General features: G+C 43.1%; 1 protein-coding gene and 1 long non-coding RNA gene across 4 annotated transcripts; both read left to right on the top strand.

The window, feature by feature from the left end:
• Window positions 1-6,283: 6,283 nt before the first annotated feature.
• Window positions 6,284-39,148, top strand: FBXO45 (F-box protein 45). Of its 3 annotated transcripts, none has more exons than XM_085867684.1 (5): window positions 6,284-6,300; window positions 6,444-6,606; window positions 15,579-15,796; window positions 18,755-19,111; window positions 37,534-39,148. In XM_085867684.1, exons 2-5 carry the CDS (start codon window positions 6,600-6,602, stop codon window positions 37,717-37,719), a joined length of 768 nt encoding a protein of 255 aa, XP_085723810.1. In that variant the 5' UTR covers window positions 6,284-6,300; window positions 6,444-6,599; the 3' UTR covers window positions 37,720-39,148. The 3 variants fall into 3 exon arrangements, with proteins under 3 accessions (XP_085723810.1, XP_085723815.1, XP_085723801.1); XM_085867689.1 differs by lacking the exon at window positions 6,284-6,300 and adding an exon at window positions 36,474-36,573 and having other exon boundaries at window positions 6,368-6,606; window positions 37,534-37,662; XM_085867675.1 differs by lacking the exon at window positions 6,284-6,300 and having other exon boundaries at window positions 6,383-6,606.
• A 16,529-nt stretch (window positions 39,149-55,677) lies between these two features.
• Window positions 55,678-58,666, top strand: LOC147031800 (uncharacterized). The gene is made up of 2 exons (XR_015054490.1): window positions 55,678-56,141; window positions 58,467-58,666. It is a non-coding gene; the product is annotated as an uncharacterized LOC147031800 (long non-coding RNA).
• Window positions 58,667-61,475: the final 2,809 nt, after the last annotated feature.

Genomic DNA, 61,475 nt, shown 5'->3' with positions numbered 1-61,475 from the left:
ATTGCATCGCTCATCTAGTATTTATGAGATGAATTTGAAGCCAAATTTGGCGTGTTGTTTCTTTGTGGGTCAGCTTTTTTGAAATAAAAAGGGCAAGTTATTTTGTGCCTGCAGTAAGTAAGCTGTGCTGAAATTCCTGTTGGCACATGAAACGAGATGCCGCAAAAATACTTCCAAGGCAAGGATTATGCTTTTTGGCAACAGCAAAGCACTCAGCGTTGTTGTTGTGGTTGTTCGTCTTTCGGCTGCTCCCGTTCGGGGTCGCCACAGTGGATCATCCGTGATGATCCGCATCCTGATTTGGCATAGGTTTTACGCCGGATGCCCTTCCTGACGCAACCCTGGTCGCCTCTTACGACACAGGGATAAGGATTGGGATTCACCATGATTCTGGGCTGCCCTACACCCTCTCATAGCCTGGCCCAGCGCAGAGCTCCCATCCTCAAGCGATCCTCCAACCCAAGCCTCCGAGTAGACGGATTACAGGCGCACGCCACTATGCCGGTTCAAAGCACTCAGCGTATTTCTTGAATATAAAATAACTGGAAAAGCGTCTTCTCGCATATAAACGGGATAGTAGAAGTAGGAGTAATGATAGTAGTAGTGCTCCTCGTATTGTTTGTTTCTTTATCGGTAATAAATTATGATTGTATGCTGATTTTAATAAATGCAAATGGTATTGAAGGTCACTGCTTTGGTAATGTTGTTTGTGCAATAATTTTTTGTGCAATAATAAATACATACCAAGTTTGGTCAAAATCCCATCACTGGCTCACAAGTTAGCGCAGAAACAGAATTTATACCTCACGGGACCTCTGACCTTTGACCTCTTGATCCCATAATCTAATCAGTTTATCTTTACATCATTATACATACTTGTACCAAGTTTGACTTGGATACCTTCAGCCGTTCAGTTATCGCAGAAATGAAAACCGATAAAGGACGAACAGACGGACAACCCAAAAACAATGACTTTGTCAGCGGAGGCATATTCATTTCATAAGTTTGTCATCTCACTCTCATCATCCACTAATTCTCCTGTGTTATTCCCCAATTGGCCCATACTACTCTTAACCCTTCGTTTACCTTTCATATACTAGAATGTCTCACTATCAGTTTGATATTCTTGGCAATGTCCTTTTCATATGCTCTTTTGACCTGCTGAGTTATTTTCTTGACTTCTCTCTGCTTCCTCCATATATATCTTCTTCTTCTTCTTTCGGCTGCTCCCGTTTGGGGTCGCCACAGCGGATCATTCGTATGATCCGCATAGTGATTTGGCACATGTTTTACGCCGGATGCCCTTCCTGACGCAACCCTGGTCGCCTCTTACGACACAGGGATATGGTACACCTATTTTAACCGGGGTATACACCGGCCCAGTATACTGGTACTCATTTCGCCGACCTCGGAAGGATGACAGGCTGAGTCAACCCCCTGGTGTATTAATTCAGTGGCCCAACGGGGCTTGAACTCAGGACCTTTTGGATCCCAAGCCGCTGCCCTAACCACTGCGCCAACACCAGGCTCATTTCCTCCATATATATATATATATATATATATATATATATATATATATATATATATATATATATATATATATATATATATATATATATATGTATATATATATATATGTATGTATATATATATATATATATATATATATATATATATATATATATATATATATATATATATATATATATATGTATATATATATGTATATATATATATATATGTATATATATATATATATATATATATATATATATATAAATATATATATATATATATATATATATATATATATATATATATATATATATATATATACATATATATATATATATATATATATATATATATATGTATATATATATATATGTATATATGTATATATATATATATGTATATATATATATGTATATATATATATATATATATATATATATATACACATTAAAGACCCACCCACATATCTCACCTGTGAATGCAGGGAATAACCAATGAGCTCTCACCTAATCAATTAAACCCAGGTGGCTAGGATAATATAAATATATCGACTCCTCCCGTGTTCTTCCAGCCGAAGAAGTTGCATAAAGCAACCAAGAAAGGCTACCAAAGTAAGCCCTTTACGATTTCAAACCCTTCCCAGAGTTCCTCCACAGCTGTAAAGACATTCACAAATAGTACACACGCCTTCAGCTTCCAGACCAGTTTTATCGCTTCTTGGCGAATCATCAGCGACAGCATTGACAGCAATGCATACCAATGAGACGCCCAAGCATGTACCACATGCAAATGTCAAAAGCAGTCAAAATATAAATAATAAAGACCCACCCACAACTCTCCCCATGTGAATGGAGGGAATAACCAATCAGCTTTCACGCAACACTGGTGAACAAATTTTTTCTTATTATCTGTTGCATGAGATTTTTCAACTTATTCTACGTATTTTTTTCAATGCTGCTTTCAAATCTGAAATCGGTTTTCCTCTACATGCTCTAGTTTTCATGCAATTTGAAACTTGCGATTTTCACAAAAAAGGACACCCATTGCTATTTGCACTCTTGATAACTTAAGAACTTGTGGTGCGATTTCGGACTTTAGTGGAAATATACGATGCCGAAACTGCTAAATAACTATAGACCGTATTGGTTTTGCTGCTAATGATTTGCTCACGATTTATTTGACATCAATTTTCTTTATCTTTATTGATATTTATTCATCTTTATTGATATATATTCTTTATCTTTATTGATATTTATTTATCTTTATTGACATATATTCTTTATCTTTATTGATATTTATTTATCTTTATTGATATATATTCTTTATCTTTATTGATATTTATTTATCTTTATTGATATATATTCTTTATCTTTATTGATATTTATTTATCTTTCTTGATATATATTCTTTATCTTTATTGATATTTATTTATCTTTATTGATATATATTCTTTATCTTTATTGATATTTATTTATCTTTATTGATATATGTTCTTTAACTTTGTTTTTCTTTGTTTCAGATCTGATCATGGCTTCTTCAATAAGACATAAATGTGTAAATAATCCTGATGCATTCTATTATGTATGTGGCTGCTACACACTACTTCGTCAAAAGCGCAATATAACATCGTTTGTAAGGCGTGCCTATAAAGCCTATTTTGATGTTCCCCTTGGCGACCAAGACAAGAAATGGGCTCCTCATATTGTATGTCATAATTGTGAGGAACTGCTTCGTGACTGGACAAAAGGAAAATGAAAGGGTCTGCCTTTTGGAGTTCCCATGGTTTGGCGAGAAACCAAGGACCACATAACTGACTGCTATTTTTGCCTGGTCAACTCAAAGGGTGTCGGCAAGAAAAACCAGCAAAAGATCTCCTATACCTGTATTCCCTCAGCAATTCGACCTACTCCGCACTCTGAGGAACTCCCCGTTCCAGTCTTTAATGGTTTTGTCTTATCTGAAGATGAAGGCAGTGAACATTATCAGCAAGAACACGAGGGTCGTGATGACGGGCTTCAACAAATGGTTTCAGAATCCGAAGCCTCCTCATCTGATACCAAACAGTCATCAGCCCCTCAGCAGTTTAGCCAACCGGAATTGAATGACTTAGTGTGTGATTTGGGGCTCTCCAAGAAAGCAGCTAAGGTATTAGCCTCCAGGCTGCAAGAAAAAAATCTACTTGACCACTCTGCAAATGTTTCATATTTCTGAAAGCGGGACCACATCTTTGTCGCCTTTTTCTCAGAAGACAAGCAGTTTGTTTACTGCCATGATATCCCAGGTCTTCTCAGGCAATTAGGTGTTACTTCGTATAATCCAACAGAATGGCGATTATACCTCTAAGCACAGCCTCAAGTGTATTCTCTTACACAATGGCAATGTTTATGGAGCAGTTCCAGTTGGTCACTCAGTGCATTGGCGAGAAGAACATGACATAAAAATGGTCATTGACTTACTCAAATATCACGAGCACAACTGGATCATTTGTGTGGACCTGAAAATGGTCAACGTTCTCCTTGGTCAACAGAAAGGCTTCACAAAGTTTCCATGCCATCTCTGCATGTGGGACAGCCGAGCTCGAGAGAAACACTGTATCCAGAAGGAGTGGCCCATCCGTGAAACTCTGGAAGCGGGCATGCCAAACATTGTGAATGACCCAATCGTCAGCCAAGAGAAGATCATTTCCCCCCCACTCCATATCAAGCTCGGCTTGATGAAACAGTTCGTGAAGGCATTGAGTACTGATGGTGAATGTTTTCAACATATAGTTTCTGCTTTTCCTGCTTTGTCTTTCGAGAAGATCAAAGCAGGTGTGTTCGATGGACCTCAAATCCGTGCCCTTGTACGTGATGAGGAATTTGTAAGGAAGATGAATGACAAGGAGAAGACAGCGTGGCTGAAGAAAAAAACTTTCTTGGTAACAAAAAGGCAGATAACTATGAGTTTCTGGTTACTAGAATGCTGTTGCCTTTCCGCGATCTTGGGTGCAACATGAGTGTCAAGCTCCATTTCCTGAATAGTCACCTTGATCAATTCCCTGAGAACCTTGGGGCTGTAAGTGAGGAACTGGGAGAGCGCTTCCATCAGGACCTCATGACTATGGAAGAGCGCTACCATAGGCGATGGGACAAAAATTTGATGGCAGACTACTGCTAGAGCATCAAACAAGATTGCCCTGTGGAAGTCCACAAACGCAAGAGCTCCAAGCGCAAATTCTTGCCTGAATAGGACCTATTTGAACTTTGCATTCCATCCTTATCAATTGTTCTGAATCACCTATCGTCTTTATGTCGAAATATATGTTAATTTAAATTTGCTTTTAATTCAAATTGTAACTTACCAATGTTGAAAATGTTGAATTGCAAAATATATGTTTAATATAAATTTGCTTTTAATACAAATTATAACTTACCAAATAAATGTTGATAATGGTGGATTGCAAAAAATCTAGAGCTTACAGAGAGAAACTAACTTCAGATTTGAATTCAGCACACTCAAATTAGGTAAGATCAAGTGCTGGTATCAATGCAACAAAAACTTTGTTCCCCAGTGTGATCAATTAAACCCAAGTGGCTAGTTGTACACCGCTCCTTCCCAATTCCATATCCAGGAGATGCATGACGCCATCACCAGGCACTGTAGGAAGGGAGTACTCAGTTTACACTCTGTTTAATTGTTTGTTTGTTTTTCCAAGCGATATCTCAGCCATCCTTTGAGCTAGGAAGCTGAAATTTGGGGACAAAAGTGAAGATGTACTTTGGCAAAAACGTTTTTTTTTTTTGATAAATCAATGAATTGATTGATTACTTAATTATTATCGATTTATTCATTACTTATTTATTTTATTTCTCATCCTGGCAAAATGAGACATTTTTTGAGCTCGGAAGCTGATATTTGGACATGACAGTGATCAAGTGATTTGGCTATAAACAGTATTTTTGATTTATTAATCAATTAATCGATTAATTATTTTATTTGTTGCTTTCCACGTGATATCTCAGCCATCCTTTCAGCTCGGAAGCTAAAATTTGTGGACAAAAGTGAAGATGTACTTTGGCAAAAACGTTATTTTTCATTTTTGATTCATCAATTAATTGATTAATTATTTAATTATTATCGATTTGTCAATTACTTATTTATTTCATTTCTCATCTGGGCAATATCTCAGGTGCCTTTTGAGTGATGAAGCTGATATTTGGATGACAGTGACCAAGTGATTTGGCTATAAAGGTTATTTTTGATTTATTGATTAATCAATTAATCGCTTAATTATTCATTTTTCGATTCATTACTTTGTTTTCAAAAAGTTACAGATTTGGACAAAACACTGGTGGTTGTCTGCTTTTCCGCAATTGAGAATTTAATTATTTTATCATTATTATTTATTTATTTAAATTATACAATTCATCAATCAATTGTTGAACACCACTCCCTCCCTGAATTATTTCGATTTTTTAAATAACATTTTGGCGGAATGAATACTTATTTAGTGGCAAGGAATGGAGGACGGAAAGCGCTCCGTTGAAGACCAGATCCAAAGACACTCACAGTGGTGCACATAGATGTTTGTAGATCTGAGAAACGAGGAATGTGTCGATCTCTTCGACTGCAACGAGTTACGGGATATTTTGGAGGATATTTTGGAGGATATTTAGACGAATTGACATATAATCACATTATAACCTAATAAATTCTGATCAACAAATTTATTATCTTTCCCAATCAGAGATATTGTATGAATTGTCTTTAAAACATTATTCTACGGATATAATTCCGCGGCATTTGGTGAGGCGGTGCAGATGACGGCAATATTGGGCTTTTCGGTGTTTAATCAAACTTTCGAGGAAATTAATAAGCTTTTAAATGGTCTGTGGTGAATGATATTTGATCGAGTTTATGTGAAAATAGAAAATGTTTGTGGCTGACAGGCTGAATGAAGATGAGGGAAGGAGGAGGAAGATAAGGAATTCAATGTTTCGTCGTGCTGACTGGGTTCTTACAATAAACCATTGCCTCATTGCAGCGAACGACATTGAAGAAGAATCAGCGTCCGTTTGTGAAAGAATTGGCATGACGGCTCGTAAATGTTGGGTGAGACGGGTGTGGAGAATATCACACGCATCGCCATACTGCACGACACACACACACACACAACCACACACACCAAACCACACACCACACACACACCACACACACACCACACACACACCACACACAACCACACACACCACACCACACACACACACACACACCACAACACACACCACACAACCACACACACACACACACACACAAACACACACACACACACACACACACACACACACACACACACACACACACACACACACACACAGACACACACACACACACACACACACACACAACCACACACACACACCACACACACACACACACCACACACAACCACACACACCACACCACACACACACACACACCACACACAACCACACACACCACACCACACACACACACACACCACAACACACACACCACACAACCACACACACCACACAACCACACACACCACACACACACACACACACCACACACACACACACACACATACACACACACACACACGCACACACACACACACACACACACATACACACACACCACACAACCACACACACCACACAACCACACACACACACACACACACACACACACACACACACACACACACACACCACACACACACACACACCACACACACACACACACACACACACACACACACACACACACACACACACACACACACACACACACACACGCACACACACACCACACACACCCCACACACACACTACACACACACACCACACACACCACACACACACTACACACACACACACCACACACACACCACACAAAAACACACTACACACACACACACCACACACACACACACACCACACACACACACCTAATCATTTGTTACACTAACACACACACACACACCATTTGTTACACCAACACACACCTAATCATTTGTTACACTAACACACACATACACACACACCATTTGTTACACTTACACATACACCATTTGTTACACTAACACATACACACACCATTTGTTACACTAACACATACACACACCATTTGTTACACTAACACATACACACACCTAATCATTTGTTACACTAACACACACACACACACCATTTGTTACACTAACACATACACACACCTAATCATTTGTTACACTAACACACACACACACCATTTGTTGCACCAACACACACCTAATCATTTGTTACACTAACACACACACAAACACCATTTGTTACATTAACACATACACACATACCATTTGTTACACTAACACACACACACCATTTGTTACACTTACACATACACACCATTTGTTACACTAACACATACACACACACCATTTGTTACACTAACACATACACACACCATTTGTTACACTAACACGCACACACACACCATTTGTTACACTAACACACACACACCATTTGTTACACACACACACACACACACACACACACACACACACACACACACACACAATCACATTTCTGCTGTTTTATCTTGAAACTAGCAGGGGTACCTGGTGTTGCTAGGCAACATCGGGTCCCTCTTCTCCTCCCACCCCACCCCTTGAGGGATGAATTAATCAATATGGCTGAAATAATGATGCTATATGTAATGTACTCGATAGACAGGGACGAAGGCTCTGAAGTGGGAACAACAGGTTTTATTCAGACACGGGTACAACACAGCACAGCATCGGAACATGGACGGGTCACATGACTCTGCTTAACCATGCCCCGGTGCATTAGCATCAACTACTGATACATCTCATCTCCCCCCCCCTTTTTATTTAATTTTATTTTATTCTATTTAATTTTTTTTACAAATCAAGATGCTCAGGAGGCTTACAGATACGAGCTGATCTTCTAAGGGCGGGTGGAGGGATGTACTTGCTTGCAACTGCTGTGGGCTTCTCAATAAGGGGTACAGGGTCGGGAAGGCATTCAGGTACATTGATGGGTGAAAAGCTTTCACGAGGAAACACCTCAGGTTCAAACGCAGGTGATGTTAATACAGGAGTGGGTGACAAAGGCACTTGAGCCGGTTCCATGTTTGGCTCCCCATGACGTAACCTGAGTTAGTCAACATGTTTACACATGCATCTACCATCACACAACTTCACAAGAAACATTCATTTCACCAATATTATCGATAATGATGCCAGATAACCACTTGGTTCCACATCCTGAAATCACACGAACACAGGATCATCGATCTGGAAGTTATGGTATACAGACATTTGGTCGTGACTGTTTCTGTTGATGCTTGTTATTCTCGACCTCGACCGTTATGTCCGGGTGCACCAATGATAACCGTGTTGTTAATTCACGACCAATCAGAAGCTTAGCAGTTGAGCGACCAGTGGTTTGATGTGGTCTGGTGCGGTCGTTGAGCAACACACGAGCTGGACGAGATTGAATGGAGCCTTCCTTGACGTCATTTGTGGACACAGCGATGCACTGCTCTGGCACATGCTCCCATACCTGACCTAACCTGACCTTGACATGGCTTTGACCATTCTTGATCTGAACAGCACGTTCGGCTTGACCATTATTGGCACGTTTGTAGGGGGCAGATGTGTCGTGCTTAATGCCATTCATGTTACAAAAGTTCTGAAACTCTGAACTCGTAAATGACGATCCATTATCTGATACAATGTAGTTTGGAATACCATGTTGCGCAAACATGGTACGTAGAGCTTCAATTGTTACAGGAGAGGATGAGGGTGGCACCACAAGAGCTTCAATCCATTTGGAATGGGCATCAACTACGATAAGGAAAAGCTTCCATTGAAATGGACCAACATGGTTGATGTGCATTTAGTCTGGACCATGGTTTTGATGGCCATGACCAGATGGCCAATGGAGACTGTGGCAGTGTCTTGGCATGGGCTTGACAAGTGTAACAGTGGCATGCACTGGACTCATGTCACTGTCCAAACCAGGTCACCAAACATGGGCTCGGACAATAGCCTTCATGGTGACTATGCCTGGATGAGCATTGTGGAGTTCTCTGATAATTTTCCCACGGAGTTTCGGCGGAATTATCACTTGGCTACCGCAAAGCAGGCAGTCTGCATCAATAGAGAGCCCATCCTTTCGTATGAGGTATGGTTTCACCCCTTCCGGTAGTCATGCCCAATCAGCTGACATAACACAGCGTTTAATTTGTGACAAATCTGGATTGCTATTGGGAGCACAAGCAATCTGCTTCGCGGTTACCGGTGCCTCATCGTTAATGACGTTAGCCATGAGATGAATGATATCGCCAGATTGTGGAGGTTCTGCGATGGTTACGGGAAGCAGCAAGCGACTGAGCACGTCAGCACAGTACAATTCCTTACCTGAGCGATAAACCAATGAATTGTCATAACTGGCAAGGGTCAGTGCCCAACGTTGTACACGACCTGATGATGTGGGCAGAATGGCTCTGGTTTCTCCCAGGAGACCTAACAACGGTTTGTGATCAGTCTCATTGGTAATATTGTTGTGGAAATGGCCCTTAGTGTGTTATTAAATGTAGGATTAGCCCAAATTCCCCCTTAAATGCATGTTTAGCCAGGTTGTTCGGTAATTGGACGTCACGTGTGTCGGGAGGTGTAGCAGGCTGTCCATTTTTCATACAGTGGTGGTGTGCCGAGAGGCGGTTTTCTTCTTCTTCCTTCCCCCCTCCGAACCATTCCCCGCCCAGCGCTCTGAGAGTGTCGGTCGGCGAGACGTGTCGGCAGCCGATTGGTGGAGGGCAGCTGCAATCTCGAGCCATGGACCAATCACGGGTCCCCGGGGGAGTGTCCAAAGGGGCAAGCGCCAGGAAGGCAAGGGTGGAACTGCCTGAGCGTCGAGTCGGGCGATCGGCAGTAAGAGGAACTGTATGAGGGTTTTTGCGATCGGCTTTCGTGAAAAGGTCGCCCCGAAAGGCAAGAGGAACTGGATGAGGTCAATCTGCCTTCTGCGGGCTGAGAAACGACTGAGAGTCTGCCTTCTGCTGGATGAGAGGCTGCTGGTGTCAAGTCTACGATCTGCTTGATGAGGAGTGACTTGACGGCTGTTCCTCCTCGGCGATGGACCCAGCATGCAGGTCGTCCCCAGGTTCATCCTGTCCTGAATCCAACCACAGAGCCTCTGACTGTCTTTGCTCCTGGCACAGCTCGACATGCTTTTCCATCCCGTCGATCCGCCTGTGGAGCCCAACACCCTGATTTGGCCAAATCAGGTGAGCAGGCCAGCCCTGGATTTGTATGATGGACCTTGTGAAAAGCCAGCTGGAGCACACCGTGGATCTTTCGCTCTTGTGCCGTCAACCTTACGGGGGCTGAACATGCTGAGGCTGGTGCATGGGCGGTGCGACAAAAGGACGACGCCGCCATCTTGCCACGCGGCGTGTTCGAGCTTCGGCACTCAAATCTGTTGACATCGCTTCTCACGAGCCGCATTCGTGCCTTTGACACTTTCCCCTCGTCCATGAGGAATCACCAAGTACTCTGCATTTTGTCTGCATGTTGTCTGCATGTCATCCAGGCCTAAGGTTTATCTCCCTAGGGTTCCCTTTGAAACCCGTAATCCGTAGCTCCCTAGTTAAGAGCGGGTTATACATTAATTATAACGTTCGTGAATGTTTTGCTTGTGTCGTATTCCTCGATGTGTCCCCAATAAATCTGGCTCATTCATATGAAAGTTGCCGCCTTGAGTTTATTCGTGCTGTGCTGAGGAACAATTCGCTCGATTTGTATTTAAAACCAAAATGGTTACGGACTGCAATACTTCGCTCGGTCTCTGACAAACCCAGTCTATAACCAGGGTCTATTTCCCCAACTGGCAAGGCACAGGTGTACGTTGGTGTCGTAATCTGAGGCGCGTGACCCGAGGCCTGTGCCGAACCAGCCGGCGTTATAACCCCAGAGACGGCAGTGCTGTTAAGTGACGCTGAATCTTCAACATTTGGCTGTCAAGAGTAGGGTGCGAACCCCCCCCCCCCCATCGCCGAATCTATAACAATATGTCTTCCAAAGATATATTGGTGCATCTTTAAGGTGCCCCAGACACACGCTAATACTTCTTGTTCTACTTGAGCATAGTAATGTTCAGTGTCAGATAGGGTTCATACCGGTTCCATTTGTTTGCAACAATGCACACCCAATGCCATATGAAGAGCTATCACAACTGAGAATAAGTTTCTTGGATGGGTCATAATGGACAAGCAATGGCGAGGAGGACAGCATGGTTTTCGTGGCCTTGAACACTTGTTTGGGCAGCTTCCCATTTCCAGACAACACCTTTCCTGAGGAGAAGATGCAGAGGCTCGACGGTTGTGCTTAGTTGAGGCAGAAAATTACCAAAGTAGGTCAACATACCCATAGATGCACGAAGTTCTGAAATGTTTTGTGACATTGGTGCATTCGCAATTGCTTCAACTTTGCTCAGAGAGGGCAAAATGCCTTGACAGTAGATTTGATGGCCCAGGTATTCAACTTCACGTTCCATAAAGGTACACTTCTCACGCCTTAGGCGTAACCTAGCTTTTGACAGCCGATTGAGGACTTTGTTTAGGTTCTCGAGGTGTTCATGTCGTGACTTACAAGTCACTAGTATGTCATCTTGGAATATGACTGTCTTTTGTACAGTTTTCAATTATGTCTCCATCTTGCGTTGGAAGATGGTGCAGCAGATCATATGCCAAGTGGGCATCTGTTGTACATGTAGAGTCCTCGATGAGTGTCGATGCATGTATAGGGCTTGGAATAATCATACAGTTCCATTTGAGCATAAGCATTGGTCAAGTCAAGCTTAGTGAATGTCTGGCAATCCATAAGAGTTGTGAACAGATCCTCTGCTTTGGGCAACAGGGTAGCCATCCAGCTTAGAATAGCAGTTAATCATCGTTTTGTGGTCCTCACAAATGTGCACTGTTCCATCTGCTTTGAGTATTGGAACGATAGGTGCTGCCCAGTCAGAGTACTCGACTGGTGAGATGATGCCCTCACTGTGCAGGCGGTCAAGCTCACATTCGATCATTGATTGCATCATGTGGGGCACAGGTCGAGCCTTCTGGAACAATGGCTGAGCAACTGCAGAAACATGAATCCTCACTTTGGGCCCTGTGAATGTGCCAACACCATCGCTGAACAGGCCAGGGTACTTGTTGAGCACGGTATCGTATCCAGCATCAGAGTTGGAGACTCTGTTTACCTCACTCTAATTAAGTCTGATTATTCATAACCAATCTCAGCCTAAGAGGGTTGGTCCTTTTCCACGCACTATCAGTCGTGGTAGGACATGAGTGCTGTTTCCATATCCAACAGTTATGTTAGCTGAGCCAACAACACGAACCACCTCCTTGGTGTATGTTCTCAAGTCAGTTAGATACAGGCCAGAGTGCAGGAACCTTTCTTGGAGGGTAGATGGAGGTGAACTTGCTCTCGCTCATAATTGATCCAGAAGTGCCGGTATCAACTTCCATCCTCACCAGGATCTTATCGATTGTTACATCAACTATAATTGGAGCATCGGAGCTCTTTGTTCCAACAGAGAAAACCTCATGAAGTTCCTCACTTGACTCTCGGCTGTAGGCTATGCTCTGTGACATATCGTCTGCTGCATCAGGGTTCACCCCAATGTGATAAACAGGAGACAAGTTCTTCGACTTGGATCGAGAACGACACTTCAAGTGTACCCGCTTACCACAGTTGTCACAGGTATAATTCCTGCACCAACATTGGAAAGCTTGATGATTACCACCATAATGCCAACAGTTACCCCAACCTTTCGGGTAGATTCAGAAATGTCAGTAGGTGGAGGTGAATTTGGTGGCTTCATAAAACACTTTTGCTTGTAGCCAAAGGTTACCTTGTTAATCGATGGGTCCTGCTGGATAACTTTTGACTTGTTAGAGATCACACGCAGGGTCTTGGCAGTTTGCAGATACGCAGTGGCTATTTCCATGACTTTAGCCAAATTGGGGCCGGATTCTGGAAGGAGTTTCCGCAGAATTGAGTCGTCATTGATGCCGATTATAAAGAAATCACGTAACATCTCTTAGAGTTCATCTGTAAACTCACAATGTTCGGCCAGTCAGTGTAAATCATCCACGAATTTGGATGCTAACTGACCATCTTGACAATGGTGGGTATAAAATTTATATCTCGAGACAATCTTACCCGGTTTAGGGTGATCATGTCTTTTCACAAGATTGATGAGCTCTTCATACGAGTTGTCAGAAGGTTTGGCTGGGGAAAAAAGTTATTTGATGAGGCTGTACGTCGGAGCGTCGCATACGGTTAATAATACAGCTCGCCGCCTTTCAGCGTCCTCATCGGTGTCCATTTTGTTTGCCACGAAGTACTGCCACAGACGATTGGTGTCATCTTCCCAATCATCCCCCACTGTGTATTCTTGCAATGTGCTGATGCACGAAGACATCCTCATTGCCATTGTAATGTACTCAATGGACAGGGATGAAGGCTCTAAAGTGAGAACAAAAGGTTTAATCCCGACACGGGCACAACACAGCACAGCATCGGAACATGGACGGGTCACATGACTCTGCTTAACCACGCCCCGGTGTACCCATGTCTGCATGCATTTGCCTAAACTACTGATACATCTCATTATCGATGTTTATCCTCATCGCCATGTCACATAAAATGAAAATTAACATAACTTCACTGGGCAGTGTATATTAGCATTAAGATCGCTGCCGTGATTGCTGCGGATAAAACATGCATTACCTCGTTTGAGTTGTAATCAAAATGTTACTTTTTTCCCTCAAAACGGTATCTTCATCTAATGATAGAAGAAGCATTGTTCATCTTCAAATGTACATGACGCCTTTAAAACAATCTGAGGTATGTGAAGAGAAAAAGATGGTGGTGATTTCTGGAGGGCGTGGCCCAAAGAATGGGTGGCGCTTATGACCCACCCACAGACAGACAGACCCACAGACACAAACTCAGCTTTATATATAACTATACGACTCGTGAACCCGTTGGGTTCCCGTTGTGACAGCGGTTGATGAAAAAAATCATTTCAAGAAAAAAAAAAAAGATAGCTCAAGCGAACTGTACCGCTGAGGTTGTTTGCATTGATCAAATTCTCCCAAAAAGTACTTGACTGAATCGGGAATTGATTTTTTAAATAATTTTTTCGTTGCCAAATTTGAACGAAACTTGATACTGCACATCGCAGACGAATGGTGAGTAAGGTGGCCCGAAAATGTTTGTGCTATCGTGTACCGTTTTGGCTGTATTTCGAAGCATACATACATACATACATACATATATATGAGGCGCCGCGAGGAGGAGTGATGTAAGGGACACATCGGCCATTTTGGAGTTAATGTCATATAGCACTATTTTAAGCCTTACTATTTTAAGCCTATCATCCGAGCCTATCATCATCATCATATCATTAAAAAAAATGTCGCTTATATCACTCCTCCTCGCGGGGCCTCGTATACAAGATGAGAGTTTTAGTAATGTATATATTCTGGCTCTATTGTCCTGATTCATTGATTCATGAATCAATCATTCTATCCATCCACCGCATTTTCATCCTCGCTTCATTAATACAGTGCAGTACTGCAGTCAGTTTTCTTCAGAAAAAAATTAATATATCTATTCCTGTAGTTGATTGAAATGCCATTTTAAACAGATTTCTTCATTCCGTACTTGGCTTAAAGGTCACACAATATAATGTCAAATCCCAGTCATATCTTCAGCATCCTATTTCAAGTCTAACTCTCGCCAAAGTAGAAATTCTAAAAGCAGACATTTGGCGTTGGTGTCATCTTATTCACTTAAATTTTTTTTGTACCTGGATAAGACCAATATAGCGACAACCCCAACAGCGTGCTCTCAATCAATGAAAGCAATTGTTCGAATCAATCGATCATGGATGTAACACTGATTTATTTAATTACCATTTACAAGTTCAGTATTTTTCTTCAAACCTTTCCCTTTCCTTGCCTTATCACCCTGACAGCTATGTCCGCAGCCCGCCTTCCACCCCGCGTTCTTGAAGTGATCTTCTCATACCTGGACCCCCATGACCTGCTCACCTGCGCGCTGACTTGCCGTCGCTGGCTGCGCTGTCTCTCTGATGAGAATGGCGATGTATGGCGAGCACTTTGCATGCGGTTTCTCACCGCTGATGCACTCAAGTCGGACGTTCTCTGCAATGTCCCTTCTTACAAGGCTAAGGTAGGCCTGGTGTTGGCTTTGTGGTTAGGGTGGCGGCTTGGGATCCTAGGGTCCTGAGTTCAAGCCCCGTTGGCCGCTGAATTAAAATACACCAGGAGGTTGACTCAGCCTGTCATCCTTCCGAGGTCGGCAAAATGAGTACCAGTGTACTGGTAAGGGGGACACTGCATCAGCGGCATGGCCGCGTCCCAACCAATGATGCAACCCGCAGCCACAGGCTGCACTCGATAGAGAAGCAAGGCTAAGGTGGTTCATGTTCAAGGTTGGGTTATAGAAAACTGGCAATGAAGAATAAGCTTCTAAGTCAACATGGACAAAGGTAGAAGTAAGTGTTTTGTTGAGCTATGAATGACCTGTAGTGAGCAACCAATGAATGTGCGTTTGGTTAACCTTTTTTAGCTTATCTGGAATTTACATTCCAGATAAGGTATTGTCATCAAGCGCCATCCGTCCGTCCGTCTCCTTTTTCGACTTCTCCTGCCAAACCGCTGGGCCGATCAGCTGAAAATTTGCAGCAACGTTCCTCTTCTGACTGGTAACAGGAATTGCAAAGCTCGTTCCGGTCGCATGACTTTAATGATGTCAAAATGGCCGACTTCATAAATTTCCTCAAAGATCTTCTCCAAACCCACCAGTCAGAATGCTACCAAATTTGGGTGACAACATTTGGACAGAATCCTGATGTTAAATTACGGAGGCCATGCCGATAAATGACTGAAAGTGTGTCAAAATGATGGTCCTACAAATTCCTTCCAAAATCTACTGATCTACCAGTCAGAATGCTACCAATTTTGGGTTTCAACATTAGGCCAGGGTAGGGATGTTAAATTGTTGGTCATTCCGATCATGTTACTGGAAGTGTGTCAAAATGGCCAACTAGGTCAATTTTTGGGAAAAATCGCATCAATTCCTTCAAAAATTTTCTTCTCCAGACTCAACAGTCAGAATCCAACTGAATTTGGGTCACAACATTCGGACACAGTCGAAAGGCTAATTTGCAGGAGCCATGCTGATCACATGACCGCAAGTATGTCAAAATGGCGGTCATGAAAATTCCTTCTAAAATCTTCTTGTCCAGACCCACCTGTCAGAATGCTACCAAATTTGGGTTACGATATTAGGACAGGGTCGTGATATTAAATTGCGGAGGTCATGCCGATCACTTGACCGAAAATGTGTCAAAATGGCTGACCGAGTAAAATATTTGGAAAATCATGTAAATTCCTTCAAAAATATTCCTCACCAGTCCCATCAGTCAGAATCCCACCCAGTCCCAGTCAGAACACCAGAATTATGCCAGGGCCCAGGTAAGCTACAGGTCCAATGGTCATATTTTAGTTTTTGGTTGGAAGGTCTACAGAAAGCTGTGTCAGTGTTTACTAATCTGCAATTTTCGATGGTCTGGATCCGTTTATGACTGCAGGACCGGTTTGTCATAAGGCTGCATTTTTGTTTTGCATGTGGAAATCTTCACTATTCAGCAGGGTCCACCGCTGTCTATGTGGATTGTTCATTTGGAGAGCCAAATAAATATCTCATGGCGATCATAATATTTTTTTTCACTATTTAAATTTATCCATGTAACAGGGGAAGCTTTGCTGGTTAATCTAATGGCTCACCACCACCATTCAAGCCAATAATTGTCAAAAACTGTTAAATGGGACAATTCCAGAGAAGGTATCCTCAGCTTTAAAAGACAACCTTTCAGAGCACAAAGGATTCCCCAAAGGAACCTGAACCAGGAAGCCCTTTTGAAGAATGTGGTTGAAGAACGAAGCATTTATTGTCTGTTGTAGTTTTTGTTTTTGTACATAAAATGTAGGCTAATGGAAGAGTGAGGTGACAGACGTAAAAAAAGGCACCGAGCTGACATTGCAGCAGTGGGGCCATGGTTGTACACAATAAACAAGCAAATTAATGAACAGGGGGAGGAGAGACAGAGACAGAGACACAGAGAGAGAGGGAGAGAGACAGACATACAGACAGAGAGAGAAAATGAAAGAAAGAAAGCATTCACTTGCAAGAAGAGCGTTGGGTCGTATAAATTAATGGGGTGGAAAAGATCATGAGTAGGGACGGGTGATGAGATGACATGGTGATTCAATGCCTGCTCAAAGGCCTCGAGGGAAGAGTGTAAAAGAATAGTCTCAATGATGTGGTTCCACAAACTGGAACCCTTGGATTTAATAGCTGAGTGTGATTTTTTCCTTTCTTACGCTATGATAATAGTAATTAGGTGGTTTGGGAGTAGTTTCATCTGAGTTAGTATTTTTCAACTTTTAATGTTTTATCCCCATGCTTTTTGAACAAAAAAAGACAGGGGGATATTGTCATCAACTTTGTCTGTCCATCCCGTCACACTATCTCCTCCTGAGTGGTTGTGCAGAAATTCACCAAACTTGATAATTATGATCATCACATGGCAAGAATGTGGGATAGCAGTATCATTTTGGCCCAGCCTCCTGGGGTCAGGTAAAAGGTGTCAAATACCCCCAAAAATGCAATTATGAGCACATTTGTAAACATTTTCAATGAAACTTTGTATATCCAATCAAAATTGGCTGATGCATGAAATATGTAGTGATTTTTTTTTGGGGGGGGGGTTCATGCCCCAGGGGGTGGAGACCCTGGGTCACAGGGCTCAAAATGGGCAAAACAAAAAAATTAACTCTAAATTTGATATTGGGTCATTCCTGGTGGAACTTTTTGCCATCTTTCAAGTTTCCTTTAGGTAGTAAACGTGGGGATTTGCAATGGCATACCATCCACTTCAATCTAATTATTATTTTTCAAATTTTGTAACATTTTTATGGATGTTTACAATTATTTGTTTTCCACTTCCCCCCTCAATCTCTCTCTTCTGAAGAAAAAGAAAATGTATATTATGCTTCCCTATTTGAACTTTTGTAATTCTAGTAACATTGTTGTTGGTGTTATAACATTGTGTCCCATCTCTAGGTGCGTGCAGCACGACATGCTTGGAACCAACATGACTGCTCCCGAAATATATTTGTGAAGCGTAACGGCTTCACGCTGCATCGCAACCCTGTGGCACAAAGCACGGATGCCGCACGTGGGCGCAGGGGATTCTCTGATGGACGGCATGCCTGGGAAGTCTGGTGGGAGGGTCCCCTGGGCACCGTCGCTGTGGTTGGTGTTGCGACGCGTCGTGCTCCCTTGCAAAGTCAGGGGTATGTAGCGCTGCTCGGCAGTGATGAGCAGAGCTGGGGATGGAACCTGGTAGAAAATCAACTCCTGCACGGAGGTGAGGTTGGAGGGACATTCCCACAATGCAACAATGCACCACGGTACCAGGTGAGGTAGTTTTCAGGGTGAACGTTTACCACTTTGGAGCAATTCATTTTATGTTGGCATGAATGAATTGTATATTTTATTTTGTCTTTTTATCTGAGGAAGATGTCTTTTTATCCAAAATACATCAGTGCAACGAGTGATTCGCCCATCAACCCGGAAAAAATTGCTTCCCCCCTAATAAAATATGAGGGTGAAAAAAATATGACAAGATCTCACATGCCCCAAATTGTAGGGAAGGTTACATTCTTGCGAGCAAACATCGTACAATTAAATATTTCCTAATCTTATTTTCTTGCTGAATTCTAATTAAGAGATTAAACTTTGATTTTCAGATAAGTTTTTATGATTTGTAACTGTTATAATATTACCACTGGGCACCACCATCTTCTTTACAAGTTTAATGTAAACATCACATATGTACTCTGGCTGAATCCTCTCGACGTCATCGTTGGAGTCCCTTGGGTCTCCACACCGATAGTACCTGTGACTGTGATGGTCCAGAAGCACACCAGTGGAGAGTGCGTTCTGATGAGTCATATTAATGTTGTTTACAAGTTCGCACATGCATGCTATGCACACCAACAGTGCCCAGGCTGCCCATTAACATCATTGACTAAAGTGTTGGGTATAAATCCATGCATGTCTGTGATTTTTAAAATAACCCCCTTTTCCCATTTTCCACAAAAATGAGGACATTAAAAAAATTAACCCCTCCTGCCCCCCCCCGCCTCACAACCTCCTTCCCTCCCCCCTCCCATTTTTTGGAATAACAAGGCGTGGGATTTTGTTCCATTGCGAGTTCCTTTCTCAGTTCCGGTGTCGCAATGATGCATCGCCGGGACTCCTCATGTCCCAAACATGCTCCTTATATTTTATTCACATGGCACGGGTACACAGCCTGGGGGTGAACAGCTTGTTCAATAATAAACCCCACCTTAAAAAAAAATTCACAGCAGGTGATTGTGAAAAAACACCCTTTTAAAAAATTTGGAGTCCCCAATTGCATGCAAAAAACGTTTGCATATACCACATCTTGTATGAGAGTGACTACACTGGGACAAGCCATTATTCATTCGTTGGGCATGTAGGCTGTAAACATGGATTGGTTCATTCCAAGAATCGTTGGTAGACAAGAAGAAGCCAATTCTGCGTTAGTTGTATCAACAAACACTCAAACTGAAACAAGTCAGTCTGCGAGAAAGCACTGGCTGGTTTTCCAGAAAAGCAACGGAGGCCTTCAAATGTACCCCCAAATGCCTGTTGTGAGTCACCCGGAACGGCCCACATGCAAGGTGTTGTGAAGATTGACCCTTCCATTAATGGACCAACAAATGTGAATAAATTTCCCGCCGATCAGTATGAAAAATGGGTGCACCATAAAACTGGTCATGGTAAGTAATATTACAATATTGGTGCAGTTGAATCATGCCTTCTAAGTATCCCGGGTTAAATTACCCGATTTTGGTGATGGTGATGATGAGGAAGGTGACTGGCATTTATTACTGGAGTAGTCAACCATGCTGGGAATGGATGAAGGAAGAAGGAGAGGGAGAGGCAGACCTTATATGTGCTTGATTGATGGAGTTCAAGGCTGCAACCAAGCTCTGTGTGCCAGAGCTTAGGGAAGCAGCACAGATAAGGATGTTCGGAGAAATCTGATCATGAATGTCACCAGAAGTCGGCCACAACTTGGTGGAACGAGACAACTACACAAATCCTACAGTTGTTACTGAACCTCAATCATCATATACAATTATGATTACATGTGTGCAAAAGAGCTTGAGTGTGCCATTGTGTGCTAAACAGTGTCCAAAACAAAAGAAAAGTTAACAATAGAAAGTGGGCTCGCTCAACCTAAAAGTGCCCCATAAACAATTTCACAGGACCGGTTCTTTTGGAAGAAAACAATTCAAGAGCCTTTTCTCAATGTTAAAATGCCAAACTGATAAAAGCATGTCAAAATTAATCTGGACTTGCACAATGTTTTCTTTGATATGTTTTCCCAAGACATTATTGAATTGGAAAAGCCTTCAGAGCTCAAAAGATAGGGATAGCTCTACAATTCAAGTATATATTCACAAAGGATGGTTGCACAATGGACTATTACTCAGGACAAATTTGAGTGCCTAATCCATGTAAGTAGCCACCTTGCTGCCTGATTGAATTTACGTAAAAATGAATGATCGTTTCCACATTTCCAACACTGAAATCTAACAGGTTTCATATTTGCCCAAGTGACAACAACTGGTTGTATGCGAGAATGCTTAAGATCACTCAGCAATCTGCGACTTTCGAGATGATGTATGAATGCTAAAGGAGGCCTTTTGCTTATGTGTGTGTGTGTGTGTGTGTGTGTGTGTGTGTGTGTGTGTGTGTGTGTGTGTGTGTGTGTGTGTGTGTGTGTGTGTGTGTGTGTGTGTGTGTGTGTGTGTGTGTGTGTGTGTGTGTGTGTGTGTGTGTGTGTGTGTGTGTGTTTTCAGTGACTCGGTTCGGCTCGCTGGCCACTTTTAACCTGCCATTGCCAGGGCAATTTTTAAAAATTCAAATGGTGTTTTAAACATAATTTCCAGCATTTACATGAAAGAGTGGCAATTTCGAGATGGTTAACCATAATTGTTGTGTACCTGAGTGCACTGGTGACCTCAGAACCATACAAAAATGTATTGTTGGCCTCCAAGGCAATCGCATCCAACATATAGTGGTCCCAAGACAGTTATTCCATTAATATACGTTTAGATAGTCCCTTCCCTTTTGTCTAGTGGGTCAAATGGGACGTGCATTGCGGGGATCTCATAGCTTGGTTTGCTTATACCACTAAACTTCATTTCTACTCTTCTTTTATGCTTATCCCTGAGGTAAATCCGAATTTGCGTCCAACACGTGCTTCGGCCGGGGGTGTGGAGGGGGGGGGGAATAGAAAGCCGCAACGACACCACGAGCATCGACAACTCAGCTGCGAGGAAACAGCGATATCCTCGAACAAACCTCTGCCGCAAGCTCGAGATGATCGTCTGACGTTTCCAATGATCTGGGATGAGATTGCCAGTTGCATTGAAAAGGCATACGAACTAATATCTCTTAAAGAGGCTGCACAGATGTAGTTTTGCACAACACAGAAGCAAATGACCCAATATCGGCAAGAGTGTGGATAGTGGCTTGGTGCCAATAACTACATCGTCAGAGGCGGATAATAGTAAAACGACAACCACGCCACGTTGTGCACGACACGAGCGGCGCGTACTTTTCAACCCATTTCTGGACTAATTATATCGGCATTCTCTTTTCCCTCCATTTCTCCATCTGACACTAATATCTTGTATCCTTTTTCATTCTAAACCTCCATTTAATTATTATATCCGATCGTTCCCCTCAAATCCTGACACAGATCGATGTTGGCCCCACGCACACAATAACAGAATCGGGCGAAGGCGAGCGCTGACCACGTGGGCCATGGCGGATCCGCGCGTACTGCGTGAAACATGCATGGATTTATCCTAACACTTTAACGTCGGTCCTCGCTGGCGGCTGCGGGTGTTCCCCACAGATGGCCGACGTTTCCTCGCCTTTCCGCCCGGCGAAGCCGCGATCAGGCAAAGGCATGCTGCGCATTCCGGGCCGCGTGATGCATCACGGAGCAGGCATTGATCAGCGCTAATCGGAGGCGCCCGGGCAGGCATGCGGGACCGACGCCACCCTCGGCCAGTCATCAGGGCATGGTCCGGGAGTTCGTGCAAGGCAATTCATATCGCGGAGTTCGGTGTGGGCGATTCATATCATGTCATGTGGTCTGAGCGAGACATTTCCACCGCTTGGAGCCATCTTGCCGGAAGTGGAATGTTGCCGGCCATCGCGGCCGGGCCAAGTGGGGGCCGGGGCCAATCAGAGCGCCCGATTCGGGTGATGACGCATCGCTTCGGGGTGCCCCCCCCGCCCCGCACCATGGGGTTTATAAAAGGCGGATGGCGAAGCCATTTGGAGTCTCTCTGTTCTTCTGCTCCGGCACGTGCTGGATCGAGTCATCGCCTTCGACTCTGCCCTCCTGTCGTCATCGTCACGACCCCGCCTGCACTTCTCCGCCCTTCTCCGCCCACACGTTGCTGACTCCACCCACCCACCTGGTCCCGCCTACCACTCCGTCCACTCGCTCCCGACTCCGCCTTCTCCACCCAAGTCCCTCCCTTCACGCCCGACGGTTGCGTCGCATTCTCTGGACGACGCTAGCTGCACGAATTGCCATGAAGCAAGAAACGGCACGCCAGCTGTATGGCCCAGCAGAGCATCCCCCCAAAACGTATTGGTGGCACAATTGGGCAATCGTGCAAGTTATTCAGAGACCATTAGCCTCATCTCCTCTCCTCCTTTCTCGCTTCAATAACTCCTCTTCATCGGGTTTTGGATGTGTGTGTGTGTGTGTGTTGTCCTGGTGCCTGTCCACATAAGTTAAGATTGCAGAAGATTATTATTATTATTAATATTATTATTATTATTTCGGGTTAAGTCTGTTCTGTGTCTGCTTTCGTAAGTTGCTTGTACATTGTCACACCTCACGCTTCTTTCTATCTCTGCATTACACACACCAATAAAACTATTCACTGTACCACATAACTTTCCTCGCTTGTAAATAAATTATTATAAGAAATGTTCCCAGCTCGTTTTCGTCTTTTCTTTCATTGATCCAGCATGGTCCGAATCCTAGCGTAGCCAGGACTTTATTCCTAACGATTCGTTCCTTTTAGCCGGTACGTCCTTGGCAGTGTCGCTCGGCTGCATTCGATCCGGTAAAGTGATCCGGTTTGGACAAGACGTACCGAGGGCGTGTTTCCCGGTAATTAAATCACGTGATTAATTAGGTAACCCGGTTAACCCATAGACGGGAGGACCCTAGGTCACGCGGTTGAGTTATCGGCGTCCACGGTCGGTTAGCGACATGCCGCGTCACGGAATTATCCGTGTGCGACGGCCTACGATTCCGGGGAGTCTGGTGGGAGTCGAGATAGCTCTTCCCCCCCTGGTGGACTTCACACCCGACTCCCAGCCCGCAACAATATATGTATGTATATATATATATATGTATATAGATATATGTGTGTGTGTGTGTGTGTAACGGCACTCACTGCCCAAGGGGAACCCTCTCCCCCTCTCTCAACATACTGCCACCGATTTCAGGCATGGCTCAGACCACCGCATGGGTCTCGAGGTGGCAAAGACATTCAAGGATCCGTGTATGTGTGTTCTCTATGCTTGCCTTATTACTTGTTGCATTATTTCCCCATGTAAAACAAATGAGACATTCTATACACCATGGATCAGCATACTAATATAGCATCTTATGACAGAAACTGGCACATCACCCATAGGGTGATTGTGTCACCCCTACAGTCACACACACAAAAACCAATTACATTTTACTGTGAGTAAACACACATACAATTCTGACAACTCAACAAAAAAGCCTCAGCCTCCCCCTCCCAACTCTGTCCCATCTTTGCTCTCCCCATCCACCCCCCAACCCCAAAGCCTCAACCTCTCCCATCTTTACTCTCACCTCCTCATGCTCATAAAAAGCAATCGGGCATTCCAACGTCAAAACAGTCGAATATGTCACACTTTATGCTCCCTTATCATGCTATCACTGACTTCACAGAAACCCATCACAACTTAGAGAAAACAGTCAGAAATATTAGCAAACCGGACAGACAGGCAGCAGCCTCTTCCCTCTCCTCAGACCTTGCCAAAATCACAAACTGGTCAAACACTTGGAATGTCTTTTAACCCTGAGAAATCTCTCTCTCCCAAATGACCGCACCACAACCCCTCCCATCTAAAACAACTCTCGAAGAAGAAGTTCAATCACTCAAACTTTTGGGTCTCACTCTCAGCCATGATCTCTCTTGGGCAAGCAACATTTCAAAGTCAGCCTCCAAAGCCAGATGCTGACTGGGCATCCTCAGTCGTGCAAACTCCTTGCCACACCTGAGCTCCTATCCACCTACAAGGCTTTCATCTGCAGCTTGATGAAGTACTGCTCTCCCCTTTGGGCTGGCACCCCTGTTTCACACCTTGCTCAGCTTGATGCCGTGGAAACTAAGGCATTCAAGATCATTGGAATCTCTTGTGATGGGGCTGAGACCATGGGCCTATCACTTTGCCATCGCCAACATGCGAGTGGTCTCTCTGTCTTCCTCCACCTCCTTTTTTTCCTCCCTGCCACCCCCCACATATCTGCAGGACACATGCGGTCCACCAACAACCCCCTTCTAGTGAAACTGCCCAAATCCAGAACTACTGCTCACCTCAACTCGTTTGTTCTTATTTTTTTTTCTGCCTGTGGAACCAACTTCCAGACTCTCTTCAATCTCATTCTTCCCTCCAGGTCTTCAAAACAGTTGTTCACCACCATCTCAAATCAACCCCCATCCAAAACCATGATTTTATTCACCCATTAAGCACACCCCACCCATCCCAAAATTTTGCTTCTGTATCCATTTTGTCTACCCCTTATGTTCTCCCGTACCCCTCATCATTACCTGCATCCCTTGTTTGTCTGTCTCCGTCTATTTTTTCCCTCGTCCTGCTGTTGGCGTTTCCCCCTTCTCTTGCTGTTCCTTTTGTTATGTTGTGTCCTGAATCGTTCCTTGTTCTAGCTCTTCCACGAGCCTTGACTATGTGTACAAAATAAAAACTGCGTCACCTCTGCAGTAAAAGCACTACTTGAGACAAAGGGTTCTAAAGGGTAATTCAAAAGTGCAAGTCGAACGAGTTCTAAAGGGTAATTATAAAGGATTCTTGAGGGTAAATTCCAAAGGGTAAATTCTAAAGTTCTTGAGGGTTCTAAAGGGTCAATTCTAAAGTTATAAAGGTTAAAATATAAAAATTGTTGGCAGAGTCAGGCAAACTGTCCAACAAATGGATTGAACTCGCACGCATGGCTCCTTTTATATATAGATTACTCTGTTAGCTTACCAATACAAGTTCTGTCTAGTTTGGCAAAATAAATAATATTTTATTTATTTTATAAGATATCATGGCACTTAGTAAGAAGAGTTGGACTGTACCTGCCAACAGGAGCAAAACACCTTTGAAAGTCGCTAATTTTGGCTTTTTACAACTTCAAATGAACAACTTACAAAAATGAACAACTTCATTATTTCTCAGGATATGTACTGTGAGTAAAATATATAGAGTGCAAACAATACCACACATGGGGGCTGAAAAATCTACCAATCGTATGATTGTGGTTAATGTGGTTTACTATAACTTTTAAAATGATAGCGTGAGAAAGACATTGAGAAGTTCATGGGAGGTTATTTTTTTATATATTTCCTGTTGTAGATTTGAGAATTGCTTCTTGTTTTATTGTGTTGATTTCCAGTTGTCGTTTTGTCACAATGGTGATTAATGCAGTTTATGGAAATATAATGTCATCTTTGCTGAGTTATTCAACAGGAATTCAGATAACTTTATTACTGGCTTATGAAGCAGTGGACAATAAAACACTGGGTCTGGTCAGGCATTAATTTGAGTGGCATGGTCAGGTGCCACGTACATAAATATTGACATACAGTGCCTATAGAAAGTGTACAGCCCCTTTCAAATTTTTCACCATTTGTTGCCTCATAGTCTGGAATTATATTGCATCAAATTAGACTTTTTCCACCTTTATTTACATATCGTAACCCACAACTTCCATGTGAAAAATTCTCCAAAAATCAAAAAATTAATTAAAATACAAAACTAGAATATCTTGATTGGATAAGGGTCCACCCCCCTTATGATATCAATTGTAAATGATCTCAGGTGTAACCAATCACCTTCAAAATCACAGACCAAGTTAATTGGCCCCCACCTGTGTTAAATTGTAGTGATTCTGATTATTTTAGAATAAAATCAGCTGTTCATTTAGGTTTCCTCTGCTGGGTAGTGCATTTCACAGCAAAGACTTGATCATGAGCACCAAGGAGCTTTCAAAAGATCTCCGGGATAAAGTTGTGGAAAGACACAGATCAGAGAATGGGAATCAAAATATTTCAATATCCCTTGGAGCACAATCAAGACAATCATTAAGAAGTGGAAGGGGTATGGTACCACCATGACGCCACCTAGATGCGGCCACCCCTCCAAACTGGATGACCAAGCAAGGAGGAGACTGATCAGAGAGGCCACCAAAATGTCAACTTTGAAAGAGCTACATGCCTTTACTGGTCAGTGTGCACGTGGCAACAACATCCTAAACGCTCCACAAGTCTGGCCTAGCTGTATGGTAGGGCGGCAAGAAGGAAACCATTTTTCAAAAAAAGCCCTCCTTGATTCCCATTTGTGGTCTGCAAAAAAACATTCCGGAGATTCTGAAGTCATGTGGAAAAACGTTTTGTGGTCTGATGAAACCAAGATGGAAATTTTTGGCCGAAATGCAAAACGCTATATTTGGTGTAAACCTAACACAGCACATCACCCAATGAACACCATCCCTACTGTGAAACATGGTGGTGGCAGCATTATGTTCTGGAGATGTTTCTCATCAGCAGGGCTGGGGCATTTGTCAGGATAGATGGGAAAATGGATGGAGCAAAATTCAGAAAAATCTGAGAGGGAAATCTGCTGCCCTCTGCAAGAAAGGTGATGGAAGTTCACCTTTCAGCGTGACAGCAACCCAAAACGCACAGCCAAAGCTACACTGGAGTGGCTAAGGAACAAAAAGATAAACGTCCTTGAGTGGCCTCGTCAGAGGCCCGACCTAAATCCAATCCAAAATCTATGGCATGACTTGAAGATTGCTGTCCATCTATGCTCCCCCTGCAACTTGACTGTGCTTGAACAGTTTTGAACAGAACAATGGGGAAATACTGCCCAATCAAAGTGGAACTGTGAACCAGAACAGCACTATGTTTCTTGACTTTGCAAGAAGTCATGGACTTAGGGTGGTTGGTTCATGGTTTCAGTGCCCACAGGCTCATCAGTGGGCATGGTATTCCAACGCTGGTGGTGTGGCAAAGGAGATTGACATTGTGCTCATTGATGGTCGCTGGAGGATGATCCAGAACTGCAGGGTCGACCGGAGTGCTCAGTTCCTCAATACTGCCCACAGGCTTGTTGTAGCACCTCTGAAGTTGCAGCTTAAATCTGGGAGAATGGTACCATCCAAGCCTTGGCTGGATGTTGGCAAGCTCAAGGATGAGAAGGGACCAGAGGAGTTTGCGAACAGGCTGAGTGGGGATTTGGGGGGTCTGGGTGCTTTGGGAAATCCTGAAGAGTTGTGGAGTGCCTTGAAGACCACCATCCTTGATGTTGCCGGTGGATGTCTTGGAACTCAACGTCGAGCGAAGAAGAATTTTGTCTCTCAAGGGACACTGGACACCAGTGACCAGAGTCGCAGGACCAGGTTTAATGGCAGAGCTGAGCTATTCAGGGAGTTGAGGTGTAAAACTGGACGTATGCTGAGGGCAGACAAGGAGGCCAATGTGCGAGGAATCTGTGAGGGGGTAGAGCATCACCTGTGGTCAAGTGATGCTCGTCCTGCTTTTAGGGGAATTTGTGCATTGCGTTCCAAGCCTTGGTGTACTGCAGTTAGAGCGAAGGGCGGTGGGCTCTTGACAGAGTAGTGAAGACCCACTGGGCCAGTTACGTTGAGTGGATGTTCCAGGCTGACCTACCAGCTGTTGAGTTGGATGTCATGGGTGTTACTATCCCTATTGCCAACCCTCCCATCAACTGTGATCCACATTCGTTTGTGGAAACACAAGCTGCGGTGAACCGATTGAAATGGGTAAAGCTCCTGGATCTGTGTCATCCATGCTGAACTTCTCAAGGCTGGTGAAAATGCTGTACTTCTATTGGTGCATGCTGTTGTGTTCTGCCGAAAACACAGGCATCATCCCAACTGACTGGACGAGGGGCCTTGTTGTCCCTCTGTGGAAAGGTAAGGATGATCACTGGGACTGCAACAATTACCAAGGGGTGACGCTGCTCTCAGTGCCAGGCAAGGTCTTTGCTCCAATAATTATTGATGAGGTTCACCACTATCTGATTGAGCACCAGTACCCAGAGCAGTCAAGCTTTACACCAAAGAGGTCAACGATTGACCGTATCCTTGCTCTTCGTGTCCTCACCGAACACAACGAGAGTTTTTGCAGGGACTGCTTGCAGCCTCTGTTGATTTATGGAAAGCATTCGATTCAGTGAATCGGGATGCTCTCTGGAGGATTCTTGGTCTTCGTGGAGTTCCACCAAAACTGTTAAAACTATACTCTGGTACTGAGAGTACTGGGCGATGCAGTGATACCAGCTCTCATTTATTACATCGCGGCAACATCGCGCTGTTATATAATTGGCTATTCTGTCCTGTGTCTTCTGTCACACTTATTGTTGGGTGTGATGTGGGCAGAGATTGCCGGGTGGATTGTGGGCGGAGATTGCCGGGTGAATTGTGGGCGCGGTTAATGCGGAAGAGCGACGTTTTTTGTGCTGAATAGTTTTCTGTGTGACGCCGGAAGTTGATTTTCTGAGCAGGAAGTGATAATCTTCCTGCTCCGTTAGTTGTTGACGTGCAGCGTTGTAACTCTTGTTCTTCATTGTTTTTCACCAGAAGTGTTTTTAAAACGTCTTGTGGAGGTGATTTCTTCCTCTTTTTTTGGTGACAGAAATGGTTATTACAGCGCGGCGACATCGCGCTGTTGTATATAATTGGCTATTCTGTCCTGTGTCTTCTGTCACGTCTTCTGTCACACTTATGGTCGCGTACGTCCCTTTGATCTGAGGGCTATAAATAGAAATTTGTCCAACGTCAAAACTCTTCCCATCATGCATGCTAATTCACCGTGTCTACATTTAAATTTTATAACTGCAAAATTGTTTCATCATTCTTAACCTTTTACTGCCCCCAGCCACGCAATATCGAAGTATTCGCTTCTTGTTTCCAGTTGTTACTGGAGTTCGTCAGGGGTGTGTACTGGCCCCCACACTTTTCTGGACTGGATTCTGGGAAGGATGTCGGAGAGATCAAGCTGCGGTGCATCATTTGGGAATGCCAAGATCTCTGACCTTAATTTTGCAGACGATGCAGTCATCCTGGGGGTGACTATGGATATCCTTTTGTGGGCCCTCGAGGTGCCGCTGGCTTTACGGGATTCCTTGGCCAAAACTAAAATCCATGCTTTCAATGACATCTAGGATGCTGCCATCTTGTCTGTGCCTGTTTGTGGTCAGGATGTTCAGGTCATGGAGAGATTCACTTCCCTTAGCAGTAATATTCATGTCTCCGCTGGCCAGAGGTCATTATACGTCTGGGTCGGGCCTGGAGAGTCATGGATTCACTGGATCATGGGGTGTGGTGCTGTCGGTACTTGTACAGGACAAAATCTGAGTCTTCTGTTCCTTGGTGCTTCCATTCTTTACAGATGTGAGACTTGGACTCTGACCAGGATATGAGATGGAGTCTTGATTCCTTTGGTACCAGGTCTCTTTGGAGAATCCTTGGCTAATGCTGTTTGGAATTTGTGTCCAACGAGCGGTTGCTGAGAGAGACTCAAATGAGATTTGTTACCTGCATAATCCATGAGCATCAGCTGTGGCTGTATGGACATGTGGCTCGTTTTCCTGATGCTGCTCCTGCTCACCAAATTCTCTCAGCGAGGGAGTCTCGTGAGTGGAGGATGCCAATGGGCTGACCACGTGCCTCATGGTTGTAGCAGGTTGGTTAGTATCTCAAGGAGATGGGTATGGGCCTGGCATCTGCCTGGGGGATGGCCAGACGGAGGCCTCTGGAGTACCAGTGGAAAGTGGACGCAGTGATGCGCTGCTCTGGCGCATGCTGTCATACCTGACCTGAAGGTGTGCAAAGTTGGTCGAGACCTGTCCCAACAGACTCACAGCTGTAATTACTGTTTCAGGTGCGTCTCCCAAGTATTAACTCGGGGGGGGGGGGTGGACACTCATCCAATCAATATATTATATTTTTGTATATTTAATTATTTATTATGCAGTTTGGTGAATTTGTTTTTCACTTGGAAGTTGTGGGTTATGATGTTTAAATAAAGATGGAAAAAGTCTGATTTAATGTAATTTAATTCCAGGCTAGAAGGCAACAAAAGGTGAAAATTTTGAAAGGGGGTGTAGACTTTCTATCGGCACCATGTAGCAATTTCTTAAAACTCTGAATGAAATATGCCACGATGCAACCCTATTATATTATTTGATACAAATTTATAGTAATTGAAATAAACATAGTTTATTCTGAAAGGAAAAAAATATTTTGCACGAGTTAGTAAGTTTTGTTAAATCACTGAATACACCGACTGCACTTTTTTTCTGAAAGGCAGCACTGCATACGCATAACACGCCGGCTTCCAGAAAAAGGTCGTACATGTTTGTGCAAGATGAAGAGGTTTAAATGGATGCAAAGTAGGTCTATTTTAAGTTTCTTTATTAGAACACAGTCTCCCTGGACACAAACCAGAGGAACGAACAGTAATTTTGATCGTGTTGAGTCTATCGACTCTGATCTCAAGGACCCATTGGATTTGAGTGAAGAAGAAATCCAAATAACTCGACCTGGACCAAGCTCCACTAAACAGCAAGTTGAGCAACGAAAGCAAGAATGAGTATTTAGCAAAGCTTGGCTAAGTTTTACTCTTGCTTGTGTTTGAGTGGTGATCCAATGTTCTGCAAGTGGTGCAATGAGGCAACCAGCAAATCTACTGTTGTTTATTCCAGTTTTCTCGAAAAATTTCATGTCTTAAGTTAGACATTGATATTTGTTTTCAAAGTCAAATTGAACTGACAGGTGCAATAATGGAAAGTGAAGCCTAAAGTATAGATGACGGATCAGGATGCAACAGAACGCAGAAACCTAAAGTATAGATGACTGAATTATATCGATCGACCTCCTTGATCATTGAAGCAAAATATGTCATTAACACACATTATATAACAGATGCAATAAAAACCAAGAAGGTATAGAAATGTACTATTAAATAATTTACTATCATTGTGTTATGAACAAGTCTTTAATATTTATGCTCTGTCCATTCCTTGGGTCAGTATTCATAATTTTCAAGGCCAAGATGACCAAGAAAATGTTGAAAACTAGTGTGCAGCCTGAGTTACCTATGCCACTGAAGGTGAACAGAGGTTATGTTTTCACCCATGTCCGTCTATCTGTTTGTCTGTGAGCATAATATCTCAAAAGGTTATGGACGGATTTAAATGAAACTTGGTGGACAGGTTGGGGGTGTGGCAAGGACGAATTTATTACATTTTGTTGAAGATCTGAATGCGGAAATTTTTAAAGTGATTCTTCACCATTGAGCAATGGGGCCACAAATGATATATAGCACGAAATCTCAAAAAGTTATGTATGGATTATGATAAATTTTGGTGTATGAGTTGGGTATGTGACAAGAACAAGCCAATTAGATTTTGGAGGTCTGGATGCATATCCGGCCTGTCAGTGGGATACAAAACGTCAACTGTTCAGTCTGGTGAAGGTCAGCACACTAATGAGTGCCGTTCTCATTGTGAAATACAATTGACTGATTAATATTATTACCCAGCGTACGTGAACCCCCCGCTCGCCCACTCTAGCAGGGAAAATGGCCTTAAAAATGTCCGTTGTGTTGTGTTATACCCAGCGCACGTGAAGCAAAAAGTATGGTTAAGCAAACGGCTCACTTACTGTCTGTCTGTCTGTCTACAAATGTCAGTTTATGATCGAGGAATGACTTGATTTAAATTGAATGTTATATTTTGAACACAAATCAGAACATGAATCGGAAAACGAACCTACAGTTTAACACTACTTTGGCTCTGAATTTATCCCGATCACACTTGCGCAAAGAGGAGCGAGATAATTTTAACAGTCTGTCTGCCTGTCCAGCAGTCAAGCAAAATTGAAAATCATTCCAAACAGGAAAATTCGTGTTTTTAAGGACATCTTAAAGCAAACAAACAACAGGCACGATGAACTAATGTAACGTTAAATAAGGTGGCTTAAAAGATGCTGCATCAACAGTGGTAATTTTTTGAATTTTATTTCAATGGAATTGTCTACAGTACTTCAACATTGCAGAACAAAAACTGCTTTTTGTCACTTTAAAAACCCTTCTGCTTAGCAGTACTTGAACAAAATATTGTTGCGGTTCTTGGAACCGCATGCATCCAACAGATAGTGGTCCCAAGACATTTATTCCATTATTATAGGTGTCGGTAGTCCCTTTCCTTTTGTTGAGCGGGACAACAAGGGAGTGCGTTGCGATGATCTCTTAGTTAGGTTTGCTTATATCATTTATTTCTTCATTTCGTCCCTACTCCTCTTTTTGGCTGATTATTCCTGAGGTAAATCTGAGCCACGTGTGCCTTCGCTGTGAGGTGGGCCCTCATGGAGGCCAGCGCATGCGGCGCCGCTGCGGCAGGGAACGATGATGCGCGGGCATTGGCAGCGCAGAGCCCTCGTTCCCAAGCGAGCCCAAAACCCAAGGTGTGCAGCAAGTCAAACAATGCGCTTAGCAGTGTGGAATTATCGACTCGAGCTTCCGATGATCTGGGGAAGATTGCGGGTTGCATTAAAAAGGCATACGAATGAATACCTCTTTAGAGGTTGCACGAATGGTGTTTTCACAACACAGGAAACACAGCCAACACTGCCCACGCTGCACGAAATGCGTACGGAGGCCAATAAAGGCGACTCCACGCCACGTTGGGTGGGATGCGGGTGTGCGAGGTAAAAGCGGTGCGTTCCTTTTCAACCAAATATTTGACCCATATTGGTGTTCGCCCCGCACACATGCTAGCTGAGTCGTGCGAACGCGAGCGCTGGCCACGTGCGCAATGGCCGAACCGCGCACACTGTATGGAATGTGCTCTAAGGCAGACACGTACGCAGCTAGCGAAACATGCATGGATTTATCCATAATGATGTACCTTCGGCCCTTGCTGGCAGTAACGGATTCACCATGGATGCTGACAGTCTTCTCGTCTCTATGGCCAGCGAAGCTGCGATCGAGCCAGGGAATGTATAGTGCGGGCCACGTTGGCACGCACGGGGCGGGCGCGTTGATCGGCACTGGTCGAACACCCGAGCGGGAATGCGGGACCCTCGGCCAGTCGCCAGGGCATGGCCCGGGGGTTTTTGCAGGCCGATTCGCATGCCAATTTCGGTGTGGACAATTTGTGTCATGTCGTGGGGTCGGAGCAGAATATTGCCGCTGTCTGAGATGGCCTTGCCGAAAACGAAGTGAGGCGATTTCCGGCCAAAGTTAGCGGGCCACGTGAGGGGTCGGGGCCAATAGGAGCGCCCGATTCAGGTGATGACATTTACCTTCAGGGTGGCCCCTCCCCCCACGTTGCAAGTCCTATAAAGGTCTGAGTGGTCCCTCTGCCTTTCTCTTTCTTCTTTCGCTCTCTCGCTCTGGCCTCGCCCTCGTCGACATCACCACGACTCGCCTCCTGCTGCCTGGACCCTGCCTCACTCTCACTCTGGCCTCGCCCTCGCCTCGCTCGTCGACATCGCCACGACCCGCCTCCAGCTACCTGGACTCCGCCTCCTCGTCTCCGCCCACACGACGTCGACCCCACCCACCAACCTGGTCCCACCTACCACTCCATCCACGCACTCTGGACTCCGTCCCTTCTCCACTCAAGCCCCTCCCACACAAACACGGTCTCCACACGCTCTGCTGAAGCCAGAGACGATGCGCCATCTGTCGGGTGCCGCACCACGGAGCACCCCCGACCCCTGAAACGTATTGGTGGCGTGTCGTGCAACCAAAGAACAAAGGTACCGAGATCGCAGCCTCAACTCCTCTCCGTTCTTGTTCCAATACTCCCTCTTCATCGGGTTTTCTGTGTCTGTATGTGTGTGTCCTGGCACCTGTCTGCTTGTCAGACTGCAGAAGATCGTTATCATTATTATTGTTATTATTTTCACGTTAAGTCTGCTCTGTGACCGCTTTTGTAAGTTGCTTGTTATTTTCTGCACCACACCTCTGTCCCCTATCTCTGCACAACACACCCCAATAAATCCTGATCTTGCCACATACCATTCCTCGCCCATTGTTAATAAATTATTATTTGGAATGTTTCCTGCTCGTTTTTGTCTTTTCTTCCATTAATCCAGCATGGTCTGAATCCTAGTTTAGCGGGGACTTTATTCCCAATGATCCGTTCCTTTTAGCCAGTACGTCCTTGGCAGTGTCGCTCGGCTGCATCCGATCCAGAAAAGTGATCTGATATGGTAGTGATCCGGTTCGGACAAGGCGTACCGAGGGCGTGTTCCCCGGTAATTAAATCACGTGATTAATTAGGGAATTTGATTAACCCATAGACGGGAGGACCCTAGGTCACGTGGTTGAGTTATTGGCGTCCACGGTCGGTTAAGCGACCCGCCGCGTCACGGAATTATCCGTGTGCGACGGCCTTCAATTCCGCGGAGTCTGGTGGGAACCGAGATAGCTTCCCCCACATTGAGGTCTTCTCACCTGACCCCCGGCCCGCAAAAATATTGCGGAATTTTACGTCATCACCACCAATCAAATTTGCCGTTCGCATATCCCACCCATGTCTTTGTGTTCTGTGTTATCGGACTGTTCAAACTGATGTACATGTCTTTCGTTATATTAGTTGGGAATGTTGGGAATAAAATGTTTTCCGCTGTCAAAATAGAGTGAAGACTACAACACAAAAAGAAACACACATCCTGCTCAACAATTAACAGCTGGACAAACTGATCAGGCTGAATTACGCTCACATTGCTTTTTGAGATTTTGATTTTGAAGAACCCTGGGATTATTTTCTTTGGCAGTCGAGGCACATGTAATTGCCAATTGTCTTTGGGTCCATTTGAGCCACTTTGGGGCTTTCCAGAAACCAAATAAAGATTGTTTCATGGTTCATTCTTATTATGCTTGTTTTGTTTTACCAGCACTTTATTGGAACTCCCAGGTTGTGTTGTCCTCACAGAGCCTGGCTAATAATGCAGCCCTGTAGAAATGCCACTCACCATGTAGTTGTCACAACTTAAGCCACTAATATAGTAATTAAAATGCTTAAGGGTTATAAAAGCTGGTGAAATTGGGGAAGCACGATTATATATGGAAATGTACATGCTTATGATGTACTATATGGAGATAGCACCAATATATGACATGTAAGTAGTTCTCAGCTTACTTTAAAGCAATGAAAAATGTACAGAAAGTTGAAGTTGTAGGCTGGTTGCTGCTGCCTGAGGCGGTACCACCACCACCTCCCCTTTAGGAGACTTTAGCCGAACATTGCTTCTGTTGCAAGCTCTTGGACAGGATGCCAGATTGGGTTTTTTGGGAGGTTTTAAGGGGTTCTTTCTGTCTTATGGGTTGCATTCATGGCTCTGCAGTGCCTGCTGGAGGGTACCATTGGAGTCGGTGTTCCAACAGGCTGTCCGCCAACCTGGTCCCGCCTAGACACGAACTAGACAGCTAGAGACACGAACCCAGGTATAGTGAGCTGGGAAGCTGCCTTATCAACTGGCATATAATCTCGGGCCCCGTTCTCTGTCAGTTTGCAACTGGAGCCACACCGAGCATGGGAATTTGGGAAGCCGTTCCCTTGGCACTGTTGATGCCATCTGGAATGCTTTTTGTTTGTCTACAAAGTTCCCTGAAGTCCTTCACCACTTCTTTTACGTGTGTGGGCCAATTATCTGTGGCACCCCATCCTATATTTTCCCGTCTTTCTTTGCTTTTTTTCTTGGGGGGGCTTTCTTGATTTTTTCAGCTCGACCCTTCCCCTGCGGTGTTCATAAACTATAAAAATTAGAGAGTTCATCGAACGTTTTACCCCATGCAGTCTTGAGAAAAAGGACATGGGAAGGATCTTTTCAACTCTTGCTTTGCATTTCTGAGTCCGATCTATATTTCCTACAAGCTGTGATTTTATCCAAATCTCTATATTCCCCAACGCTGTGAGTGCGAGCAGCAAATTTTATTGGTCAAGATGGTGTAAAATAGTGTAATATTTTGTCCAAGTACTGCTAACCTGGAGGTTTTTGGAAGTGCCAATAAGGTGATTTGTATTCTACACTATAGTGTTCAAGTATATAACTCAATTGAAATTAAATATAAGTTTTAAAGGATATAGGAAAAATTCTCTATCTGTGATGCTTCCCAAAGTAAACACCAAGGAATAACCCACCCTCTCGGTCTTGATGAGTTAATCGCACTCCTTTACCATTAAAACCAGCAAAAATTAACTTTCTGATAAAGAATTGCTCTTTTGGCAATCATCAAAGTTTGCCTGCGCCAAAAAATTATTTCCATCGTTATTTTTTTTGATGTAAAAATGTCTTTTAACCACAAATATTTGTACCATACGCACCATGAAAGTGTTCTGGCCTTGGGGCGTTCTAGTCTTTTGTTATTGAGAGTTTTCAGTTGCTTTCTTTATTTTCTCCTCAGATCGGCGAGCGAATCAGAGTCATCCTGGACATGGAAGACAGGACCCTTGCATTTGAGCGTGGACATGAGTTTCTTGGTGTGGCATTCCGTGGATTACCACGAGTCCGCCTCTATCCTGCAGTTTCAGCTGTTTATGGAAACACTGAAGTTACTATGGTTTACCTTGGCTGCCCCCTTGATGGGTAATTTGATTTTGCATCACATCCTTCTTGTACTTCAGCTCTTCTACAAGGATTTTTTTTTCTTGGTCAACCAAAGTAGCTTGATTTTTCATGGAAATCAAACGGTGAACTCCAATTGTTGGCTCAAAGAACTGAAGTCTGGCTTTGATCACTTGAACAATCCAGCTTTATGAGCATTCATGGATGTACATCTGAAGGTTGTTGAGATTGTCTTTATCTCTTCATTTTTTTGTTCGTCATCTTCCTTATCCCACAATGTTATATGCACCGTTGTACATTATTTGGGCCATGGTGTGTGCATGTGTATGTCCCTTAGGGGTAGAAATTATCTTCTTAGTAAAGCCATATGTTTGTGTATTTAAAATGTATTTATTTGAAGCGATGGTCTACAAAACAAGTGAGAAATATTTTTTAAAATAATTGCATTTTGTCAAACAGGGTGTTGTTGAGGAAGTCCCTTTTTCCTTCAATTCACCAGTACGAAACTTGGAACCCCCTTCATTTATAGCTTTGGTGTTTGATGTATTTCACATAATTGTTGCTGTGCTACTCAAATGAACAATTATCTCCTGTGAAATGTTGTGCATGGTTTCCCACAAACCTTGCCCAACATTAAAGTAATAAAGTCATTAACGGTGAAGCCATTAACGTTTTTTTATAAACAGCGTCTAGGCTAGTCGAGAAGCTAGAACACATAACGGATCAGGATGCAGCAGAATAAAATGAACAGCAGAAGGAGAGGTGGAAACACACAACAGCAGAGTTAAAGGACAAAATGGAGAGAGTGACTTCAAAGATAAGGAATGTGAGGATAATGAGGACTTGGAAAGAACACAAGGGTTGAACAAGATTGATACAGAAGCTAACTCTCAGGAAGAAAAACAGGAAAATTGGGAAAAGGTGGATTTGAGGGGAGTTAATGGGAGTAGAAAAAAAATTCTGGTTTTGGATGGGGGAATCTGAGATTGTGGTGAACAGCTATCTTGAAAACCTGGAGGGAGGAATGATTTTGAAAAGAATGTGTAAGTTGGTTCCACAGGTGGGAAAGAAGAGGAATAAATGAGTGGAGGTGAGCAGTGGTTCTGGATTTTGAAAGTTTCACCAGAAGGGGTTTGATGGTGGATCGCTTCCAACATGCAGAACTCTAAGAGGGACAAAGCACAGAAAGAGCTGAGGGTGCAAGATCAGAAAGGAGGTGGTTGAGGACAGAGACCACCCACCTGTCTGCAATGTGAAAGTGATGGACATATAAACTCAGCTTTGTCATGGTTGATTCCAATGACCTTGAAGGCTTTGGTTTCCATGGCTTCAAGCTGAGCAACATGAGGCAAGGGAGCCAGTATCATGGTGAAGAAGAGGCTGCCAACAAGGCTACATATGATGCTGTTTCATGTTGCGATCTGTGGTGATCAATAAAGCTTCCATCTCCTGAACTGTGACTCAATGTCATCTTATTACAGTGTATAAAGGTGATGTATAAGACTGCTTCGGTAGTGCTAAACTTTGGGATTCTAGCTTATCTGGAATTGGAATTCCAGATAAGGTGTTGTCATCATGCAACATCTGTCTGTCTGTCCTTCTGTCTGCTATTTTGACTTATCCGGCCAAACTGCTGGGCCGATCCGGCTGAAATTTCGCAGCAAGCTTCCGCTCCTGACTGGTCATGGGGATTGCAAAGCTCGTTCTGGTCACGTGATGTTTTGGTCTGGTCAAAGTGGCGGACTTATTAAATTCCTTCAAAAATCTTCTCCAGACCCACCAATCAGAATGCTACCAAATTTGGGTTACAACATTAGACCAGGGTAGGGATGTTAAATTATGGAGGTCATGCCGATCACATAACCAGAAGTGTCAAAATGGCCGACTCCATCAATTTTTCGTAAAATTGCGTAAATTCCTTCAAAAATCTTCTTCTCCAGACCCACCAGTCAGATTGCAACCAAATTTGGGTTACAACATCAGGTCAGCGTCCAGAGAAGCTTCAGGTCCAGTGGTTCTTTTAAAATAATCTTTAAAATCTTCTGTTTTTTTAATTGAAGTAAATACTTCAACACTGCGTGATATCATGTTCTATGAACTCTCGTCTTTATTGAAGTTGTATTTAGTCTGCATTGTTAAGTTATTGCATTATTGAAGCTAGTCTGCATTGTATATTTTAGAGATGGTGAGTTGCTTGCAGTTTTGTTTTGTTTTTCATTAACTGCAACTTGCGTTGGCCAATTTCTGTGATTTTTTTGTTCTTTGAGTGATTGCAACAAACATCAAGTATTTGTGCTTGTATTGATGAAAAAAAAATTCATTTTGAAAAGTTTGTCACAGGGCCCTGTAAGCTCACCTGAAATTGGCCACCCAAATCAGGGCACATCAGGTGATGCTTTTTGAGTTGGCCTTGGATGCCATAGGCAGAGAATTTAGAGAGCATGGCAGGATGCCAGACTGTTTCAAAATCATGAGATATGTCCAGAGAGACTGTCCTGATCTCATGTCTGGCATTGACGGCTTCCATCTCTTGCTGGGTTAGTCGAAGCAGCATGTTCAAGGAAGAGTGACCTGGTCTGAATTAAATTTGTGATCTGAGATGAGGTTGTTGGAGAAAAGGAATAATTTCATATCAAATACAATGATGGATTCCATGGTTATCAGTTTTTTCCTATTTTTTTATGTAATGCAGTGATGTTACCTGATTTCCAAGCAGTTGGAAGATGACCTTTTGTAAATGACAGGATTAATAGGGCAGAGAGAGGAAGTGCAAGAGCAGCAAAGCAGGTTTTTCGGACACGTGAACTGATGCCGTCCGGTGCAGTTGCTTCGTCAGAGTCGCGGGTTGAAAGAACCTTCTCCACATTCTGAGGAGCAAAAGACACAGAATACAGGATCATTTAGATACGACAGGGAAGGATGGGTCCCAAGAGTGAGGGGTTGGGGACACAAGATTTGGAAGCAAACACAGAATTGAGACATTCAGCCTTCTCATGAGTGGAGTCGGCTGTGGTGCCATTTGAGGAGAAGGAAGGGATGGAAGGGTAGCATATACTAGAGACAGATGTAACAAGGTGCCACCAGGTTTTAGAGGAGGGAGACTAGTTTGAAAGTTCAATTTTGAGGTTAGACAGATGTTTTTTCTGGTTCTCCTGAGAGTGGACACACACTTGTGGACTTTTTGGAATGCACTGAAATTGCTGTCAGTCGAATTTGCCTTCAAGGAAAAGAAGGCAAGTTGCTTAGAGCAACTGTCTCACCACAGGATTCAGTATAACATGTGGGGGACAAAGGGTAGGATAATTGAAGACTAGATGGGATTAATTTGTTCATGAGGGAGAGCAGGTTTCTGTGGAAGACTTCCCAGGCTGAGTTAACATCAGGGGCAGTAGATATGGGAGACCAGTCCTAAAGAGAGATGGTTGCATGCAGTCCCTGCCAATCTGCTTGAATGAACTGCCAGACTCAACAGCGTTGAGGCAGTTCTTTGAGAATAGCCAGATAGATGTTGACTTTCATGAGCACATGACCAGGTGAACCAAATGTAGCAGATGAAGAGCAGGTGACATTTGTGGAGAAGTTGGTTATCAGCAAGTCCAGAAGAGAATTTGTGGTTGACAGGATTTTTTTTTTAATTGAATTCCGAAGCTTAATATTTCAGCAATTGCCAAATTAGCTGTTTTTCACCTCTCTGACCTACTTAAAATATAGTTAGGGGCTGCTTTGCACAAATGTGAAAATGAACACCTCAAAGAAGGATTCTGACACTTTTGTGAAAATTGCACTTGGTTTTCGAAAGGTGTATTCAGCATTACAATATTAGCATAAGCTGTGTCAGACATTGGTCCAGGTTTGCTAAAATATGAGGAATGTACAGGGTGTCTGCATTGAAATGAAAATCTATAACACACATTTTGTCTTTTCTTGTGGAGTAATCATAATTCAATCTGAAACAAAAACTTTTAGCTCAGAAACTTAGATACATGGTATGGTAACTGTCCAACTTACAACATTCTCAAATTTATACATAAAAAAATGTAAGACTTCAAAGTTGTTTCATTTCAATGTGGACACTGTATATCAGATTAGATCAGGTACAAAGTCAGAAATCTTGAACAATAAACTATTTGGAGGTCATGCGACAAAAGAAAACTACTTCCATATCGTATTGTTGTTGATTAAAAATTTTTTTTTATCTTGATGGTATCTAAATTCACCTTCCTGTGTGAAACAATATTAAATGTATTAACAGCTTTGAGTAATTAACATTTAATATATTAACTTAATGGTCAAATCATACACAATGTTTCTTTCAGAACACGATGTGTTTACACACCTGGTCTTATTCTTACGATAAAGGCAAAATGCATTATTTCCAATTTCATATGTTATGTTTTTCATTGTTTATTATGGTGTGGAGGCTATCACTTATTAAGTTCAATAGACAAACTTTTACTTGCCCAACAAATTTCACCTCAAAACCTGAAAACGCCTTCAAGTGCTCTTTTACCATTGGTAAAACGTCCACATAGAAATTGGCAACAAGATTTGGCCGTGGCATAGTTTCTAGGTATTTAAATATTGTCGCGGATCCGGGGTTTAATGCCCGGTCCTGAGACCGCCGGGCACGGATAACTCTGCGCACTGGCAGATTGTTGAGCAACCACAAATGCCGATTGGCATGGCAAATCCGGGCAGGGTTACACTACCTCATGTGATACCTTACCTGTGGACTGCCGGCCAATTGGGGTCAGTACCCTTAGCGCACACTCGGATTACTGCCGAGCATTACAGTGAGTGTGCACTGGCTGACAAAGCAAATTATTGGGGTAGAACGTCCTGTCTAACCTTACTTGTGCACTATGTTGGACCAATAAAGTAAAAGACAACCAAGACAGATTGGAAATAACAACAAACAATTATTTATTACGAACATACAAGCAATCAATCATTTAAAAGCAAGTATTTATAAGCAAGGAAGCAAAAAGGTACATAAGAGCAGATTTATCCATAACACGTATTCTTCTTCAATCTCACTTAAACAAAAGACTTGGCCATCAATCACTCAGAGACAAATAATAAAATAAAAAGGACTTGAAAATAAAATAAAAGTAACGTATGGAGAAAAGAAAAGCAGTCTTTCCTTCTCTCCCTCACCTCACACAAATATACAGGAGAATCTGAAGGAAAATGAATGGGGAAGATGGCCTGTGGCGATGTGAAGCGATGGGGACACAAAGCCGCCTCCTTGAGGTGCCCGAACCCAGTAGGCAAGTCCTCTCTGGCATCCCAGAGATGTGAGCTGGATGTGCGACTTGCCCTCCTCTGCCTCAGATTATTTCTCCTCAAGCCCCCCGTTGATGAGGTGCCGCTGTTCACCCTCCTTGTCCTTCATGGCTGACAGGGTCGAGAGGGCAGGATGATGCTCGTGGAAGGAGTGTTCTTTTTCCACAGAAGCTTGACACCAACTGCTCGTGAAACCTTCCTTTCTTTTCCCTCACACGTTTTTGTTCCTTCCCTCATGAGTCTTCTCAGTCTTTCAGTCTTCTGCTCAGGCGAGCTTGTCCCGTTTGTTTCTCCTTCTTGCTTCCCTCAGTCTTCTGTGTCTGCCTTCTGTCCTCTCTTCTGCTTTCTGCCTTTTGCTTCTCCCCTTTCTGCTTTGTGAGCTGTCTGCTCAGGAGCGCTCTTCGCCCCTGCTCGCGCGAGCCTGTCACAAGTCCTTCTCTTCACCTCTCTGGTTCTTCTTCACAGCAGCTTTCTTTAACTAATCCCACAAGCCTTCTCCACCTCCCATTGGTCTGCAGACGACGGGGGCGGGTGCATGACGTCACGTTGGAAATTGTCACACCATTCTGAGGGAACTTTCGACGAAGCCCCCGCCCCGCCCTCTACATGCCCAAAACCATAACGAGAGCCCCCAGCTCCCTCCGTGCAGAAAACGTCGAGTCGCACTGTTTTGCACTGTACCACGCTCGAGAGAAGCACCCCACCCCGCGGGCCACACCGAGCACCAAGCGCCACGAACATGAATGCTAAACATAACGCGAGCATGCATGTGAAAGCACCCGATGGGTGACCAAGCAATGCGCAGATGGAGGAAACACGGAAAGGAACCCCGCATGACTGAACGGCTGCGGGATTGAAGGTAAGACTGATGGGGTGCAGAAGTAAAGATTGAAAGTAACAGAAGGGGGGGGAGGAAGACATGACACAGGACAAATACAGCTGAGCCAATTCATGCCCCCCCCCCCCAAACAGCCCTTTGACAAGGGACCAAGGACTATGGATGCAAAGATTAATGAAATAACTGATCCGCGGGTCACCTACGTGTCCATGTATGCTCTCCCCCTGGGGTAAGTTTTCCAAAACCATAACAATTTATATCATTCTGTACTGTGTATATAACCAGAGTTGGTTTTTAAAGCCACCCAACGCTCACCTGTTTTTACATTTATCCTTTTTAAAAGACTAGTCCAATAATATTTTTTATAAAGCATTGGAGTAGTCTGATCCAAATAATTTTAAAGCAATATACGTGTTTGTATATTGTAATCAGTAAAAAATAGTGTGGTAGATAAAAACATTAGAAAGGAAATAACTTGCACCAAAAACTTTAACATTTTCACGCTCACGTTGATGCTGACGCTCACGCCGTGGGTATCGCTATAGCTCTCTGTTCTTCGAACAGGCGAGCTAAAAAAAAGAAAAGTACGGTCGGTGAGGCGGTGAAGCTGTCCATCAGTCCGTGAAGACTATTTGCCTTTTAATCATGTCCGATTTGAACATGAGTTCTCCAAGACCCTTAAGACCCAACAGACCTCAAGGACCCAAAAGACCCAGATAATGCAAAAGACCCCAAGGACCCAGAAGTCCCCAAGGACCCCGAAGACCCAAAATACCATGAAGACCCAAAAGTCACCGAAGACCCAAAAGACCCAAAGACTCCTAAGTCCATTTAGTCCCCTTCGACCCTCACACCATTTAGACCCCTTACACCCTTCAGACAGATTAGACAGCTTAGACCCTTGACCATTTATACCAAATGGACCTTCTTATCTCACAATAAATAAATTTCAAATAAATATAATATCACCAATCTTACAGATAAATTTGTGGAGAATAAATGTTTGTATTATGATTAGTGTAAATCGTGCCAACACAGCAAATCTGTGACATCAATCTCTGCAACGATGTGTGGAGAGGAGAGCGTAGCGAACCGAACCACGCTAGTACTATATATTAAAAATCAAACGCAGTAAACCCTTGCCATTCACGGGGGTTATGACCCTGAAATCACAGCGAATGGTAAAATCGCGAATATTGATACTCGGGCCTTGTGGGAAAAGGGGGGATAGGTTCCCGACGCACAAAAATAACCATATTTCGACAATAATAAATGATATAAAAATGCAGCAAACATGTGATGAATATATTGATGTATGATCTGAAATAAATGTACAGCAAACTAAAAGCCCTTTCGCTGGGTAATTCACGTACGCGTAATTTAATGGCGCGTTAAATGCGCTCTTCCCAATCGACCCTTCACCAGGATATTCAAACCGATTCACCAGAGACGTCAATAAATCACTTTAGCCAAATGTCAAGTCTTTGAGGGCAAGCCTTGAGTATTACACTTGTGTAAGACTTACATTACTTACACTTGTTTAAAGTACCACATTGATTTATAAACATTGGAGTACTGTACAAGCTATCAAGGAAATAAGACACAGGGCATCATTTTTTGCATTGTAAGTTTTGAAAAGCTGTTTAACTCGAGTTTTTATTTGTAAACTTCATGCAGTGGACATATTTTGCTTTGTTCGCAGGAAAAAAATTTTTATGTAAGATTTACTTCTTCTATCTAGTGTACCTACTTTAACATATGTACATGAGACTAGTGAGTAACCTCAGCTTATGTTGAAACGGGTTTGCACGTGGAACCAAAGCATTCAATGTGGAATGGGAAGGGGGATTTAAAGAAATTACTGATATATTTATTATGTACGTTAAAATGAAATGTAGGACTTATTAACTTAATTTACAATTATTGACAAAGTTGAAATACTCCAAGTTTCCCCCGGGCACAAATGAATAAAATTTTCACCTTAGTAGCCAATGATGTGCGACCCGGTCGGTGGCCATGAGCTCTGGCGTGCTGCACACGTAGACGTACAATGTAATCAATGGCGGGTTAGAAAATAATGATTCCGGTAATTTGCTTTCACTGGGTAATTAATAATCGTCCATTATTTTAATTAATGATCTGATGATCCACAATGGCGAGTTTAGGTTTTGTGCTCGGGGACATTTCGCCGTATTCTGTGCTTGTCCGTTCGATATTTTCATTGATTTGTTTTGGAAACATTTTGAGTATTTACATTGTTGTTGTAAAGATCCATCGCACAAGATTCCAAAATCTTTAGCTTTTCTTTAGAATCAGTTCGTGACAGGCCTGAGGCCTTAGGCCTAGCTCGATATTCCCAAATTTTCTTGTGGGGAAAGTAAATTTATGGTCGGACCCTGCGAGCTCTGGATATATTAACCGGTTTTTCCTCGACCATTACATTGTCTTGAATAAGGCTTGGTGGAATATTTCACAAAATGATAACATACTAATCTTAAGTGAACCCCCCCCCCACTAAAAAAATTTGGATCCACCCCTGTACATGGTAGATGTTGTCATTGACCAAACCGCACATGGCCACGACTGAACATCATTTCCCATTTATTCTAAACACCATTTTAATTCAACGTTTATTCAACTATTATTTTCCGAACATTGTCAACAACTCATTATAAACTGAAGTCACAAGTAAGTTGCAATCCCCAGACCCCAAGTCCCAAATCTGAGTTTCAAGTCAATTTTGTCAAGTCAGAGTTTGCGACTTGAGTTTGAGTTGCCAACTCTGCAATTCAGTGGTGTTTAATGGAAGTCCCGTAGCCCAAATGACCATGTATATGTTTTAATTAACAAAAGGTTTATTACAACAGAGCATGTGACACGCACGCACGCACGCACGCACGCACGCACGCACGCACACACACACACACACACACACACACACACACACACACACACACACACACACACACACACACACACACACACACACACACACACACACACACCAAAACTAAGGTACCAGATATAAAGCAGGATCACGGATAATCTTATCTATCTTATTCATCCATACAGGACACAGCAGGAGGTTAACAAGACAGACTGGAGCATGTAACCTGACCCACAGGTAATTATTTTTCCCACCTGCCACGGCTGAATAGCCGAAAGCCAATGGCGAAACCTAGAATGGCGAGGGTTTACTGCATACACAAGCAGATGGAAGAATTTCACATCTTCCATGAACTAAATGATGAAAATGGTTTTGTTTCACTGAAACAAAGGAATTTAAACCTCATGGTAAAGATTGCCTTTGTGGATGTGTGCTGGAACAAAACTGTATCTTTGCCTTCGTTTGTTCACAAAACAAACCCATCTTAAAGACGCAACGAATTCATTTTGCAAGGCTCCCAACAAAGGCGTGCCATTCCACAGGTGAGCCATAAAATATTATCTGGCTAAACTTGTGGCATCTTCTCAAGTCTGTCTCTGATGTGTGCTCCCCCCTTTCTGTCTGCCCTCACCGAAAAATGGCTTCACTGCAGACTCTGCTCGAGTCAAGGCAGAATATCTGAACTCGGTTTTAATTTCCAAAGTTTGTGTCTCAATTCCTACTTTAATTCTATTCCTCTGTTTTATCTACATAACTGACCTCTCCGATGCTTTGGAAAACCCTCTCCTCATTTTTTGTAGGTGCCTCCACATTATGTCTTACAACAATACTCCATCCCTCTGACAGTAGCTATGCTACTAACTTTCTGTTGATCTGGAAATGACTGGTCTGACAAATGGAGCATGTCTTTCAATCGTGGCTCCAGAAGGATTGTCAAAGAAACCCACCAATGTAACTTTCCCCTCTGGACTGCTAGCACTGCTTCACATATGTGTATATTAATTAGTTTCTGTAATATATAAAGCACTCAACATCATCGACATCTCCTGTGATAAGGTGGAAGCACAAGGCCTGTTTCCCTCACATTGCAGACAGGTTGGTAGCCTTTCTCATTTTCATTACCTCTTTAATGGTCATGCTCCCTATTCTCTCTCAATCTTCAGATCCTCCCCAGCTCCGCCAGCATGTGCGCATTCTTCGGTTAAACCTGTCCACCCGCATTTCCTGGTTAAACTCCCAAAATCCACGCTTATGGCCCACTGCCATTCCTTTATTCCTCTTTTTCTCTTATTTGTGGAACCACATTCATGAGTCTATTCCATCTCGTTCTTCCCTCCAATCTTTCACGTGGACAGTACACCCCCATCTCATGTCATCCCCGTGCATCCCTATTTCCCATCTATGATAATTTCTCCCCCTATCACGATATAATCCAACCCTCTCACTTCCAGGATTCTTCGCCTCCCCTCTCCTTATTATTTTGCTTGTGTAGACCTGCTGCCCTACTGTCTGGAAGCCACACAGTCCTCTGTCTCTTTGCTCTTCCATGAGGTAAGATTTTGTTTTCAAATGAGGAAACAAGCTATCAGAAAAATATTTCAATAAACTAATATTTTTCCGTGGAAGCTATGGTATTGGAAAATATATATATATATATATATATATATATATATATATATATATATATATATATATATATATATATATACACATATACACGCAGTTACCAGAACAATAATCAGTACAATTTCATTGTTATTTATTATTATTTTGATTATCAATGGATTTTTTCTTGATGTTATTAATTGATAATTATTTTGATTGCAGAATCCCCAAAAAGTGGAAGATTTGAGCCATGGAGGATCTTTTTCTGCTTAAATGTGGATTCTGTGACTGCCCTGTTACTTCTGGGCCACCAGGTATGTGACCATAGTTAAGACAGTCTACGGGGTCTTTTTAAGGCGAAGCCGAGCTTTGTGGGAAAACAATGCAAAACCATGTCCCATTGATGTGCACCATTACCTTCCTCCTCCCTATCATAGGACTACCGGACGGCTCTAATGGCCGTATGAAATCCCGTCAAACAAAATACAAACCTGTTTTATCAAATCATGCTATATCACTTGTTACAAAATTAAAATGTCTTCTCACTGAAATTACAAGGCAAAGCAAAATGGTGTAATAATGACATTAAGAAAATTAAGTCTTCATTTTAAATTTCCTTATTACCTTACCTAAACATCATGCTCAACTCTACACATCTCAACGGTAAGCTTGCCTAAAGGCGGCAGGTTTGTAATGTCCTTTTCTGGTCGTATATGTAGTGTACTGCAACACCAATCTTTGGAGAATGGCACGAAGAATGAGAGAACAGGTTGGATAAAACCAGTTAATGGCCAAAAAAAAAACCTATGCACTACTGGAACAGCTACTGGAACGATGGCGGTGATTCCAAGTGATTGATGATTTTCTGGATAATCTATCAGGGATGAGAAGCCATTATTTATTTATTTTTCCAGATAACAGGTGTTTACATTGTCTGGATTTTCAGATAAGAGGTTCTACTGTATTTACCTCGCGTAACTATGACTGGGTTTGGCCGCTTTAAGATAAGGACGAACAGGATAGCTCAGACCTAGTATACTTGGTTTTTTTTTTTAGCTGTCTACAATGTGTTTTATTCCCAGCCCGACTTTAAGTCATACCTTGATGATTCGCAGGGAGGTTGTTGTATAAATGTATCGGCCAGCCTTCAGAACCAGCTATCCCGCTTATTCACTTTCGTTTGTAGATGTTAAAGATCGCACAGTCCCTTTTGAAAAGTAGAGTATAGGCCGTTGAGTGCCGGTAACTACACCTGTGCTAAGTGCTGGAAAACTGTGACCTTTCCAGCTCTGGAAACATTTTTGACAAGATATCGTCACCCTGATTCCCATGGAATGAGTCCCAGGAATAAACAGTCTTAATCTTGCCTCGACCTGCAAGATCTTTGAAATTTGTGTGGCGAAACCTTTCCATGGGGCGTTAAGAAAGTTTCAAGGAGATAGAGTAATGTAATACAATAAAACAAAAGTATGACGCAAGAAAAAAAGCAGAAATAAAGCAATTTATAATTTAGATTTTTTTTTTTTTTGCTAATGTAATTATGTCGGTTTAGTTCACAAATGTACCTGATTTTAATCGTTTATTAAATCTTCTATTCTTAATGCAAGACCATACAATTTATATAATACATAAATGAACTCATAAAGATTTGTTTGACCCGAACAAATGTACGAAATGTCCTCCTCTAAGTTTTACACACTTACGGACATTTATGGAATAGTTTCTGAGTACAGACTAAAGTGTTTCACGTGAGACTGGAAATAACCCTTGTTGCAGCATCTTTGAGTTCAGGAATATTCATTATGTTCTCCTTGAAAACATTTTCCTCAACGAAACCGCACTGAAAATAAATCGAAAGGTGAGAGGTCAAGAGATCTTGGAGGCCAAGGAAATCTACTGTAGATCAGTGGGAGATTAATCTGGCAGGAAAGTGATTATTGAGCCACTGCGTGGACAAGTGAGCTGTATGTGTAGTTGCTCCATCATTTTGAAACCAAACACCAGGAATGTTTCTCACATGACTACAGAAAGATGTGTTCAACATATGTACGTAACGTTCTGTATTCGCAGCCACCCCTTCCTCAGTATCCTGATCTTCAAAAAAGTTATGCACCGTAAATCTGATGACTTACTGAGACCACAGCATATCATTTTTTTTTGTTTTTTTTTTGGAATGGAGAGGTAACTGAACAAAGTGGGCCAGTTTCTCCATTCCCCCAAACCGACAATTCTGTTTGTTTACCTTATCATTCAAGTAAACATGACATTCGTCGCTAAGAATTATGCCGTCTATATTGATTCCTGCTTCAGCAATAATTCTACGGAATCGCACACGAAATTGATAATGTCGATGCTCATCATCGCATCAGGTGAATCAGGTAAATACCGCTCCATCAGGTGAATTTTGCAAGGGAAAGACTTCAGATCACACTTTAACACCCCAATGACACTGCTTTGAGACACTTCAACTTCATGAGAAATGCGCCTTGTTGATTGTCTAGGGGCTGCATGGCACAATCACTTCGCTAATTCTGTTTACGGTCTCTGGAGTTCGAATATTCCTTGGATGTCTAGAGTGACCTGCATTATGGTTCTTGACAGTGCCCATCACTCTCCGCTTTAAAACGATGAGTTTGGTGCATTACATCTCGTGAATTGTCTCCTGAACGGACACTGCACTCCTATCATTGACTTCAGCAATACATTCTTCTCGACAATGAAGATTCGCTCCTCCGTGGTTAGTTGCACCATGGGTTACCGGCAAAATAAAATCAATGTCAAAATGCATTTGCTATGATCAATTAGAATGCTTACCCTACCGAATTCACCATATTTGACATTTCTCCCAACTGAGATTTTTTTTTTCAATAATTTCTTCAAATCAGATACATTTTTGTAACTCACCCTGTACGTTGAAAAATGGAAGAACGTTACCTATCTTGGACCACTGTGAGCATCTCATTTGCAGAACTTTTTGAATTAACCATCACAGTTAACAAAAGCTTCATTGTGTATCATTTTTTTAAGAGAGACAAAGGCAGAGATCGGTTTAAAATGAAGACGTAAAACACATTGATGTTTGTTTCTTTCTTTCTTAAATAAATACAGTCAATGGATAGTTTCACCGGGAATATAACTTTCTCATAACCATTTTGGTCTTTGCAAAAGGAAGATAACATATTTTAATTAAAATGTATGTATCATTGGTTAAAAACTAATTTGTCATTGCAGATGATACTTATGCTTTATTACCTCTGCCACAGAAGGTGACCGGCCGTTGTTTTCACCCCGATCTGTCTGTCTGTCTGTCTGTCTGTTTGTTTGTTTGTTTGTGACCAGGATATTTCAAAAAAGTTGTGGATGGATTCGGACGAAATTTGGTGAATGAGTTTGTTAGGTGACAATAACAAGCCAATTAAATTTTTAGGTCAGGTCCGAGTTCAGATCCAGCCTATCAGTGGGATACAAAACATAACTCATGCGCTCTAACGAGTACCCTTCTCGTATAAACAATGTTTATGTTTGGCTTAAAATTTGTGCACTTGCTTCAACTTTTATTCAAATTCACACTTGCAAGATGAAGTGGGTGGAGGGAATGGAGCTATAAAGGAGGTCAAATACTGAAGAAAGGAGGGTGGGAGAGATAATCGAGGGTGAGGGAAAAGTTGCAGAGACAGGGAGGGGCAACACAAATGAGGGTATAAAGGGATCAACAGGGGAGAACATAAAGTGCTATATTTAAATAGTGCAAAATACTTGGGTGGCTAAGAGCTATAAAGCGAGGGTAAAAATATAGAAAGGTGAGACAGGGAAAACAGTACAGTGCAGGGATGGAAAACATTTTGTTACTCCGGTCCCATTCTGCCTCGAAAATGCTTGGAAACGAAGCAGGAATGAACTCGTTCATTGAAATCCAGGTTAGGGTACTGCATGAATGGGGGAAACTATTTGCTCCTGAAGCTCGCACGAATGAAGTGAGGAGTAGTTACCTGGTTTGAATAGTGCATATATACATTGGTGGCGGTCGATGTAGAGGTGGGAAAGGTAAAAGGTACACAACTACTTGCTCATACAGAATTAGAAGGTCATCAAAGTTATGAATATTGTCGTGTCCAGGGGAGTTAACACCGACCTGGATGGATAGCCGAACGGTTTTCACTTGGAGGTGAACAGCCGAGATCCTTGGAGATTATGGCACACGGGGATGGGGAACAACGAGGCTGTTTACAGGAGTTCACCAGAATGGAAACACATGGGTTTATACTCGAACCCACAATGAATAAACGAACACAAGTAAATTGAACAAATAATGGTTTAATGAACATAAATCAAAGATTTCTAATGCAAATAAACCAAAGGGTGATGATGAAAAGCGAAGTAAAGCTAAATCCTAATTTGAGATGTCTCCACTCAGTCACAAATACAGACAAGGGGAAAGACAAAAATAAAAGAAATTCCTCCCTTTATGCCGGCAGTCAGCTTTGTGTGCAGAGACGACCTTTTTAGAGGCTCACAGCGATCGATCCTCGAAGCCACTGCATGGGAAACACAAAGAAAATGGCACGGAGTTGCTCTCCGCTTGGGAAAGGCACCAGATCGCCCGAGGATGCTCTTCATGGCCACATACACGAGACAATTCGTGTGGGCGGCCCTTAAGGGCAACAGCCCACCATCCGTCATCAAAGCTCCTTCTCACGATAGAAATTGCCAACACCGCTCCTCTCTCAACACCAGACCTGCTCACAACAAATGGCGCCGCCTTCTTCCTCGAGCATACAACAGGAGACTGCAAGGTTATGGCTGAGAGACATGCTCTTCTTCTTCTTCTTCTTCTTCTTCTTCTTCTTCTTCTTCTTCTTCTTCTTCTTCTTCTTCTTCTTCTTCTTCTTCTTCTTCTTCTTCTTCTTCTTCTTCTTCTTCTTCTTCTTCTTCTTCTTCTTCTTCTTCTTCTTCTTCTTCTTCTTCTTCTTCTTCTTCTTCTTCTTCTTCTTCTTCTTCCTTTCCTCCGAAAGAGCACAAACTTCATGACCCAGCCAAACAAGTCAATGGCTAGCATCTCGCTCCAGGATGCGAGCAAATTCACACAACACGAACCACGATAATCATGCAGCCTTCTTGACCGTGTCGAGGAGAGCAAGCAAGTGTTCTGACCGCCGTCTCTACCATTCATTTCCCTCTCATAAAGTGTACAAACTTCGTGACTCAGCCGAACAGACAACGGCCAGCATCCTGTTCCAGCACTCGAGCAAATTCACATCAGCACAAACAATGAGAATCGCGCTATTTCGTCGTGTGAGAGGGACCAGAGCCTCACGCTTTTCTTCCAACTGCCGTCTTGTCTCTCGCCCTTTCTTGTCTCTCTTGCCCTTCTTCCCTCTCTCACGTCACCCTGACCAGTCATCAGCCTCAGGGGCATGACTTGTCGGTTACATATCCTGGGGGTGGGGAGGGGGGTGATTGTCTACTGGTTATGTTCTTGTTGTTTTTACAACATGGTCTTTTTATGGCTAGCTTTGTAAATGCAAAAACATAGGAAAAGGTCACAGGGGACAATCACATACTGGGAGAAACTAGCGTTAAACCCTACCAAGTTAACACAGCACCATCACTCCACCCCCCCCCCCTATGCGGTGACACGTAACAACTTAAGCTCATTTTTCCCTCCTTAATTTTCGTCGAGATGTCTACGACTCGTCCACGGACCATGCTGTACTATACAATCCTTCCTTTACTATTAAATTCCTCCATCTACCCTATAAACATGACAATATTCTCAGGATGATAAGAAAACATGTGACGTCATAGCATCACTCCTCTTCCATGTTTGATTTTTGTTTTTTTTAGATCCTCGTGGAGGATCTCTAAGTCTTACTCACGTTGTTGTTCTTGTGGACTTTTTTGTTTCACAGCCTACAGTTTTCATTCTAACTTCCTGAAACTTGGCATATATATATGTAAAAATACCCCGCGCAGACAGAAACCATCTCCGATTTTGAAAATTCCTCAGAGAAAAAAAAGTTATGACGTCAAAATATCTCCGCTAATGGAAATCTCCTAAAAATTATCTCAAACTCGACGGGTTTTTTGAATTTTATTTGCGGGAATCAAACAGGGCATTAGCAGAGATGAATTACCGCACATATGATACATCACTATGACGTCATATCAATTTTTATGACGTCATTCCTATTTTTTGACTTTTTGTTTCACAACCCAGAGTTTTTATCGGATCTTCGTGAAACTTGCCATGTATATGCAGAAAGCCCACGCGCAGGCAGTAACCATCTCCGATTTTGGAAATTCTTCCTAAAAAAAAGTTGATGTCATAATATCGCCGCTAATGGAAATCACCTATACCATTATCTCCGAAACTCGGCAAGCTGTTTGAATTTTGTTTGTGGGAATCAAGCCGGGCATTAGCACAAATAATTTATCGCAAACCTGATACATCACAATGACGTCATATTCGTTTTTATGACGTCATCATTAAGAGGACGACGATGTTCGCTCATTTGAGCTTGTTTTACAAACAATTTCTTCACATTTTCTTGATGTGGCAGGAATCCTATGCGATTTCCAGAGGTAGGTGTGCTACCTCTGATGAATACGTACAGAGGTGGCGTACTTACCATTGAACCGTCTGGTCTGGATTTGACTCCCGACCCAATTATAAACTTATAATTATAACCCAATTGGATTGGTGTTTCGCAGGCAAGTTGTTATATCACAAGGTGCGTCGGCCCTCAGATGGACAGTAGGGTGAATTCTCAGATTGAATAAACGACAAAGTAATTCCACCTTCAGATGAACGCCAGGCCTGGCCAGGCAGTTCGTGAAAGACTTGGGCCAAAAACGTTCCCCAGTGAGTGAACCCCACAACGTGGGAACAATTGAGGCCGTTGAAGTAGTAACAGAGGCAGTAAAAAGGGCATGAAGTATCCCAGTAGAGGAAATCGTAATGAATTTGCGAGATGCTCCTCATTTTGTCCATCTATCTTGTCTTCCCAAAAGACAACTGAAATACTGAATTCGTATTTCGTAATAAAAATTGAAGTAATTTTTTTATTTATTTATAATTAAATAAGAACATTTAAATTATTCTTGATGCGTCTTCCTCCTGCAAATACGGGATGCACGTTCATCAATGAATATTTACACTTTAATGACGAGGTGCAGTTGTTCTCTTGACGCCAAATAATGAGCTTCGCAAGCTTTTATAACGATGATCACGCCGGCCAAAAATGACGTCGCATGACGTCAGCGCTGTAGCCGCGTGACGTCATACTAACGCGATCGTGATATCACGTCCCGCACTGAATAAATTCCCCCTCCAGGGGTGCTGAATATATTCACGGATTGATGATAAATCCGATAAGTTCCCTTCGCAAGCTTTATGACTCATAATGGCAGTCACTTAGGCCCCCCTAATGACGTCACACCGTGGTTATTATAACACCGTCGACTGTCAACAGAATACACGTCTCGGACTCTCGGCGCTGAGTACCCTGACACGAGGACACGGCTCCGGGTCCACAAGGCAGCTCGCTGGACGGAACACCAGTTTCGTAAGACCTTTGAACCTTTAAACAGCAAAGAAAAAAAAAAACCTCCAAAAATTCGGGGCCCAATGGGAAGAAGAGGATTCCCGCGCAGCGGCTCGTGAACGGACGAGGGAGGAGAATGAGACGGAGGGAGGAAGACGGAGGGAGAGTGCGTGGTGTGCGAAGTGGGCTCTCGCCATTTTTCCGCTATCTGACTCGTCCCTCTCTGCTCTTCAGCCGTGACCGCATTTCCTTCGCCCTTCGTTCCCCGTGCTCCTGACTCGCATTCGGTGAGCTGCGGAGCGCATTTCGCCGGGCCTCCTCCGATTTGGGCGAATCGTCCCGAGGGATAGTGGGTGGGGGAGCGGTGCGGCCTGTTCCGCGTGCCCAGGGAAAAGAACGCCTTTTCGGGTTGAGACGACTAGTCGAGGGCGGGTCCGTCAGACGGCACATCGCGAATAGCGGACTCGTGCGAATTGTGAAGTGGGAGGACGGTTTGGCGCGCTCGTGTTTTTTTGTGTGGTGAGTTGAAGGTGATCGCACGGTCCGGTGAACAAGCGTTTACCTTTACTGGGGGAGAATGGGGGCGCTGAGTGCGGGGTGTGAGGGAAAGGTAGATTGGAGGGAACAGGGGGTGTTTCGGAGAACGTGCGAGGGAGTGACAGGTGTCTGATTTATTTACTTATTATTTATTGTTTGTTTATTTATTTATTTATTTGTTTATTTGCTGTTTTTACTTATTTATTTATTTACTTATTTATTTATTTGTTTGTTTGTTTATTTATTATTTGTTTTTTGTGAATTATTTGTTGTTTTTACTTATTTATTTGTTTATGATTTGTTGTTTTTATTTATTTATTATTTGTTGTTTATTTATTATTTGTTGTTTTTATTTATTTATTGGGGAGGATCAGGAGCAGGAAAAGTTTTTTGACCGAGACCCGTGCGGTGAACGAGATCGTACGGTACGTACGTTAAGTGAAGTTGATGTAAATTTTTTTTTCGCTGTAAAGTGTTAAGTGTAAGTTCACCGCCAAGTGAATCCAAGTTTCCAAGGTGTGGTTCTTTTGGAATGCGTGGGTAGCTTCGTTGCTGGGATTAGTGTGCGTGAGTTTAAGTGTAACAGTAACAGAGTGCCACGACATTGTCATGATTCCAGACCGAGGTGGCAAAGCCGGTGAAGAATAACTTTGCCGTGACAGATGCGTGAGATAAGAGATTTCAAAGTCCGCAACATTCTCATGGTGATACGTCACACTATGGGTGTGTACTGCACACATCTTCATTTTTGGTATTTTGTTTTACTTCCCTCTTATTTATCTCTAGTGGATCTCTCAGTCTTTCCCACCAAACTCATTTCCCTTGTAATATATATATTATATATATATATATATATATATATATATATATATATATATATATATATATATATATATATATATATATTATTTCATGTCTGGCCTTGAGCATCATAAAAAGGAAGTGTTCCTGCAACTTCTGCTTTGATCTATGAATTTGTATCTACTGCCACGACAGCTACTACCATCCAACTATTTCCACCTTGTGAGGTCGGCTTGGGGAGTTTTTGGCCCAAGTCTTTCACGAACTGGTAGGCCAGGCCTGACGTTTCGGCTGAAGGTGGTTTGGCCAGGGTGCCGGTGATACCTCACCTATTCATCGCGAAAGACACCGTGAGATCTTTTGACGTCCACCAAGTAATGCTCGCAGATAGGACGCCTGGCTTAACCGGGTGGACGGTGGACTTTGTGATGCTGCGATCCGCCTGCTAAACGCCGATCCATGAGTTTGTGTTTGGTTTCTGCAATTGAACCCAGATTAGATGCCTCAAAAGTAAGCGTGCCACCTTTGCACCATCCTGTCATACTGACCCCTGAGTTTGGATGCTTCGTAACTGTTGAACCCACACCACACCCCATGATCGTGCATGGGTGCAAAGTGAACTGAGAAGTCAAAATGTTGTCTGTTGGCTCGATGTGTGAAAATGTATGGGTGCTCGGTGTGGTCTGTGTGTGTGTGAAAAGGTTCTTTGTTCCGGGTAAATGTGCGGTTCTCGTAATAAGTCGTTTGAGATTCTTTCTTGACAACCCTTCGCCTTGTGTTTGTTTCCTCCTTGATTTAGCTCCTTCCCCATCCTTCCCCTTGCTCTTCCAGCCATCAAAGTAGATATTGGCTCAGCAGGCTCATTCGATTTCTAGGTAAGGGGAAGAATTGCTCACTTGTGTTCTTTATCACGTGCAAGCAATGTTTTCGTTATACATCACAGAGACACTCGTATCAACTGATTCCTATGCTGTGAGAATCCGGACTTGCCATAACCTTTGTTGCTTGCCTGTGGAATGTTTTCCCTAATTTATATACCAATGATAACTTCTCTGCCTAACTCACTGCTTTTTATTTTTTTTCTTGTTTTTTTTTTTAAGGTTGTCATCACTGTCCATGTATTAATCATAAGCGGTCTGAAAATATGGCAAATTGTTCATAAAGATGTGCTTTGACAGAGTAAGTAGTGCAAGCTGTTAGTTTTCTTGTGCACGTATGACTGTCTGTGTGTTCATGATATTTACGTCCAAACTCTTCTTTCGTGCCTCTTCCAGATACCAAGCGGTTGCATTGCTGATGGGTGACAACGGTGAGGTTGAGGACAAGCCCCCAGCTCCTCCAATGCGAATCATGAGTCACGGGGGTACAACTAAAGACGTCGGGACCCTCGGACCGGCTTGCCGACCGTTGCCATCCGCTCCCGATGAAAAGAAAACCATGTCTCGCTTGGTCTCGATATTCGGTATTGACAAACGTGAGTACGGGAAATCTGGATTTTTAAATGTTCCATCTGCTTGTTCAAACTTTCGAACATGAACGACTTGTACTTTGTGCTGATGTGCAACGACCACCATTGTCTTGGTTACTGTAGATTCTGATTGGTTAAAAGGGAAGGTGTTTGGGGTCAGGGGTGGAAAGCGGAAGTCCTTGTTCTTGGTGTGACTAAAGGGCAGTGAGGGAACTGTGTACAGGTTGTCGAAGATGGCAGTAACGGATTGGTTCCTCTTTCACGTCTCGACATCGGCCGGTTAACCTCATCTCCCACTGTGTTGTTCGGTCCTGGTCTCAACTGTTGTTGTTATTATTGTTGTTGTTTTAGTATAGTCCCCGGAAAGTTCTTTCAAACGAGCACACAGTGCAGAGACAGCCGGTCAATCTCCCAGGAACAACCCAGAGACCTCCAACATCCAGGATGGTGTACCCCCACCTTCACGAAGTCGGGACCACAACAGAATCAGAGAGGGACAAGAGGGAATGGGCCGGTCCATGGGGACCGATTGACACTCTGACCGTGACCGTGCTGCCCTTACGAATCCAGACAACAGGGAAGATTTGGCTCCCGATTTGCATCGGGGGTGCAACCACTGCGAAGAGGCATCACCGATCGTTGTGGTTTCAAGTGTTTTTTTAATGACGTGTTGTTGGACCATTGATAAACAAAATGATACGCCTCAAATGACTTGCTCATTCACTTCCTACATTATGGGGCAAATTATTATCATGTTGTGTGGGTTCATGAAAGGAAGGCCTCTGCTCATTCAGCGTTACTTTCATCACGTGAAACGGTGTGTCGTTTTCTTCCCTGGGGAATTCAAATGTCACGTTCATATCAGCTGAACTACGTTCTCACTGTTACGGTGTAAATGATTTTTGACGAGCTGGTTAGCTAGTTCAGTGTCTGTGCTTATTGGAGTGCATTTTATCAACACTGATTTGGTTCTACGAGCAGAGTAGCCGCCCTTCTGGGCAATTTTGTTCAAAGCATGCAACACATGATTCTGATGCATACCTTTATTTGGGTAGTGTATGGGCAACCGACAGTTTTGTATCGGACAAATAAATAACCAGGGTTACATTCATGAAGCAAAAACATACCACCTACTTACAATTCAAAACACCTGACAACACTGTGGTCGTATGGCAGCTTAGCTGCCAGGGTAGCTATCATTTATTGAAGCGCGATTGTGTCGCTGATGCAGTGCCCCTCTACCAGTACACACAATGGAACTGTTACTCATTTCGCCGACCTCGGAAGGATGACAGGCTGAGTCAACCCCCTGGTGTATTAATTCAGCAGCCGACGGGGCTTGAACTCGACCCTAGGATCCCAAGCCGCCACCCTAACCACTGAGCCAACACCAGGCTACCTGACAGCACTGAAAAATGTGTGGAGAGGAAAACCACTGTAAATGGTGGACACTTGTAATCCCCTTCCCCACCTAGAGGCGGCGCTACGTGATAAACATTTACAGAGAAAATTTGCATCCCCCCTCCCTCCTCCCAAGACAACCGGCAAAGATAAAAACACCGATACATTAATTGGGGTCATGCTGATCCTATGTAGCATGTCCGGATGTAATCCAACCAGAATTGTCGGAATAACGTGGCAAACACACATGCACAAACAAACGCACAAACACCGGTTCCTGAATTATAGTAAGGATAGATGTTGGTTCAAATGCTAAGCAACACCATTCATTTAAAAGATACAATGCTCTTGTCTTCTGACAATTCCAAAGGATGTGTTTTGCTGTTCTCGATGTCGTGTGTGTGTGTGTGTGTGTGTGTGTGTGTGTGTGTGTGTGTGTGTGTGTGTGTGTGTGTCGTTGATTGTTTTCTCCATAATTTGGGTTTCATAAGGTGGCACGGAGACCTCCCAGGACTCAAAGTATCCATCTTCGTTTCGGTGTAAGGATCGAGATTCATGGCTTAAGTTGTTTTGTTCTCAGAGTTTTGTTCCGAGGGCTCTTTTCAGAATTGTCACTGAGCCCAAAACAGCCTCCAGCTATAGTTTGTTTGTGGTAATGTTCCCAGGAATGGTTTGTCGGAGCTTGTGCGGTTCTTCTTTATCATTCCCGTTGCTCCATTTGTCACCAGTACAATTTCGGCATTCTTCTGCTTCCAGGATCTTTTCATTTCTTTCTAGAGGTCTTGATATTTGGTTATTTTCTTGATTTCAGTGTTATTTATACCAAAATAACTGGGTACTGAAACCTCGATTAGCAATGCCTTCTTTTCCTTTTTGTATCTGAGTACTGTGTCCGGTCACAGTGCTTTGTTTTCCATGTTCACGCTGGATGGGATCATCAGGTCGTACGGGAGCATTATTATCTTGCCAAAACGAAGTTTTTGCAAGATATGTTCGTCAGCTTGTATGTTTTAAAAAAAAAAAAAAATTTGTTTGTCTGTAATCACGTATTGATCACTCTGCAGAGCACAGTTATCATTGGAAATTTTTGTAACTTCGCATATCAGAGGCCGACAGAGGTCCCTCTCAGCGCATAAAATTTTCAAGGTCAAAGGTCAAGGTTACTTTGTCGCAAATCAGGGGAGTCGACGAAACCCTTATTTTTTGAGTAATTTTAATCGGATTGTCTTCAAACTTCATGGGAATATAGTTCATGGTCTGGTGCTCAGCTGATTAATTTTTGGTGGCGCTCGGCCTTGACCTTCATGGTTAGCGCTGGAGATCGAAAGTTTTTGACTCCAAGGTCAAATTTTGAAATCTTAGGAACCATATCGTGTAGTACCTCAAATTGAACACCTCGATGAGTGCTTTCTAG

This window comes from Eptatretus burgeri, chromosome 2 (assembly GCF_056783735.1).
Source record: "Eptatretus burgeri isolate ZD-2024b chromosome 2, Ebu_testis_v1, whole genome shotgun sequence".
Taxonomy (NCBI): Eukaryota; Metazoa; Chordata; class Myxini; order Myxiniformes; family Myxinidae; genus Eptatretus; species Eptatretus burgeri.
This window is presented reverse-complemented; position numbering and strand designations above follow the sequence as displayed.

Coding starts and splice junctions, on each gene's coding strand:
- FBXO45 (XM_085867684.1), top strand. Junction 15,797..18,754: donor TCCCTTCTTACAAGGCTAAG/GTAGGCCTGGTG, acceptor TCCCATCTCTAG/GTGCGTGCAGCACGACATGC. Junction 19,112..37,533: donor ACAATGCACCACGGTACCAG/GTGAGGTAGTTT, acceptor TTTTCTCCTCAG/ATCGGCGAGCGAATCAGAGT.